Raw genomic sequence first — 61319 nt, 5'->3', positions numbered from 1 at the left:
TCTTTTCTCTGCCCCTGCCGTCAATGGGCTGTCACAAGCGATAAGCTCGGGATGTTAGGCATTCACACTCACTCCTCTCTTTCTCTCTCTCTCTCTCTCTCTCTCTCTCTCTCTCTTGGCTCTGACACAAGAGGATCCCCGCCCCAAGCAGCCTAAATGCCTCCAGCTCTCATCCCACCTTTCCCCTTATTAGCTCAGCATGGGAGCAGTGGAATCAGGACCTCGCTCTCAAGGTATAAGAGAAATTGCCTGACACAGAAGCATATAATTGCAGTTTAAAGAAAGAAACTCTCTCTCCAGCATGCATGCTATTATCTTGTCAAGGGGGTTACTATGTGTTTCCTTGAAAGGTGAAATAAAAACATCTTCAAGCCAATCTGACAGGTTTACATGTGACACAGGATTGCAGGGGCTGTAAACTCCTGTGGACTCATAATTGGTGGTAGGAAGCATGCACACTCAATCTCTCCATGCCACATTCCTGAGATAGATGTACCCAGACTGGTATCATGTCTCCCGTGTGTATACAGGGCGACATCCATTAGCAGCAATCCCCCAACTTACCCACTCCTGATTCTTTATGGAGGAATACATCCACAGCATAATCACCCTGGCAACAGGCCACTGTCCTCTCTGGCCTGAATTACGGCCATAATAAGGGAGCACATACAATCCTAATCTAACACATTTTGCCTTTATTTTTTGCATGGTGTGGCAAAAACAAGCAATTTAGACAGGGACATCAGACACTGAATTGTCAATTCAAGATGTCTTACAGAAATCACTCTCTTACATTCACAGTAAAATGATGGCACATACTTACATGAACTTGGCTAGTTCCTTCATATAGGCTACAGATCAGAAATAATAAATTATTTGACAGAATATAGTAGCCTATAGACTGTAGCCTAACCTTTATCGTAATCAGTTTACCATCACAGATGCATTATTTTATTCATTCTACAATTTGTGTAAAGCAATGACTGACACGCTAAGATGCACTTAATATGTTGTAAAGCCCGAATAATGAGTTATGATCTCACACTATTGAAAGACGGAACAGAAAACACCTGTGCGATCCATTAAAGGCTATCGAGTTAGGCTACTTTATCTCTACTGCTCAGAAACAGTCAAAATAGTTGCAAAGCTGCAGTTCTATAAGACTATATTTTCTTATTGTAGGCTACTGTAATTATCAGTCATACAAAACTGCCCTCTACACAACTGATATGCACATAATCGGGTAAAGAATACCAACGTACGAGGTCCTCCTGTTCGCAGCCATCAAAGAGTCCAGTTGGGTCTTCTCACCTCAGTTCAAAGTTTCCCCACTTCTTCTCACATGCGATGCCACTTTTACCACGGGTGTTTAAACATATATTCCTGAGGCAGTAACACACGCTGACTTGATGAATCGTCTAGCCCAAGGATGAATATTCCCATTGCAGAATTCGAAACGGCAACATAACATCTGTCACGGGAAATGCAGATGAAATGGTTGCTTCGTATAGTGCAGTCAGTGGCTCTGTGACGGGTATATCACTCCGAACGAATCCAGGGAAGTGATACCCAGCCGGGTAACATGCTGTGTTTGCTTTTTTATGACCATTACATCGTCTAAAGGGGGGAGGGAGCTGCAAGCCACTTAAACCCAAAGCTGTGAGTCCTGCTGGCCATTCGCTATACAGCGCCACCTCTCGGTCCAAGCCAAAATTGCAGCGCCTCCTTTCCTTCCGACTCTCCAATGTTCACAGCTCGGCCGGAGACCGTCGTCTTCCCGGCTCCATTTCAACAGGATTTTTTACACTCCTAACCACCCCAGATCAGGACGAGACCGATTCTAAGGTAAAGAAGAAGCTTTAAGGGTCACTGAGAGCCCAGGTTAGGGGGTAAAACATCGTCCTTTCTTAGTGTTTTCAGGGCTGTAGCTGAAGAGGGAGCTCGAAACTGACTTCACGCATCAGTTGGTACACCATGCTGATACTGGAGTGCCTCCTACCATAACAAACCTCTTCGTTCTACAAAGGATTTTAAAGATCGGATCTCAAAATCTTTCTCTGCTCCCGCACGTATCGAACGAGTTAGCCTTTCCGCACACATATTCGTCGGTAAATCCGTGTTCTCTTCTAAAGTGATAGAAACATGAAATGTTTTATTTAGCTTGCGAGCCCCCCTTGCTGCGAATAGGTGCAATTATGCTTTCCTTGCAGCTCTCGAATCTCATTCTCCCCACCAATATTTGTGCGCTGGTGGCGATATAACTAGCCGTGTATTTTGTCATTTACTCTCAATAACACAGCTAGTTGGTGCTTTTTAGGGGATGCAAAACTCACCTTACCATGCATTGAGAAGGTTAGGAAGAAGCTATGGTTGCTAGTTTGCTGTATCATTAACTAGATAACTGCTATTACAGTCAATGCAAGTGAACGTTATTATGTTGCTATAGGCAATTTTATCGCTCGTTACTCTTTCGCCGCTTAGTATCCGTGGCTATTCGCTTACATTAACTTTGTATCCATGTCGAGGCAGTTGTTGTAGCCTATAACACTGAAACGCGTTTAGTGAATGTTTGCAAACGTGGACATCGGCCGTCCTTCAGATTGACAACATTTTGGTTTGGGTAAGTATTTGCAGACATGGTTCAACTTGGTGGTTTCCTGAGGTCTGCATGGAATTTCACACCTTTAGTGTAAAAGATTTACTGTATCAAAACAGGTGCAACATTACTAACAATGCGTTGCTTTTTGAGTAGGCAAGAGACTAAATTGAATCTACTTACGACAGAATAACTCCTCAATTCCAGCTGAATTTCTACAATTTAACCTTAAACTTGAGTAAGTAATCTCATTAAGAATAGCTGCACAAAGCCACCTAAAAGGTTGCTCGAGCACTGGAGGAAGCGTGTAAATATCTGCAGTAGCTCTGTCGTGCTGATTAAGAAGTCCAGTCATTGATAGATATATGATCTAACCCCGGCGTAGTGACGCATCCCCGAGCCCAAGTTTAGAACTTGTTGTCTTTGATCCAAGGGGGAAAACATGTCCAGTGAAAGACAACGATCAGATGACGAAAGTCCGAGCACCAGCAGCGGGAGTTCTGATGCAGATCAGAGAGATCCTCCCGTGCCAGAGCCAGAGGAGCAAGAGGAGAGAAAGCAGCCCTCACCTCCTCAGCAACAGAAGAAGGCAACCAAACTGTCCAGCAAAACAACAGCGAAATTGTCCACCAGTGCTAAAAGGTAAACATCTCGCTATAATTTTATTGATTGGAACCTCAGTGCCTTAATTAAGTCTAAGCCTTGGTCACCTCTGAGCTTATTTGAATGTTTGAATAGTTACTGGTTTTGATCTGATTCGATTTAACATTAACTTTTAAGAAATCTAGGGCTTATAAAGCCATGTGTTTTATTGGGTCATGTATAATTGTGATTTATCACTGAGAATAAGGGCATTTCTGTTTGTAAGTTTAAAAAGGCCTCTTTTCAATAAGATGATTTATTAACATAATAAATGAGTAATGCATGCCATATAGAGTGGTAAAACAACTTTGCCAGCCCTGTGCACTCGTCCAACTTTGCAGAAACGAGCCAAGTCAACTGGTGCACTGACAAGAGCAGGAGACAACTCATGACAACATTGTCTAGGTTTTTCTTCCTGTTTTGTCTCAGGCTTTTTAAACTGGGGGTCCCCTCAATCATGTGGACAATAGTTTAAGTTAGCAGGCTAATAGTTGTCACCACATCTGAGGATAGAAAAAGCTGGAAGAAATGCATGTGGGAGATGTTTGAAAAAAGAGAGGAAAGGGAGCAACTTTAGCTCTGCGGCCTCTGGTGTTGTTTATCTCATGAAAAGGTGTAATTACATTGTCAGTGTTAAAACCCATTCTTTTCAACCCACCTCCTAACGGTGTTGGAAATGCTTTAGAAACAGCAGCAGAGCACGAGTTTAAAGCCCTTGTCAAATATGCCTGAGCTACTCCCCCCCTCCCCTCCTGACTCATTTGCATATAAGCTTTAAAAGAAAATCTTTTGTACTAAAAGTGATCAGAAGCGTCCGTCTTGAGTCAAGGTTGGAGCCTCGGGCTGAGAGCTTTGTGTTGAGCCTGCGAGCGGCATCGTACGATGAGGGGAAGGGGAGAACGGGGGACTGCAAAGTTTTCCTGTTATGGGATTCGGGTTATGCCTCCGAGAACAAAGAGGAAGCAGCCATGTTAGCTGTACTGAAGGGAGAGCCAGCCGTGCATTAAACGCTGTGCTGGTAGAGGGCAGTGTAATTCCCCCTACTGCTTGCAACTCTCACAAGCGTTGTGCCTCTCCTCTCTCTCTCTCTCTCTCTCTCTCTATCTTTATCTCTATCTCTCTCTCTCTGTCTCTCTGTATCTCTGGCTATCACACAGAATTCAGAAGGAGCTAGCTGAAATCACTTTGGATCCCCCACCCAATTGCAGGTAAGACACATCTCCTTTTATTCGTTGGTAGATTTTTTTTTTGTTGCTTCAGTGTCTGTGTGCATTCTCTGGGTTGACTGTATGTGAGACAAGACAGAGATGATGGTGGAGAACTCACACCAACTGTTGCAGTGTGGTTTCAATCTCACTGTTCACCACACTTGGGGGTTGTTTTTTCCCCTCCTTTTTTCATTTTCTTGCCAGTAACATGGACCTTACCCCACGCACTGAGGCAGTGTTTTGATGCAGTGATATTGTGCGAGGGCTGCATGGTGTGGCCCCTTGTTATGTTTTTATTAGCATAACAGATGCTGTCTTTATGAGTGCATCTTTGATTGCCATCCTCACAGTGAACTTTGCTCACTGTAGCTCTTTAATGAGTAGACAGGAACAAGCCAGCAAGCAAGCAAGAGATGGGAATCAGGCTGAGCTGAACTGTTTAATTTGGTGTTAAACAGATTTGCATTGCTTTTTATTTTCATGGTATGAATTCAAGAGAAACCTTGCCAAACAACTTAATATTATAGATTTAATTACATTTTTCTGGTTGATTAGTTCAGTGAGTGGTTTGGAGTTTTCTAAGATCCGAATGTTGGAATGTCTGTGTTTACTGCAGATTTTCAGAGAGTAATTATTTTTTGCACAACTAATGTTCTTTTGGCAATCAGATTCTGTTGCTCAGAATAGCTTTATGTTTCTAAATGCTGCCAGTGTTAGTATTAAAGCATATTTCTTAGTCTTATGTATGTTTCATTTGAAATCTTTTGCACTCCTGTATTCATTTCTTGGAATCATTTGGATTCTCTTAATTTGGAAGCTGTCATTGGGCGCTCTGTCCCCGGAGCTGACTCTCCCATCAGATAACAGAATCTTTTACATATATGACACTGCACTTGGGGGCTTCTCACTTTTGTGCAGCCGATACTGGAACCCCGCGGTGTAACTAAAGTGCACAAAAAAGGGAGCTGGGAGGAGGGGGGGGGGGCTTTAGTGGTGGGTTGGGGGAGGTGGGGGTCGGTTAAAATGAGAACACCCCCACCACCACCACCACCCCACTCCACCCCTCCTCCCCTTGGCTCCCCCACGGCCTGTTAAGGTTCAGCCACAGGGCTCGTCAGCATGGGCTCCAGCTGAGCTGCTCAGTGCTGAGAGCCCTCAGTGGCTGCTGCTGCCAGTGTGTGTTGAGCGCCCATGTTGCGTGGATGACCGGGGACACGGAGCACAGTGCACCATCTGGGTTTGATTGGAGGTAAATTGGGATGATGGTTGGAAATGGGAGTGGATGGGTATTCCCCCCTCCTTAATCTTTTAGTGGTCACAAGCCAATTCACCAAGCGATTGCTGATGTGAGCACACTGGGAATCGGTGACGCTCCATGACACACAAACCCCTGAAGACCCTGATCGCACTAATTGACAATGCCGGATGAGTTCGAGCAAAAATAAATAAATAAATAACGCACACCTTGTTGAGGTGCTGAGCGACTAAATATTTTAAACCAAACAGAAAAAAGGTGCCGTTGCACACTCAGACTTCTGATGCACAAACATGTCGGCTTATGCCTGCATCAGGGTCATATCAACACACATATCATTCCAAGTGCGTTGTCCTGCCATGTTTGTGTTCTGGTGTATGGAGTGGACCGCACCATGGTGCTCAGCAGACTGTGATAATGGCCCCCATAATGCCGCTCAGTCCCTCCTTCTGGAGCATGGATTTCCTTTCAGCTGGGCCGTCTCCCTTGTGTATTGTTTACCTGCAGGCTGTGATATTATTAAATTGATTTGATGCTAATACCCCTTATTGGGTTTTGCCAGCTTAGGGTGTTGGAAGTGAACTTCATACCCCCCCACACACACACACCTCCCTGCTCAGTTTTGTCTGTGCAGTAGGAAAGTCTTTGGCTGGGTGTCAGTCATAGGCTGGTTGGTTTGTGGTTTTTGTGTGCTGGTGATGTATTATTTTTGTGGGGGGGGTTAAACCCCTATCCCTCAGCCTTGGGCTCATTGAAATGACACAATCCCATAAATGTCACGCTGTAAAATAACAGTGACAGAATGGATAAGAGGAGCTTTGAATTACCGCTCAGGGGAGAAATGGCAGGCTTACCTCCCCGCTTCTGCTCTGGCTCCAGCCCCTGCATTTACGCTTCAACTGTCAGACCATGTCGAGCCCAGTCCGGCTGCGTCAATTCACCACTTCTCCTCTTCATAAACTGCTCCTCGGCCTGCACCGAACGGTGCATTAAATATCCATGCTCCCCGAGGATACCCGTATCGCAGCCTTGTTTTTAAAATCAAATGTTGATGTTGTTGAGCTCACTTGTTGTTGTTATTATTTAAATAAACACATCATACCCTATTCATAGAGGAATGTCTTAACTGGAGCTTTATAAGGAGTGTCTTAGTTGGAGTTTTCTTTGTTTATTCTGTGTTAATGCTTTTGTAGATAGCACAGTCTGTTTTTGACAAGCATTTATATGGCTGTTTACATGTCTTTATTGTGTTTATTTTGATGAAAGACAGCCCATTGATGTACAAGCAGTGTCTTCTTGGCTGGGCCTTTCTTTGTTTCGTCTGTCCTCGGCTGCACAGCCGTGCTTCGGCAGACAGTGGGGCTGCTATTGATTAAACACGGCAACGTCCATCAGCGCACAGATAAAAACTTGATTATGTTTGCGATCAAAGGCCATTGTATTGCGTTCAGGTCTGTGCAAGCTGTTGTCCTCGTGCATTTGTCAACTGTGCAGAGCAGCCTGAATAATTTACACGGAGGCTGCTCGCGCGGGTTAAGTAAGTGTGCACTCGGCTGTTTGTTTGCTGTGTGAATGCGTCGCGTAATAAGCAGGAGGGCTTTTTATTCCGGCATGTGCGTGCTCGCTGAGTAGCTCACACCATGAGTGTTGCACTTCTTCAGGGAAGTGCTAACGCTTGTGGAATTCCTTTAGCGAGCGCACATTATGATAATGGCATTCCGCAGTAAAGGAAGCCCGTAGAATCCCTTATGCGACATTATCAGATTTCTCTGTTGACTGTGCTGGATATAGTTGTAGTAGTTTTTTTTATTGGCCTCATTGTGATTTGATAGCATCTCTCACTTTTAATGTGATTTGGATTTGTGCCTGCTGGTGCAGGGGGTGGGGGGCGGTAAGGTTGGGGGCTGAGCATATTGACAGCTGTAAATGGACACATTAGTTCTCTGACACTTCAATCATTTGCTCTGGAAATGGCTCCGATGGACTGACACAGGCCAGCATAAATGAATTCATATGTTGCTCTGGTGGTTGTTGTTCTCGTATTCTTTATTGATTTTTAATTCGGCCTTACAGGGAAGTTTTCACACTCACACTTCTTTTCTTCCCCATTCCCACTCACTGGAGAAAGGGAAAAAAGAAGAGTCCCATTTGTTGTAATGGAAAGTGGCTGGAAATGGCATTTTTAGGTAGATGGGAACATTTTCATTCGCCTTATGCTTTTTTCTGGTATTTTTTCTGGTAATTTCCCCCCCAAGCTGAGCCACTTTCACAGACTTCTCAGAAGCATAGTCGAGATGAGGGATGTTTTTGTACAACGTAGTCAAGGAGACTATTTAACTAGATATGCTGGTGCACCGCTAGCGCTAATCAGCTCAAGACAGCGAAAGCGTCTCCTCTACCTGATTGTGTCATAATGAAGCAATGTGGGGAGAATGAGAGAAGACCATGAGCCGTCATAGCGAGATAGCGAGAGAGAGAGAGAGAGAGAGAGAGAGAGAGAGAGACAGAGAGAGAGAGAGAGAGAGAGAGACAGAGAGAGAGAGCTCTCAGTCTGACTGGACGGGGTAAATATTTAAAGAGGGCTTCCGGCTGTTATATGTCATGTGGAATTTGGACACATTTAGTAATCTGAGAAGCTAATAACATGGCTAATCACATGGCTAATAACATGGCTAATAACATGGCTAATCACATGGCCCTGTGTCTGTGTGGATATGTTCCTGTGTGTGTGTGTGTGTGTGTGTGTGTGTGTGTGTGTGTGTGTGTGTGTGTGTGTGTGTGTGTGTGTGTTGTGCCTGTGTGGATATGTTCCTTTGTGTGTGTGTGTGTGTGCGTGTGCGTGTGCGTGCGTGTGTGTGTGTGTGTGTGGGTGTGCGTGTGTGTGGGTGTGTGTGTGTGTGTGTGTGTGTGTGTGTGCCCATTCATAAAGGGTATTCCCTGCTCTTCATACGTTCAGAGTGGCGCCTGCCTCTGTCCCTCTGTGTTTTCCCTCCCACCACCATGGACCTGTCCGCACTGGCAGCCACACATACACTTATTCTGTGACTGACAGTGACCGCGTGTCTCTCGCCCTGGCCACTGTCCAGCTGTCACATTCACTGTGGAGTTTTGTTGTGTCACAAAATGTCCAGCAGACACATTCACCACTGCCAGTCACCACGACACCTCCCCCCCCCCCACACACACACACGCACATAAGTACATACTCACACCCACATAAATACACACACCACTCAGTAGACAAAGAACAGCCTTATCGGCTATCGATCTGAGACTACAGAGTGGAATAGACTGAGAGAGTTTGGCATCTCCATTTTGCTTCTCACGTTGCATAGCGGGCCACAGAAACACAGTTGTTGGTGCTGATAGCGTGTGTCAAGTGATTAAATCAGCATATTAGGGTGACCGGGCAGGGCTCCTTGTTGCTCTAATTAATGAATAAATGAATTTGCTCTTTTGTGAATTAATTACACCTTGTGGGGCCCTCATGGGAGGGTGGCATTACAGCATTGAACTGATCAACATTCCTCCAAGTTTTCTGCAATCCACTGATTTCACTCAGGCATTGCAGGATAGCAAGCCCTGCTTTGATAAGCATCACCAAATATATCAACCTCAATCATCAACGTGATCTCCTAAATGGATCTATACAAAATAGATGAGTTCTGTTTCTTTCTTTACTAGACTTGATGAAGTATTCCTCTTTTAGAAATGTGAATCTGGGACCCAGATGATTCAACCATGTGATTTTGATACTCTTATGCATGCACAATAATTACATCCATTACTGATAAGGCTGCTCAGTGTTATGGCAACATAAAAGTCTATCTTATATATTTAATTAAGTATGCATTATCATTTAGTTATACCAGTCAAAAATTGTATAATGTAGATTCTATTATTTGATTCTTTATTCATGCCTTAAAGAGGCTAGATTAGACACTGGGGTTAAGAAGAGTTTCCTGTTTTTATTCAGCAAGTATTCATACAGACTTTGACAATAACCTCAACCACAATTTGCTCTAATAGTACTTTCAGTACCTAAATAGTAATTGGCTAAATCCACCAGGCACTTTACATGGTGAGTGTGAGTGTATGTGTGTAGAGGACACTTGTTTGTTCTACACCCCCTCGGCCCACATTCATTCCCTGAGCCATCACTCATTGCTGATAACACTTTCAAAGACAGCAGGAACTCACAAAGCCTATGGCAGGGCATTCAGGCCCCTTGCTCAACAACAACCTGAACCGGGCTTTGCAAGCTTTGAAGCACACAAAACAGCACCTCAGACCCATCCCCCTCTACATTGCTTGCCGACAGGCTGAAGTTGTTTCACAGACATCTTTAACACTTCACATCGTCCATCATGTTTCAAAGCTGCCACCATCATACCTGTGCCGAAGAAAAACTGCTCCATCCTGCTTCAAGTCTGTGGCACTGATAACTTTGACCCGTCAATCTGCTCTGCCTCCACCCAGCCCTCACCCACCTGGAAAAAAGAGACTCCCTCAGTTTCTGCCAACACCATAATACCACAACAACTCATCTGCAAACTTGACAAACTGTACCTACCTCTGCAACTGGCTACTGGACTGTCAGAGAGGCCCCACAGGTTGGCAACAATACCTCAAAGCAGCATCACACTGAGCACAGGGGCTCCCCCAGGCTGCGTGCTCAGTCCGCTGCTCTTCACCCTGCTGAGATGACTGCACTGCAACCTACAGCACAATCACATAGTGATTTGCTGAATTTGCTGGCGACTCAATACACAACATCTGGTGGGTCTCCTGAAGGGACCAACCTCCTGCTGAGCGGGGCAAGACCAAATTGTTGTTGACTTTCGGAGAGGTCACACCCAACACCTGCCACTGACCATCGGCCAGTTGCTGTGGGTGGAGAGAGCGAAAACAGCACCAAATTCCTGGGGGTGCACATCAGTGAAGACCTCTCTGGACCACACTGCATCACTTGGCTTAAGAGAGCTCCAGCGCCGCCTGCTGTACTTCCTAAAACTCAGGGCGAGCAAGTGCTCCACCAGCCATCATGACCACATTCTGCCTGAGGCACCATTGAGAGCATCCTATCCACACAGCTGCACAGGCGCATAGTGAACACACTGGAAGGACATTGGTGCTTCCTCCCTCCCTGAACACACACACACACACAATGCACACACACTCACCACACACACAGGATGCTGAACACACACCACTGGACACATGCACCACTCCACCTGCACACTTGAACACTTGCACAACTTGTACACTTTACAACTTGGTGTTGTTGTCCTGAAAACACAACACTGCTATTCTTACAATAACACACCACTACACACAGATACACATGCACAAACATACACACAGGCACATACTGCCTGGGCTTCCTCTGTTATTGTCACTGCCAAACGACAGTACTACCCATTTCTGTGGACGATATGTGTATTCTTCTAACAGTGTGTTGGTTGGTGTGCGATTCTCTGTGCGGTTTTCTTGCTTTCTGTTTTGAACTCAGGTTAGCCTGACATACACTATTTCGCCAGTGAGGAACTTGAAGCATCTTGGTTTCCTTTTCAAGAACAGCATGAATAGCAGTCTGAATGTGTCTGGCCCACAAGCACACACACACACACACACACACGCTGTTGCTGTGCCTTTGAGGCAGGCCTTCAGAAGAGCTGTTGGAGAGTGTTTGTTCTTGCTCTCTGCTCTTTTCCACTACAGCAGAATTATTATTAAACTGCTATAACTCTGATCAGTGTACACATTGAGTAGTTCTCTCTTTGGTAAACGATCATCTCTCTCTCTCTCTCTCTCTCTCTCTCTCTCTCTCTCCCCCCTCTCTGTTGTTCATGTCCTCCTCTTTGGGCACATGAGAAGAAAGAAGAGATTCTTGGTAGGAGGTGGGGAGAGGCTGATGAATATTGTTTTCCATAACCACCCCCCTTTAGTGCGGCCTCCATGGAGACCTAACCTTATTAACCCATTAGTTCAGGGTTGTAGCCTCAGCAGCATTCTCTGTGGCCGCGCAGTTATCTGTATGGCTGACCTCTCTCAATGTGATTCTGATGCAGCCCCACACCTACAGGGCTATGTCATCTCATTACATACAAAAACAAATGATGTTGCAAAACACTATAAGCCTCCTTATTTCTTTGTGTTCCTTCAGTGAGTGTACAGTGGTACGGAGCGAATTAAGATGTGTCCGTCGCTAAATTCTTTCTGTGAGTCTGGCAGCTCCGTCCTTAGAGATGTTCTTTTCGGTCACCGTTCTTTTCTGTCTATTCTCTCTGTCTCTTCTCGCTCTCTCTATCCCTCTCTGTGTCAGTGCACACTGCAGCATAACTTCAGTCCATCGTGATCCCTCTGGGCTGGGGGGTGGGAGGTGGGGTGGTAGTGGGGGTTGGCTTGGGTGGCTTGGGGGGGTGGTGGTGATGGTGGTGGTGAGCCTCGTCTGTCTCTCTTGACCGTGAGTAGGCTAGCGCAGTGAGCTGCTGCTTTCACGCCGGCGTGTGTAGCGCCTGACAAAAAAGGCGGAGGGGGGGGTGGGGGTGTAAGCGGAGAGGGTCCTAGAGGGGGCACTCGTTGCACTACATCGGCCAGACAAAAGAGCCGGCACCCCTCGGGCCAGCTGCCCGTGCCTCCTCGGCGCTCAGACAAAAGGGGACGAGCGGCTTCAAAACATGCCAGCTCAATTTGGTGGACCATTTTTACTGCCATTCCTCTTTGAACTGAGACAAAAGGTCCCCTTCCTGTCTTCAAAGTGGCCTGTCAAGGAGGTGCCCTCCCAATTGGCACGTCTTGTCAAAAACCGTTTCGTACATTTGCAATTCCTGTGCTCTCTCCGTCTCTCTCTTTCTCTGTCTCCGTGTCTGTGTCTCTCTCTCTTTTTGTCTTTCTTCCCTCCCCTTTTCCCCTCCCTTTTTCATCCTCATTCCCAATTGCTCTGCTCTTGTTATTCCCGAGCCCTTTCGGAATCTAGCGCCTGTCCATTTGCAGTGCCTCCCCTCTGTCTCTGCCTCGGTCGCGCTTTGATGCGGTTCAGCTCTGTGGATTACGGAGGCCATCCGAATACCTCCTAGTCTGCGCTCGAAGGGCATCTTCTTATCCCTTATACCACTTATTTGACAACACTCATCTGTTAATCCTCCTTGCCCCTCCCCAGATCTCTCTCTCTCTCTCTCTCTCTCTCTCTCTCTCTGTCTGTCTCTGCCTTTGTCTTTCGTTCATTGTCTTTGTGGGCCGGGTGATGATCAGTAACAGGGATTGGAGACCGGGGGTGGGGGGGTTCGGTTGTTTATAAACCGTCATAATTTCCTTCTCTGTCTGTTGGAAAAGTAACGATTGTGCGCTGAAGTGCTTACTCATGACTGGAGTCAGAGAGCTAAGCGTCTTGTCTCATTTTTTTTCTTTTTTTTATCCCCTGCACACTATGTTCTCTCTTTTTATGCATCAAACCTAATGGCTGAGGCCAAACTATGTAGCCCCTCAGGAGCGCTGCCGCATGAGCCAGCTATTCACAGACAGTGCAGTGCAGAGAGAGAGAGACAGAGAGACAGAGAGAGGGCTGTGTGGGAAATTTGTGACTCAGTGAGTCCGTTTCTGTGGCCATTTCGCATTGAGTCTTTTCTGATGATGGTGTGAGCCTTCACAAAAATTACACTATTATAAACGTTCATAAAGATTATTTCAAGCGTTATTTACCAAAAGAAGTCACTGGCTGGGAAGGAACTAGCCCTAGTGTTGTTTAAAGGAGGTGTGAATTAGCTAGCACCACAGCAAGATTGAGTTTCAGTAGGTTGCTCCTGGACACAGTATATGGCCTCTTTATATTTCCCTCAGCAAGCCTTTTAAGTGTACAGCGGAGAAAACATCTTAAATGAATTTGAAATGCATTAAACGGATATTTAATTGTCATCTTCTGCCGTTTAAAAGCAGAGTGTTTATTACCCATTCTTGAGAATCACTTTCTTCACGGCTCAGGAATGAAAAAATCGAACAGCAACAGGCTGCCTGGCTCAAAGCACGAGAGCAAAGATGATACATTTCTCAGTCGTCGTGGCTTCTCAAATTCTGCTCACATCTCTCTGGGGATATAAATCACAGAATTTCAACATCGTGACTGAGGGCACATTTCTTTGTAGTCGTATAACGCGAATCCCACATCAGATGGTATCAGGCGTTGCCCGTGTGCTCTTGTTTAGTTGAAGCTGTTTACCAGACCCAACTGACACTGGCGATTTCAGATCTATTTACCAACCCACTACAGTGTTAGGTTTGGCTTGTGAGAGGATTACATTTTCATGTTGCCAACAAATTGGAATGTCAGTATGTTCAGGGATTGTGGCCTGTAGTCAGTCTGTCTAAGACAAAGAAGAAGAAAAAAAGAGTGTATTAAACAGTGAGGTTTAGGCAGCCATGGCCTACTGGTTAGCGCTTCGGACTTGTAACCGGAGGGTTGCCGGTTCGAACCCCGACCAGTAGGCACGGCTGAAGTGCCATTGAGCAAGGCACCTAACCCCTCACTGCTCCCCGAGCGCCGCTGTTGTTGCAGGCAGCTCACTGCGCCGGGATTAGTGTGTGCTTCACCTCACTGTGTGTTCACTGTGTGCTGAGTGTGTTTCACTAATTCACGGATTGGAATAAATGCACAAACCAAATTTCTCTCACGGGATCAAAAGAGTATATATACTTATACTTATCATACTACAATGATTTTGTCCCGGGGGAAGCAGAGTTCAGTTCTATACATCAGTGTTTCTCAAACTTTTTCAGACCAAGGACCACTTAATCAATAAAAAATAGCCTCACGGACCACCTAGCTAAAAAAAAAAAAAAAAGTAGACCTACTTCAACAGTAAACTAGATGTACCGCATAGCGGTATAAAAATATGACCGCCCGCTCCAGTCCTGTACATCCGTTCACAAAAAATAAATCACACTTCAATTTGTCTCCATATTTTACTCCATCCCCCACTCTTGAAACTTTTGTGTATGCTTGTTTGGCATGCCTGAGTGTGTGTGTGCGGCTGCACAGAAAGTACCCTACTGGTGCTGAAAAGGTGAATAGATTGTAGAATAGCCAAAGAAGATGTAGAATTGTTATAAAACCTTTAAAATCTCTAAACAATCACAAGTAGGGCAGTTCATCACAGTTCATCCATTGCAACTGGATTGATGAAAGGTCACTTACACCTGTAGGCTACATTGTATTTGGGAAAAGCAAAAGGTATCAGCATGTTATTTATTTATTTATTTTTTTATGTATTTATAAACAAAAACATCTCTGTCAGTTCCATGCCGTTTTCAACAGCTATCAAAACAAAGGTCATTTTTGGATGGATGGATTTTTTGTGAATGTTTCTTCTTCTACATAAGATTTTAGTCATCTTTAGTTCATGTAATACTTTATTGTCAATGCACAAATTAAGTAACAGTAGTCTGAAACGTTATTGTTAATGCACAAATTAAGTAACAGTAGCCTAGTCTGAAACGAAATGCTGTTTTACATCTAACCAGTGGTGCAAATAACTGACATGTCCAAATGGGCCTTGATGAAATGCGCCGCTAGACTGTTCATACACATTTTAACGGGCCAAAGTTGAAAAGCTTTTTTGTCCGTTATTGTTAGTGCAAATATAGGCTGATTCATGTTCCCTTGCATTGTTTAACTGAGGTCCATGGCTAGTCTGGCTTTCATCAGACCAAGCTCAATCTTTTAAGAAATCAAAAATAAATAGCGGGCAGATCAGGCTGGGTTCACCCAGCCTAGTCCATAGGCACCCGATATTGTTTAATTTTCGATTGAGATATACACGCAGCCCTGGCTATTCTAAATGCAAAATGCATCAGGGAGTTATGACAAAACGGTAACTAACAAACTAGATCCTAATAGAAAGTTGTTAGCTTCCCTAAGCTACAGGTAGGATTATAAGGTAGGCCTATTGACAACATAAATTGTCAATAGGCTATGCTGGCGACACAAATAAAATCTCCTTTGGAAACCAATGGCTTCGCCTTACAGTATCAAAGCGGACTTAAACTGCCATATCGTGGCGAAAAGTTGTAATAAAATTCACGCAGCTCCATGAGTCAAGGAAAGCGAATGAAGTAGCCACTTCTAAATGGGACCCACTACACAGTAGCTTAAGGTGTTTTGCTAAAGCAGCAATAATGAAATGAAGGTGTCATTGTTTGGATACTTCACACACCGTGCTTTTAATTTCACAGACTACAACTACCAAGCTGTAATCAAAGCACATCGATTCCCCTCACACCCTGCACGCACTTAAAACAAAATAAACAGGCGTCTCAGTCTCCGCATGTATAGGCAAAACTGTATCAGACGGTGTAGCGTTGGTAAATCTTCCATTGCACAGAATGATTTTGTAGCACGTGCAATAAATGACAGTCGAAAGATACAAACAGTGCTGCTATCAATTTGCTTGGTATAACCGCATTTATAGTTTTCTACAAATGCAATCAATCAAATGCCTCCATCACTCAACCAGCGCTAACGGTAACATTACCTAGGTCCTTATTGATATTACAAGATTAACATTACCTGCAGTAAAACCAAGCATGTCCGAGAAACATCTTTAGATTTATTTCGCTTCAAGAAGAAATGGGAATTACACTTCATGTGAACATCGTCCTATCCTTATTAGATGTTCGCTGCGATGTAAATTACAGTCCTTGTATGAAGCGTCCATTGTTTTTCCAACCCACTTTTAACTTCCAACAAAATTACGTCTCACTGCAACGATCGCCATCTAGTGGACAAACGACTACTTCTCGCCAATACTGAAAATGCAGCCATGATGATGATGGTGAATATTTATTTTGGCTTTCTTTTTAATCCTACTGATTTTCATTTTTACCGGGGGGGGGGGGGGGCAAATCACAAATGAGTGATTATGAGCCAGGTTGATGTGGGCCCTTGAGACCAACATACCATAAAAGATTCACAGAGAACTGTGTCTGCCCTACCCTCCTTTCGGGGGGTCCAGTCCAGCGGGGGGGCTGCAGATGAAAGCGAAAAATGGCGGTTCCATGCTATCCATGTGGGGGGTACATGCTCACCAAGTTTTGTGTACCCGGTCTTTCAGTGTCCCGGGAATCCTTGTTGGTGTACGTCACTAAATGTACACATAAATTATTTTATTGTAAGGCCCCCCATGAACGAAAGTACACAAAACTTGGCATGCATTCAGAGGGTGTCATAATGATCCTACTCTTTTAATTTCGTGCAGTTTTGACCTTGTCAGCCAGAGATATTGAGATGAAAACACCTCATTTTTTGCTTTTTAATTTTTAACTAGGTGGCGCTATACATGAAATAAGTGGTAATGGGATGGGTTGACATGCCCCCTTAAGACCAAAAAAAAAAAAAAAAAAGGTGGACCTCCTAGGCCCTACGGTTCTCGAGATATTCACAGAAAACTGTCTCCGGCCACCTACAGGCCAGTTGGTGTATAGTAACATAAATTAATTTATTGTGTGCCCCCCATGAACGGAATTCCACAAAACTTGGCGTGCATACATAGGGTGTCATAATGATCCTACACTTCCAATTTTGTGCAGTTTTGACTATGTTAGGTCACAGATACCTTCAATTACACCACCTCATTTTTACTTTTTGTGTTTAACTAGGGTGGCTATACATGAAATGAGTGGTTATGGAATGGGTTGACATGGCCCCTTAAGATCAACATACAAAAAAAAAAAATGGTCCTCCTAAACCCTCACGGTTTTTGAGATATTCACAGAAAACTGTGTCTGCCCTACCCTCCTTTCGGGGTCCAATTCAGCGGAGGGGCTACAGATCAAAACGAAAAACGATGGTTCCATGCTATCCATGTGGGGTTACATGTCCACCAAGTTTCGTGTACCCGGTCTTTCAGTGTCGGGAATCATTGACGGAAATTTGGGCATCTAAAAAGAAAAAAAAAAAAAAAAAAAAAAAAAAAAAAAAAACCTGATTAAACCTATATTGGCCACAGCGGCGGTCATAATTACACAATAGGCCTACTCACTGATTGTCTTTGCACCTTGCTTATTGTGTCAGAGAATTTATATGATTTAAACTGGCATGCCTTACATAGGCAGTGTTGCAGAAATGTTTGGATTTACATACAACTTGGTTCAATATTGCAAACAACTCATCTATATTAAATTTTACCACGTCTGCTCGCGGACTACTTTGGATAGCTTGTGGACCACCAGTGGTCCCCGGACCACACTTTGAGAAACACTGCTATACATCACACGGGTTGCTGAAGACATTTCCGACACATTGAAAAGGCACTTTTCAGAGCTACTGCTTATTATGTTCATTAGGCTCCTGGCTATTTGCCTCCAGAGCAGCTGTTTTGCTGAGAGCGGTTTTCAGGCTCAGGAGAGCTTGAGTAAAGATAACCTTTTGTAAAGAGTTAGACCTGATAATAGTTGCCAGTAGAAAAATACATAGACCATTTTCATATTACTGATTTGAAGGGATTTTGAACCACCACCTGACAGATTACTACCATGGTTTTGTTTCTTCCAAATTATTGTTTTTATGGAATTGCTAAGATCCCTTTACTTGATGAGCTGAATGCAATGATTGTGGGACATGTCTGTCTGTTTCTGAAGGAAGACACTTGGTTGCAACAGAGGAGACTTGAAAGGAAAGACTTGATTTTCAAGTGATTTCATTGATGATGTCCCACACTGAGGGCATTTCTGCTTTTGAAGTGGAGGCCAATGGTAGATCAAACAGCTTGCATCATTCTGACAAGGCACAATCTCTGATTGGATTCTTTTCATTTCCTTGTTTTGCCACTTGTAGTTCCACTCTGATATAAAAACACCACAACATTTCTGTACGATTTATTTTTCACGTCTTCCTTGTTCATGTTTTTCATGTGTGTCCTAAAGATATAAGGACTGTATGTAAATATATAGGAACTCACAGCTGTCAGGCAATATGAGTCAGTGGCTTTCAGTCAGTGCTGGGCCTCGCTGGCCGCCTGTCGACCATGCTCACCTTGCCTCACAGTATTTCCTCAGCGAGCTTGACCGCCAGCCCACACCAAGGGCAGTGCAAGATGACGGCTGTGATTACAGCGCTCTCCATCACAGTCAGAGTTGCAGGTGAACAAGCGAGCAGCCCTCACTCTCTCTTTTTTTCTCTCTCTCTCTCCCCCTCTCTCTCTCCATGAAAATGGTTCTCACTCTTCAACTTTCTGCATGTGACTCACATCAACTCGTGGGAGCTTATTCGGCCTCCCGGGTGTTTTCCATTCTGCCAAGTTGCAGGAAACAGACGTGGTACCGTACGCTCTCTATTGACAATGTGGTGCCTGCCGCAGCTAGGCAGTATGAGGTGCCAGTGCTGCCCAGCCTTTTTATGTTCTCATTCACAGTGAGAACCCAACAATCCAATTGTTTCATGATGCTCACTGTCATGGAGAAGTGCTCTCATCTGATTAAAAGTCGCTAACAAGACTTGGAAAAAGTGAAATGTACTCCGAAGAAGCCAGTTGCCTCGCAGCAAAGTTGATACAGCAAAGTTAAAGCCTTTCTATGCGTATGCCTCTTTTGTACGTAAACAAAAGAGGCATAGGCATACGCATAGAAAGGCTTCCCTTGTATTTTGAGGAAAGGCTTTAGAGGAATTGTAGAGGAATTTTCAGCCATAAATATTTGGAAAATGGGCTCTCATCTGAGATAAAGCCTGCAAGTTTTTTAGCTCTTAAGGTCAGTAATTGTAGACATTATATTCTCGTCCCTGTCATGCCATCGTTCCCTCGTGTGGATGTAGAGATGATCTTGTTTTAGCTGGCTGTATAATTTATAGTGATCGCGTGGAGTGGCTGTAAATTGTAGCCATTTTCCGACTGGGGAGAGAAATGATCTGCAAACGACTGGCAAATGCATTTTTACGAGAGGCAGTATCCGTGATTAATGGCATATTTGTTTGTTTTTCCCTGCGTCCATCCATCCAATCGCTCCTGCCTTCTCATGTAATTGCCCATGATGAAGCAGGCAGATTATGTTAGATATCATTGTGTATTGATTTTATTTAAAGACTCTCTTTCTCTCTCTCTGTCTCTCTCTATCTCTTCATTCATTTGCCTGAGAGATGTACAACAATGCACCAGGACTAAAATAATGGCTGTTGATTTGTGCAAACAAAATGAAAGCCACGGTCTGTTGTGGAAACAGAAATGTTAAGTAAATGAAATGTTTGAGAGCATCAGTCTGTTTGTCAGGCGGGGGTGCTGGCTTTTACAGTTGATTAGGCCGCCGATCGGTGGCACACTGTAAATTCTGCTCACTTTGTGAGGGGGGGAGAACTATCATTAACACTCATTGAATAGGTTTGAAAAGTACATCGGCTGCATTTAGCCAGAGTCTACGTGCCCCGGTAGATCAATGTCTGGGAATGTAAGCTGTGCAAATGGGGAGAGAGACCGAGAGTGAGGGGGGATCTAGGGAGGGAGATGGAGAGAGAGAAGCAGTGAGCAAAAGGGAATGAGTTGTGAGGGAGGATAGAGAGAGACGGAGAAAGGGGACAGAAAGGGAGTGAGGAGAGAGGGAGAGAAAGAGAGAGAGGAAGGGAGGGAGGGAGGGAGGGAGAAAATCCATCTGTGGGAATAGAACAAACAGGGTCTGTGCCAGCTGCTTCTCTTGTGGCCAGATTCTTATGGCCATTTCCTCCACAGTCGAGCATATTGTGTGTGTGTGTGTGTGTCTGTGTGTGGTGTTTGTCTATGTGTGAGAGTGTGTGTATGTGTGCGTGTGTGGTTACGTACGTTCTCACTTTGAAGAGCAATTCAAGAGACATATAAGACTAATGAGCAGTCCAATGGTGGACTGTAAATCCTTTTATGTGAAGTCCAATAAGGAGAGCATAAAATCAGCGAGTCAATACTTTTAAAACCTTCAATTTGAAGTGCATGTTTCAGCTCTCTGATTAAGATGGAGAGAGTTAGATTGAAATTGTCAGACATTGGCTTTGTTCATAATATGTTTGACTAGACATTGATTTTGCTCTCTGAATATTTTAATACAAATTGGATTTGTCTGCCTTGTCTGCTGAAGTCTTTATCTGATTCCCAAATAGGCCTTGTCTTGACGAACATGCAGGATAAAGCCTGGGAAGGATCGAGGCATTGTGACTATAAACTGGGAAAAGTAAACCAGTTCACTTTAACATTATTTTTGTTAATTATTTTCTGTTCAGTCCAGAGTGTCTTGTACTGCATACTGGTGAACAGCAGATTCAAGAGGAATGTAGTGAGCTCAGCTACATGAAGTCACCTGTTTGATTCACATGTGTAGCCTCATGAATAAAGTCCTCTTTCAGGCAGCTGAAGCTTTCAAATGATGTGTTAAATGGCCCTCTACACAGGCCGCTCTGTGTGTTTATGAAGGCAGTGTCCTCAGAAGACAGCAGTTACGTTTTTCATTAAGCCAACTCTTTTATCCGAAGTGATCTGCAGTCCAAGGGAGAACGTGTACATTCTGACAGTATGTGTGCACTTCCGTGAATCCGTGTGGTGAGCCCCAGCAGTAGACCTCCATGACTACAGTATGAACATATTTATGGAACGTGTGTATATATATATATATATATATATATATATGCAGTGTTTCCCATACATTGACTTATTTGTGGCGGCCCACCACAATATCAACACTGACATTGACCACCACACAATGATTTTCCAGGTTGTGCTAAATTGTGCTTAAATATGGTTAGCATCATAACTAATAATAATAATAATAAAATATAATTTGTTAAAAACTGTTGCATTCAAGCTGATTCTGCAAACCTACCACCACAAATGAAAAGAATTTAATTCTGTGGGAAACACTGATATATATATACATATATATGAGAGAGAGAGATATTGCAGCCATGTAACATAAGCTGAAATGATCTGCAATACCATTCCTGTTCAGCTAAATGAAATCAGAAGTGTGGCTTCTTGTGGCTGGTGCGAAGCAGAAGGTCAGTGTGTCAGCTTTCAACAGCAGGAGCTGAAAAAGAAAAGAATGCCACCATGAGTTTCCCCTCCAGTGCTCTCCCTATGCTGCAGCCTCTTGGTCAGATGAGACCCCACATCATGTCGGACAATTACGCTCGCGGTGTTATGTTTACATTTCAGCACTCAGCTGCGCTGGCGGGGTGGAGGTGGGGGGTGGTCAGCGAGGATATGGTGTCACTCTGGCCGAGCCTGGTCAGATGTGACAATGTTTGGCTGAATTAACCCCCTACCCCAACACACACACACACACACACACACACACACACACACACACACACACACACACACACACACACACACAAACACACAAACACATTCTGGTCCTCACATGACTATAAATTGGGGCCAAATTTAACATTTGGAGAGCCCGAGATTACAGTTATTCATACAATGCCATCATAATTACAGAGCCGACTGTGACTTTATTCCAATTGTCAGATGAATAACAGTCTAGGTCATATCCTGTCACTTGATTATAGCTTGCACTGCCATTGGGGGTGAAGAGGGAGAGAGAGAGAGTGAGCGAGAGGGAGAGAGAGAGAAGAAGAGATGGTGAGATCTGAATGAATGACTCCAGCCAAGCCCCAGAGGTTATTTCATTAATTGTGGCCAATTTTAGATCCAGTATCAGGTCACTGGCTGCAGAAGAGGGGATTCAGTGCTGGTATTCGCCAGGCGTCACTGGGCACTCACACAGCCTGAAACAAAGGAGAGGTGCTTGGCCACTTCAGGCTTCATTGTTCCATGATAACCTTGTGCTTAAATTTGCGTCTGTGTGTGTGCGTATGTGTGTTGGTGTGATTTGTGTGTGTGTGTGCGCGTGTGTGTGTGTGTCTGCGGGTGGTATGTCTTTGATTTCCCTCCTCCCATTTTGTTTTTGTACTTGGTCTTTCATGACGTGCTTTGGATTGACTTCCCAAATCCTCAGTTCTCCAGCCAGGACCCATTGCTGAGGCTTGAAAGCATTTCTGCTGGGTTACTGTGAGAGGCGACTGCAGAGGGATGGGAATCCTTTTCAAAAACGGACTCCCTCTCTCTCACTCTTTCTTTCTCTCTTTCTCTTACTCTCCCTCTCGCTCACTCTGTCCCTCTCTCTCGCTCTCTCTCTCTTGTTTCTCTCTCTCTTTCTTTCTCTCTCTTTCCATGTCTCGCTCTCAGGGGTCCTCTGAGTCAGTTCCAGGTAGCTCCCAGATTCAAGTTACCCCCGTTGTTTACTCAGTCCGAATCAAGGTGACCGCTGGAGGAAGTCCTCATTCTCCAGCACAGTTTGTCATTGTGGCACCTCTTGTGTTGCATTTTTTTTTATCTTCTTCCTCCCTCAGGAGGCTCTACTCGGAGGAGCCGGGGCTCCTCAGGTGGACAGGCCTAATTGGGCTTTCATTTGATTAGAGGCGTTTGTGGGTCTGGACGTCCGCCAGGAGAACAAAACTGAGGACTCTGCCAGGATATGTTCACAAAGGCTGCCATTGCTGTACAGTTTTTTTTCTGTCAGGGAGTCGACGGAAATGTGTGTAAGAGAGATCAGTAAATTAAGGATTGGCCTGGTGTGAGGAAGAACTTTCTCTCTCTCTCTCTCTCTCTCTCTCTCTTTCTTTCTTTCTTTCTTTCTTTCTTTTTTCTTTCTTTCTTTCTATCTATCTATCTATCTATCTATCTATCTATCTATCTATCTTTCTCTTGCTTAGCCTTGAACTTGAAAAGCAAAGAGGTGGAGAGAATGATGGTTTGGGAGGTGGGGAGTTGGAGGAGGGGGAGGTGGAGAGAATGATGGTTTGGGAGGTGGGGAGTTGGAGGAGGGGGAGATGGGGAGTTGGAGGAGGGGGAGGTGGGGAGCTGGAAGCTTGGGAGGTGGGGAGCTGGGAGGAGGGGAGATGGGGAGTTGAGGAGGGGAGGTGAGTGGGGAGTTGGAGGAGGGGGAGGTGGGGAGTTGGAGGAGGGGGAGGTGAGTTGCCGTCTTCTCGTCTTCCTTGTTCCTGCGCAGCAAGTGCTTGCCTCTATGAGCCATGTGAGCGTGTGAGAATCCCAGCGTAAGCCTTTTTTAATGGTAGGAGTTCTCCTTTCAGCTGTTAAAGGATAACAAGTCCAAGCGTGGTCATTAAAACCACTCTCAGAGAAAGGGAAAAGAGAGAAAGAGAGAGAGAGAGAGAGAGAGAGAGAGAGAGAGAGAGAGAGAGAGAGAGAGAGAGAGAGAGAGAGAGAGAGAGAGAGGAGAGAGAGAGAGAGGGAAGGAGGAGAGAGAGAGGGAGGAGGGGAAGGAGAGGGAAGGAGAGGGAGGGAGAGAAAGTGTGTGTGTGTGTCTGTGTGTGTATGTGAAGTAGGAAGTGGGATGGCTGCAAACACATTTGAGGTGATTATGGTGTGCGGACCCTGAGGGAGCCCTGGATTACACAATCTCAGAGTAGAGAGAGAGGGCCGGCGGCCCTGCAGCCCTGCAGACCAGAGGGGGTTGCTGGATTACACCGGAGGGGAGGGCTGGCCCAGTTTGGAGAGGGATTATTAACAGAAATGCAACGCGTCCGTCCAGTCTGTCTAGCTGGCCACCACCCCCTTGTTTCTCTCCCCAGCATTATGCAATACTGACTAAGTCAGTATTGCATAATGCTGACTTAGTCCCCCCAACACACACACACACACAGCTCACCCCCCTGAGGCCTAACGGCATCGTCAACTTTTGTTACCACACCTCTTTGAGGTATTTTTCTTCACATACACCTTCGAGGCTCTCTGTGTGTGTGTGTTTACCCACTGTGCCCTCAGCTTTTCACACACACACACACACACCATACCCATACACATACACACACACACATACACCATGCAGTGACAGGTGTGAAGCTCAGGGAAAGTGAGTGTCATTTTTAGTTAATGAGAAGGTTATTGCTCTCTCCGCATTTGGCTCATTTGGTTGCACAAGCCTGCAGCACAGAGGTGGATAATTCTGCAGTCACTGCACAATCATTTGTCATAATGTTTGGCCGATCAATTTGACCTCACCCTACTCCGAGTGTAATTTTATGTGGTGAGGTTTAAAGTTCTCTCTCTGCAGGGTAGACTGCCTTTGTACTGTGATATGTTTTTCAACTACCTCTGATGTTTTGTAGGTTATTTAACTTTTTTCACTGTTATTCACTAGACTTATGCCTAATGTCGTATTTATTGACAAGACAGACATTTTCTTCCGAAGCATCAAAACCTGCAGCCCCAGCATTCAGATGGGGTCGGGCAGGTTTTAACACCGTGGCTCAGACTCTCTGTCCAGCTCTGAGTGTAATTCTGACCGGTGTAACGCTGAAATCTCTTGACAAGGTTAGGTAAAAGCTTTCAGGCGGCACAGAGTCTTCTAAAGGCTCTTATCGGGGCTCTATTGAAACCTTCACAGATTGATGCGCTGGAGCCTCTGAAAGGATTTTTCTTCACTTGTCGACTCCTGGCCCGAGATTTTTTTTGCCACTGAAGTACTTTTGTAGTGTGTGTGGGGGGGTGACTCACTTTGCCACAAGCTTTTATATAATGATTTATTGTTCTGTTTTCATTTTTGGGGTGTTATTTTAGGACAGTTTTGATGATATGGAGTACTTTTTTGTATTAAAATTGAAAAATCTATCTGGGCCAGTTGTGCAATTCAGTTCCAAATTATGTGACGATATCAGAAAATCTAAATGTAGGCCGTATGCTTGGTTTGCTGGTTGTCATTCATCACACTCATCATCTTTTAGGCAAGTTAATTACTCTACGAGGAACAGCATATGTCTGACCTGATTTCAACTTATTATTATCTATCAAGAGCTTTCTTCCCATAATCCTCCTCCATAGTCCATCTATCTAAGGCTGTGGTTCAAACCCCTTCTCCTAATCCAGACAAAAATCTTTTTTCCCCACCACCGTAAACCATGGGGATATCCATTCTCCTTAGGAACAGCCTGATGTTGCGCTAGTTTGAAAGTAGCTTTTCACCACATGGAGCCAAGGATGAGACTGAGAAGTGACTGTGGCTGCATAGGCAGCAGACGGTGGCGGCGGTGGTGGTGGTGTTGTTTTTGATGGATGTATCAGTCTGCTTTAGTCACCTGCTTTTGGGCCATCTCCCTCTCCCATACCTTCCTCACATCCTCACTTTAAACTGCACAACCCCCCACCCCCCAAACACACACACACATACACACTTACAATTCACACGTTTAGCCATGGGCCTGGAGTGTGGGTTTTGATTTTTTTATATTCCATTAAAAGACTAGAGCACTGGGTGGGGAGGAGGAGGAGGAAGAAGGTTATGTTTCAGCGTTCCTGTCGGCTGCTTTGTGACCTGTGTCATTGAGATTTGAGGCCACCTCTCCCTATGATCGTGGTCACCCTGTAAATCTTTTTTTTTTTTTTTTGCTCTGGGATTTAAAAAAAGAAAGAGAGAGAACAAACACACGCACAAACACACACACATACATACACACAAAACAACCTTCTCAGAGCAGACATATAATTCAGCCTCTGCTCACGTTGTGTAAACAGACTGCAGATTCGCTAGCTGGCTGGCTGGCGGGCAGACAGACTTCAAGGTCGATTTGTGACAGTGCGGTGCGTCAGTCGGTCTCGACACAATACTTTCTCCTGCCTGCCTGCCTACCTGCTGTCCTTCAGACATCACTAACGTGTCTATAATGGGAAACTGCTGTGGGGAAACAACACTAACCTTTGTTTTGATTTTTTTGGTGTTTCTAACTGTTTTTTTGGTGTTGTTTTCCCCCCCTGTCTTTTCTCTCACCAGCGCGGGACCCAAAGGCGACAACATCTACGAATGGAGATCCACCATCTTGGGGCCCCCCGGCTCTGTGTATGAAGGTGGAGTGTTCTTCCTGGACATCACCTTCTCGTCGGATTACCCCTTCAAGCCACCAAAGGTACCGCGAATGCACAGCTCTTTACCTCTGATTTCCCGACATACACACTTTCACAAGCTTAAGCTGGGATTTGGGATGAGCCTCTCTTTCCTTTACCTTAAACTCCCCTAATACACAACTTTTTAGGTTTAAGAAAAAGGAACACTTTAATAGGGTTAATGCACTCTTGATGTCCTTCCTTGAATAGATGAACCTAATTATAAGCTACTTATCAAATCCATGTCATTTGTCAGGGAACAATGATACTGAAATAATACCGAAATCAATTTGGGGTTTCTTAGGAATGTATTGTTTGTGGAGGTCAGATGACTTGGCAGGTTATTTTTTGTTCCCTGAAAGTGGCTCAGGAAATGTTGTGTCATGGGTCTTGTTGTGGTCATGAGTTCATTTGAGAACTTTACAAAGGAGAAGGAGCTTTGCTGAATTAGCCAGCGGACGCCTCATCTTGGCGAGAGGAACTGCTAGTCTTTAACGCTCTCGCTCCTCGTTCGTCAGTTGAAAGGCCTGGTGCCATGTGTTACTGACACTCTCTTATAAAGCGCAGGGGCAGGAGGCTGGTCTTTGTTAATTTGAAGGCATTTGGAAGCCTAATCCAGTAATTATGAACAGGGGATTTATTTGTGTGATAGAGAAACACCACAGATCCCCCCCACCACCACCACCACCATTTCTTTTGTTTAGAGATGAAGCACAGCAACTTAGAGAGATCCTGTCTACACTCTCTCTCTCTCTCTCTCTCTCTGTGTTTGTGGGGGCGGAGTGTTTGTGTGTTTGTGTTTGGGCGTGTGCTGTGAAGACGAGCACAGCTCCTTGGTTTGTGGTCCTCTAATCCTTGCCTGAGTGAGTGCGGGAGCCAGTTCACAGCTGGATGTGCTGAGGCCAAGACAGCAGAAAGAAACGAGAGAATTGCACAGACACCAGCAGTTAGACTCCACAGCAATGAGGCACCCACACACGCACACTACACACACACACACACACACACACACAGCCCATCACCACAACCACATCCCCTTCCCCTCCACACACACACACACAAACACATATGCGTCTAAAATAATGTCTGCTTTCCTGCCCTAACTCTGTCAAAATTAATATTTGCACATGGAGCTCAGCGAGCTAATGGTGCCTTTGCACTGTTCATTTCTGCACAGTGACACGGAGAAGTGTGTTTGTTTGTTTTAGTCGGGCAGAGCGGGAGGCAAGAGAGAGAGAGAGAGAGAGAGAGAGAGAGAGAGAGAGAGAGAGGGAGAGAGACGAGCTGCTGTGGGGTGATGCAGGAGGAGGAGGGAAAAAGCTTTCTCCCTGAGGAAAAATCGCTCTCTCTCTGCGCTGTGAAGGCTTTTCCGCACTGGCCCAAACAAACTCCGACATTCCCAGCATGTCTGAAGCGTGCTAGTGGGTTTAGAATGCTGGGCAAGATAGAGGAGTAAAGGATAATGGCCACCAAAATATCCACACATCTGAAAATAACGGATGACAGCGAGGCAGGAGACTTGACACAACTCAAAGCAACAGCTGCTGGATGTTGGAGGTTGTTGGTGTTTGTTGGGGTTGTGTCAATTATTTTGTTACTAATCTCCAGAGAGAGAGAGAGAGAGAGAGAATATTACCATTAGAGAGAGAAAGCACATGGCATGCACACAGGCCTGGCATAGCGACGGTAGCAGCAGTAGCAGCAGCACACTCTGGCAGGCAGCTCTGAGCCCTCCATGGCGTCCAGACCTCCACACCTCCACAATACGGGCATTGTGCTGGTCCGCTCTGCTCCGCTCCACGCCGCTCTGCTCTGGGGGGTTATATTGGTCGCAGGGGTTTTGCACAGTCATGTGAAGGCAGGGCCTGCTGCTCAGCCACCACCACAAGCAGAAGCGCCAAAGCTTTGTGCCGTGCCGCCGCTGTCAACAAACACCGGGGCAGAGGCCTCCTCGGGAGCTAATGATAGCACATGACCCCGACACAGCTCCTTGCTGACCTTTAGTTGGACCCCCCCCCCCCTCTCCTGCACAACAATGGAGCAGTCAGACGCATGCCTGAAAATGCAGTCCGGCATTATCAGTAATCCCAGGCTGTGTGTAATATGGATACAGTCGTGTGAGAGATAAGGAGGGTGGCAGTGACACTTAAACTCATCGACTGGTGGGGGTGTGTGGGGTGGAGGGGGGGGGGGGGGGTGGGTCCTGGCTCGTATTGCTCATTCAGAATCGGATTCCCAGTACAACAGCAGCTGTGCTCTCTGCCAGAAGAATGAATGAAGTCATCGTTTTCAGATTACCCTTATCAGTGCTTATCAGGACACACTGGGGCCTGTACTACGAAGCGGGGTTACTGGCTTATCTGGGTAACTTCGAGAGTAACTTGATCACGTGTGGCGTAACTTCCCGATTAACCCGTACTACGAAAGGTAGATAGGTTTTAACCGAGGTATGCTGCCATGGCAATTTACGCTGCATCTCAAACCTGCTCCGAGCAGGTTATGTTCTTGGTTAACCTGAGGTTTCCGTTAACCACACCCTTTATAAGTACCACCCCTCCACTAACAATTCGAGACAATGTCTGCTCACCTGGATGATCCATAGCCTACGATATTGGAGCGCAAATCGTGAGGGGCTCTCTTCGCAGGGCGAGGGGTTTTAGAGACCGCCATATATTCTCTATGAAGATATAGATTGTCAGCCGAGGGAATTTGTTATCTTTGTCAGATGATCTAGGCAGAAGTCTCTAATGTCACCCTTCATAGCAATGCCCTTACGTGGACATTCATGTATTCCAACTAATCGGTGATGCTGAACATCTGAGCAAGAATACAGTATGTCCGAAAATAAATCGGACATAGGCCTAGGCTACAGCAGGCCTAATAAATTAAAATCACAATTTTAACAAACTTGTTGAATTGAATGTCATATTACTGTACCCTGCACATAAAGGCTACACATTTCCACAGCAGCAGAATCCGACCGAATGCCTCCCTCAACCCTGTCCATAATCAGCCTTCCACTATTATTTGTGATGGCCAACTCCTCTGCTACTGTAAAACACTCTGGTGCCTTACAGTAGTGTTCAAAGACACCTTTTTCTTGTTAGCTGTAAAACAGAGGCCAAGTGAAGGCTATAAGCATAGGCCTACATGTTTTCATAATTAAGAAATATTAATGCAAGCTATAACTATAAACCTACTATTCTGAATAATGTGTTTGTGTTTCACTTTCACCTGCTGCCATGTGCGTTGCAATGGTAGCAATGGTGTTGCATCTGAAATGTTCACAGGATTAGGCATACACTAAATCAGTCAATGGGGGCTACTTAAACATTCAATTATCCTATTACTGTAATCTATATGCCCACTTCTGAATTGTGTTGCATCTGTAGGCATTTCTCTGTACTCAAAATAGGCAATTTAATTATTTCAACTCATTTCAGACATTCCGCAAGCTATTAATCCTCCGTAACACATATTTGAAGAACATGTGGAAATAAAACTTTACTTAGGCATTTAGGATACCCGATCTGCAATACGTTGCCAACAGCCTTGCCTTGCTTTGTTCACTGCCGACGTATTTGATTTTTGTCGTAGAGTGGGTTTTAATTCCTCATAACTTGTCATAATAATTGTGCATTCCTCATCCGTAAAATAAGGTGAGCAGCGTCATCACTGAAAGTGGTGAATTGGCGCTGCAACCACGCCCTTTTATGTGAACGCACACAAACTCCAATTAGGTTAACCCGGCTCAACAAATCAACTTCATAATCAGCGTCGTAGTACCGATTAACACCACTTAAGATAACCAGGTTTTGTCAAACCTGGTTTAACAAAGTAACCCTGGGTTACATCTTGGTAGGTTAAGTTCCCTTCGTAGTACAGGCCCCAGGTCTGCTATACAGTAAGCTTTTTACATTATGACATGTGAAATGTGTTTTGAGAAGTGTATGCTCAACAAATGAGGATGAATAGTGAGGATGCAGACATGGAGATGGTATGTTGCTGAATATTTACCACATGTTTTGCAGTGTGTTAAGTATGAGTATATTGTCTTCTACAATGGGTAATTCCAGTCCTTGATTGTGATTGGCTGAGCTGTGTTCAAAGCTGTTGTAAAACACTCTGCAATAATACACCTGTGATGGCATTACATCAGCATTAACACACAAAGCGGAAACTGTGTTATTGCGTCTGTGTGTGTTGCATGGCAACCATTTTTTTGCTGAAGAACTGCATTGCTTGGCGAAGGAATGAATTGTTAATGATAAACTGTAGTGTTTTATCTCGTTGTGTTTGTTTTATGAAACCTTGGCAGATGTAGTAACTGTTATGAAAGCAGCAAGCCCTGCAAGGCCACGAGTTACAGTGATTTTAGAACAGCTAAGGGGGCATCATCCCTCCTGCTTAGTTCCTCTAAAATCAACTGTAGGTTGCGGATGTCCTTGCTGGGCATATCGCTTCATTAGATTTTATTTTTGTCTCCAATTTTAGTATATGTTCTCACCACACCACTCTTCACTGTGCAAAATGCAACATGTGACAATCTCATTCTAATCCCCCCCCTCCCACCAGGTTACTTTCCGCACAAGGATCTATCACTGCAACATCAACAGTCAGGGCGTGATCTGCCTGGACATCCTGAAGGACAACTGGAGCCCGGCACTCACTATCTCCAAGGTCCTCCTCTCCATCTGCTCCCTACTGACGGACTGCAATCCCGGTGAGCAGTGCTGTCTCCTCCTCCTGGTCCTTAGTCCTCTCTCTCTCTCTCTCTCTCTCTCTCTCTCTCTCTCTCTCTCTCTCTCTCTTTCCCTTTCTTTCTTTCTCACTAACTCACCAGTCTCCCTCTCCCACTAGTGTCTCTCTCTCTCTCTCTCTAACCCATCAGTCTCAATAACCGCAGTGCTATCAGGCCATCAGTCAGTCAATCTGACCTGTCGGCGGGAGTCGGCAGATGTACAGATTGAGTTGTCATTGCCAGGAGGGATTTATTTATTATGGTCCCGAGGGAAAAAAAGCATTTTCATGTCTTAACTAGATTTTAGGGGAGAATGTTCACAGATGTGAAGGATATGTCAGACTGATGAAGGATCATCAGTTGGTTCTGCTTTTGTAGTGAGAAGCTTTTCGTGGGTTTCTTTTTTTTTTTTTTTAAATACAATGCTACAATGTGAAAAAATATTTTCAAGCACCGTGCTTTTCATGAATAGTTAGTGAAATGGAATGGAAATGTAAAATGGAACAGTTTGCATCTAAGGAACGGAACACATCTATCTAAAACAGTCAATTACTAGAGCCTAGAACTCAGGGGGTGTGTGTGTGTGTGTGTGTGTGTGTGTGTGTGTGTGTGTGTGTGTGTGTGTGTGTGTGAGTGAAAGTCCTCTCTCTATCAGAAAATATGTATTGTCAGCTTGAAAATTGTGATGTGACAGTGCAGTGCGGGTGACGGTACATCAAATCCGGCGCTCCAAGGCAGTGTGTGGACTCCCCGCCACCACTGCTCTCCCTCAGGGTGTGCTTACACTTTTATTTCTCCATCATAACCCGGCGCCGTCTCTCCCCTTTCTCCCCCACAGCGGATCCTCTGGTGGGAAGCATAGCCACTCAGTACCTGACCAACAGAGCTGAGCATGACAGGATAGCCCGACAGTGGACCAAGAGATATGCCACATAAGACGTCAGGATCCCGCAACCCGCCCACTTCCCTCCACCCCTCCCCTTCAACTCCCCCTCCCCCCACACCTGCCGCCGCAGTGTAAAGATCCAGGAGGCAACTTTACAACGTGCAACAAATCTTTATAGCCTTTACAATACGGACTTCTGTGTATATGTCATACCGATTCTGCCCCGAGTTTTTACCCACCGTGGACTGGGAAGAGGGAGCCCAACAGGTAAAGACTATCGGAGTAGAATTTTGTAGCTGTAGATTTAGTTATGTTTAAATGCCTACTTGCAAGTCTTGCTTCTTTGGGATATAAAAATGTATTTTGTGATGTAATAAGGAAGATGTTCCTAAAAAGTCAACCAAATATTATGGTGCATTTTAGCCTAATCCATTATCTGTATGAAGTTATGAAAAATATGAAAAAAAAAAAAAAATCTAGCGTAGATTATTAGAAATGATGTCATTTATATGAAACCCAGATCCATTTCCAGTTATGTGGTACATGCTGTTGTGCTGTGTTTTCCCTCTTGTCAGTTTGTAATGAAGACCTCTCATTGAACGTTTTGTAGCTCAGCAGAATGAGCCACCACTGTAACACCCCCCTTCTCTCCCTCCCCCCAACTCAAAAACACAATAAACTTGTCCCCCAGGGTAAGGTGTAGTGTGTTACTCACGGATGACCGAGACGCCATGGTCGGCTAGGCTCGCAAAACAAAACCCTCACACTGGCTAGGTCAGGCTGTACGCTCTCAGCATTCCATTTATTTACATTTATTGGCAGACCATTGCGTACAATCATTTGGCAGGGTCAGATGAGCCATGAGATGGTTGCCACATGTCTATAATGATTATGGAACTGTAAAAGCATGGTAATGATGAAAAACAAGGTTCACTTTGACAGTGGAAGAGGTGGTGGGGTCTTTTTAAACATTTAGCTTTCACATCACACATCTCAGATAATAAGATTCGGTCTTGAGGTTAAACCAGTGAAGTCTTTTTCACACGAGACCCCAGTTTGTTTGTTTTTTTTTTTACAGTTATTATCGCTGTTATTATAAGTCCTTCTGCATGTCTCTCTCCTTGTTAAGTCTGACCTGAGTGTGCAGGTCAGCTTGTAGGTCCCTAGGGTGAGTTAGCATGCGTGGGAATGTGCCACTGTACGGCGACAACCAACAACACCTCTGGCCGTGGCAATGTTAACCAGCCTCCCCGCTGCGAGTCGCGATTGATCCAAATTGATCTGTGACTCTCTGTGGCGCTGCCGTTTATTTAACCATTAGGCTGCCTTAGATGCTTCTGCAGCCTAAAAATGGATGAATGGAGGGGTTGAGGGGTGAAAAGAGCTGTGCAGCCCATTTAATTGGTGCCCGAAGTTGCTTTTTATGAAGTGTATTTTTGAATTTTATGAGGCGGGAGTCATTTTCATATTTCTTGAAGTGTCTGTTAAGATGTTTATATGCGTGAGGTGCTGCCTCTCTGCACTGTTAATGTGCTGGTGTCCCTGGCTGCTTAGAGCGGGACTTTTGAGAGCGATGGATTTTTTATGAGGATGTAGGGAGGGCTCAAGCTTAGTACCTATTGCTGACTTTTGCTTTTTTACATCTTTTTTTTTACTGGTTTGGTCTGATAGGCTATAGGAGGCTATATCATCCTGTATGATCATTTCAGACACTTTCTGAGGCATTGTTTTGTGATGTGTATAATCCATCAGCAAGTATTTAACATTTTATAGATGACACATGTCTGTGTGTGAGTAGGAAAACGGCAAAGTTCATTCAGGCATTTGTGTAGTTTGACCAACATCACAATCAGTGTCTGTTTCAACGGTTCACTTCATTGAACCTGTGGTGACCTAGTGTTGCAAGGAAAACCTGTCATGATGCCTGTAACTTGGTTTTAAAGGCCTTGTCCTTATCCTTTATAATCCATTATTTTCAAATTAAGTGCATAATTTTTACATGATCAAGATGTGCAAACAAAACCTACGGGCTAGCCTGACTGGTCAAATTCTAGTTCTAAAACCGTGTTGGTCTAAAACCCTGTCCAGCTTGACCAGTGATACCATGGTAACAATAGTCTTGACTCCCAGACATGTGTGACCAGTCAGGGCTAGCCTAACTGGTCAAATTCTAGTTCTAAAACCTTGTTGGTCTAAAACCCTGTCCAGCTTGACCAGTGATACCATGGTAACAATGGTCTTGACTTCCAGGCATGTGTGAGTCTGTTTAAACTCGTTAGAGTTGACTGAATTGTCACCTACATTCAAGTCAATTCTCTCGCATCAATTTATTCTAAGTTGTCATTAAAGTGTAATGTCCACAATTTACATCTGACAACAGAGAGAGAACCGGGCTACCCTACCACTTGGACCCAGTGAGATCTGTAGGCTACTGCTCATCGCCACTTGAGGGAGACAAAGCATCAAAGAAACATGTAGTATCTGATTTCGGAAACGCTAATGACTGCAGACATGCTTGCAGAAGATGCTCACTGGGCACTTGCTGTCGTTGCTGGTGGTGTAGGCTAATGTACAATGAGGAAGATTTTCCACAGGTAGGCCTACACCGTTTCCTGATCTTTCTTTTGTGGATTCAATCTGGATGTTACTGCACTCATAATGTTAAATTAACCAATTTAAACATGTAAAGGGAATCACGGTGCATAAAAGGAAGGTTGGGCAAGCTATTTAGGCTATTTTTTGCTATATCCATCTATGCTCAGTCGGCCTGACACTCGATTTTTCACGATAGCCACTATCTAATACATCCATAACAAGCATGGAGAGCTTTAGCCTATAGCCCAGGCCAAAATCCATGATGGAAGGCCGACTTCGAGTCAGCAGTGTCTCAAATCTCTTTGCAGTGTGTGAGTAATGACGGCGGGGTCTGCGGTCCTATCCGAACACAATTTCCCCCGTCTGCGGCGCACTGAACGGCTTTTGATTGATGCTGTCAGAGGAAATACAGAGTCTTGTGCGGTTTAGAATTGAAATTTCACTCTCACAAGTCCACGGATAGTTCAGTGCTAGCAGCATAGAACTTGCCATAATAGAAGCTCGAGGGCATTCTGTCACACTCACTTTTCCATGTTACAAAGAGTTTGCTTAACATGAAAACGCACATTGTTAAAAAAAAAAAATTCTGCATCATGTACATTTACCGCTGCGCAAGCTTTTTCTAGCGACAGACATTGGCTTTCTCTGAATTGGGAATGCTTGCCAAGCCACGCAGGGGCAGAAACAGTTGCGGCTGATATCAGCCTTCACGCGAATCCGGAATGATCCGTATAGCCTACTTAACGCAAAAAATGCACGGTATTGTACTTAACATGGAATCGTTTAAGCTACAATTTTCCCCTCCAGAGAGCTGTTTTGACCATTAACCTTTTCTCGCCGACCATTTTGATCGCTTCTGACCTAAGGGCGGATGGTACTTGATGGAATACAGGGAGTGGACACTGGGCACTAGGGTTCAAGTGTGGTGTGCGGAGGCTTTGTGCACCCGCGTGCCCGAGCAGCAGACCCTCTCCCCTGGCGGGCGGGCCATTACAAACACAAAGCACAATGAGTTAATTGATATGAAGCAAGTGAGCCATGTGTTACCCCCTTTTGAGTAGCCTACGTCGCCCTGGTAGATACAGGGCGGTCTGGCCGGCCGACTGTGATTGCTTGGGCCTCTCCTTTTGTTTTTCAAGGACCGCAGTCTTTTTTCGCCTCTCCGGTAGGCCTACAGCCGCCATTCATCTTTAACATATTTTTAGCGTGTCAGGGTTGGTGTTTGATAGTATTTTGAATGAGTGGGTCAGTCAGTCACATGAGTGTAGCCTACTATTGCCATACATATTATATCCAACTGTCTCCACTCCAAATGAAGTGCTGTAGCCCTATCCATTCACTTACCATGTGTGGTGTGAAACAGGATGCCCTCTGTTTAATTTCCATATGGTCTTATTTCAGGTAATATACAGGCATCCCTTTCCCCCATTATACAGACTGTATGTATAGTTTAGTTTAGGTTAAAAACCAACCCAAGATAACTTGATTGGGTAGATGTTACTTTGCTAGGAAAGGCTTATATTAAATGACTTTTCGGGAAAATGATTTCACTGAATGAAGGAAATCCCTCTTCGGTTCACTTTGTTTCCACTGCATCGGCTGACTTCTACGCAGGACCTCCTTAAGAAACCAATACTTGATTTCCCTGGTTAAATACCATAGTGAACAGAATGATGTGACTGAATTGAGCATGAAGTGCACAGCTTGTTCACAGTGCTATACAGTAAGGGCCATGTGTTCCTTCACACACAGATGATCACATGAAGGCGGGCTGACACGGACAGGCCGGAGGGGGCTGTTATCATTCCACCCTGGAGGGTGACAAGCAAACAGTACACTCTTTTGATCGCTCCTCTCCTGTTTGCGAATGTCAACTGCTTAAACATGTTGTGAGAAACTCCCAGGTCATGGGTTGGAGTCCCAATAGGGAGGTCAGATATTCATGAGACATGTTTCTTCACTGTGGCAAGGGTCACTGTGTATAGGCCATTTCTAGTATCAGTGCATGACTTTGGTGCCAGTGAGGCTTCAGTATCAAAAACATAGCACATAACTCCATTATCTTGCTAGTTAATTTCTAGTGCTCTTAGTCTCCTCTGGCATGCTGTGGCATGCTGTCTGCGCTGGCATGACCAACAGATGGCGCTGCGCCTCCACTCGTTGCCGTCGCCACGGCGGCGACACAAATTGGAGCGGCTTTGTCTTCATCATGATGCTCAGATGGCCTGCTAAGTATCTCCTCGGGGACGCTATTGTGATGGCAGTTTAGCAGTCAAACGCACACCAACACGAGATGCTTGCACAGTACACAGCTGCTGCTGGGATTACAGTGCTGTTAACCTGTCAGTTTTTTCGAGGAGCGCTCCAAGAGGCTCCTGGGCGTCTCTGGTGGAGGAGGACCTGCCGGACTTCTTCACAGCTGACTCTCAGCTCCAGCTCGTACGGGGACACTGAAGCTGTGAATAGCCTGTGGATGACCTCTTTTTTGTGTTCCTCATTCTAAGGCATTCTTACTGAATTGTGGTGATCATGACATCCACAGTGCACAGTCTCAATAAGAGTGGGGGAATGAGGCCGGGGCCTTCTATCTGGGAGGCTTCTGATTTGCAATCATAATAGGATGCCTAGGATTTATATGTGTTAAATATATATATATAATATATATATATATAAATATATATGTGTCTGAAGAGGTGGTGGTTGGAACGTCTCATTTCAGGTGATGTGAACTATAGGAAGTAGTCCTCGCAGCTACACCACTGGTACCTTATATCAGTGGTTCTTAAACTGGGGGTCGCCAAAAATATTGGAGGGGTCGCGAAATGATTTGCAAAGACATTAAAGACATTTTTCTAAAGGTTTTTAGTCAAAGGCTGCCATTGACATAATGCCTTTGGTGTTGACATAGCCTACCTATGAGAGAAGACATTTTCTGCCTCTGCTTCCAATGCCCACCTCGCAACATTTAGAGAGAAGGGGGTCGCCAGACAAAAAGTTTAAGAACCACTGCCTTATATTCTTGTTAAGTTTCCTGGTGAACAGACCTGCCATCAGATTGTCACTGGCCACTCCAGCACATTTAACAGATGTTACAGGGAAGCCACACAGGGGCGCGTAACTGAAGCGTTCTTTTCTTTTCTTTTTAGAATACTGATCTATTTTTTCCGAACGTACGCGCTGCTATCACGTCTGGTGTAGCTACTTCCATTGATTATAGTGGAAGCTAACTGTTGCAGCAGACACAACGCATTGGAACGCTTCAGTTACGCGCCTGGTGTAGCTTCCCTGTTAGTGTGATTCAGACACATTCAGCCACGGGCACCCAAAAAATACATAGGGCAATTCCACAGAAAATGTACTTTTTGTCATTTCCATAACACCAGCGAAATGCCTTGGCATTTGTATGATGTGAATGATAACATTAATTTTTTGTGCATTTTTTCTCATGTACATTCTTCAGACAAAAATAGCAAATGCTCAAATTTCATGTAATCATTCACATCATACCATACCATCACATTTTATTGGCGTTATGGATGTTACAAAAAACATAATTTTCCACGGAATTGCCCCATACCACACTGCCACTACTCCCCTCCACCACACCACCACACCACTCTGTGAAGTTCAAATCCTCGCATCCCTTCACAGAAAGAGTGTGTTTTGAATTAGTTCTGGCAGATTTTTTTTGTTGGAGGAGGTTGGGGAGGCAGAGAGAGAGAAGCGAGCTAACAATGAATCTTTGTGGAGGAACTCAAAATGGCTCATCTGGACTTCAAACAGCAGCGCGGTGTGGACGCTGCCTGGGCATCAGCCGGCAGACGGGCCCCGTCTAATTATTTTAGCTCCTAATTGGTGTTCAAAACAAGGCAGTGTGCGGGATCGCTTTTCTGGTGGGTCCATCAGCGTGGCAGGCAGGCAGCGGTCCCTGAGTCTGTAGTTGTGTTGCAGTACTTCCTCTCCTGTCTCAGTATGAAAACAAGAAGAGAGGGAAAGAGCGAGAGAGTCCCGCTGGAGAGAAGGGTGCCCCAGCCTTGTGTTTACTGTTCATCTATGCTCGAGCGCAGTCTGCTTCCCCTCACTGTAAAACTTGGGATTATTTGAAAGCGCCTTGATTTATCAAACAGCCATGGGAGAAACAGAGAGGGAGAAAAAGAGAGAATCCAGCTCCGTGTCCGGGAGCCAGAGCTCCAAATGAAAGCATGCCCCAATTTTTTTTGGACGTGGATTAACGCAATTTATCTCGCACAAGATATTCAGTATATCCCAAATACTATTCAGACGACAAAAAGACACTGCTCTGTCCCAGAACATGTCACAATGCTTGACAAGAACAGGCGATTAACCTTTCTCCCCTGTGGAGTAAGTGCATCCATAGTTGATTTACGTAGTTTCATATCTGAGGAGAAACAGAAGCTGGGACATAGACTTTGTTAGAGGGGAGGGGGAGTGAGAACACACTCTGAGGTCCTCTTATGGGCACGTCCCTATCCAGCACAAGCTTCTGAGTTTATGCGATTTTCAAACATGACCCATTCTTCCCCGCACAGATCTCACGGCCACATGGCCTGTGACATCAGGCTCCACTCTTGATGAAGAGCATCCCACTCGTCTAACTAGTATCCCGGACGCATAAGGGATTGTGTTACCCCCCCTCGTCCTGTGTGTGTGTGTGTGCGTGTGCATGCGAGGGCAACACCGCAGCCACTGCACTCATTACAATCCAAGCGGAGGGTTCAGGCTGTGCGGAGAGGAAGCGCGAGGATTCCTCCAGGCCGGCCAGACAGCGTGCCTCTCAGGAAGACCCTCCGTCAGAATGTCCAAATAAGGGCAGATTGCTTCAGTCTGTCCCCCACTGAGGGGTTTTTCCCCTCTCTGGCTGCTACCCACGATGCTGGAGGAAACAGCCCGGTGTTACACAGGGACAAAGGCTAGTAGTGTAGAAAACACATACAAACTCACAAACGTAAGGTTTGCTTTGCTTCTGAGGTTCAGTGTTTGGCTTTGTGGTCAGATTTTTGTTGTTGTTGATTTTGGTGATGTATTCGTATGAATCCATGCCTTGGGGAGAAAAGAAAAGGATCTTTTTGTTTGAGCCAAGTGACTTTCTATTTTTCCCTGTTAATCACCACTCAATTGGACAGGGAAAAAATAAACTACCAATACACCTGTGATGTCATCAGTAGCTTACATGAAGATAAGGCCTTGGTCTCCTGAGTCATTCTCACCATACATACTCTGTATTAACATAGAGGGTGAGAGAGGAAGAGAGTCCAGATTTTTCAGTAAGATGACTAGATTCAGTAAGATGACTTCACAATGTATGTTATCCTTTGAGAGGAACAAAAAGGATCATTCTGTTTGCGCAGAGTTGAATTCAACATTACCGTTAGTGGAAGAAATGTGTGTGTAGCCATAATTATCGTGCCAGCACATCAGATGTACAATCTGACACGCCTCAAGTGACTTACTAAGACAGCTTTATTAAACATGGCATAAGCCCGGCTGGAAAATCTCAGGATTAATAAAATAATCATGATAAAATAAATAAAGGCCTGGAGATCAGCTGTGAGACAAGCCAGTTAGTTTGCCAATTACCGGGAACAGGTTTTCAAGGATTATATCACTATACCTCACAAAATTACTAGCAATGTAAGATTTCTTTCTTATGATGTCAGTGCTGAAGTGGAGATCTTCATCCATCAAAGTGACACCAGCCGAATGTTGGCAGAAGTATTCCATTTAACGCAGAGCAAGAACTGCCCATAAATATTCTTAGTTACAAGACTGACAGTTTGTTGCTATGAGATCAACCAACATGACTCATCTCAGGAAATAATTCAGTGTGCAAAACGTCAAAGACGTTGGGGAAAAAAGATGAAGCACAAAGTAGAAGCGGAAATGCTCCAGCCTTAAGAAATATGTTGTTCTCTCACTGGATTGATTTACCCTGCTGTGGTGCCAAATTATTTTGTGAGCAATTAAGAAGGCACGCCACTCTCTCAGAAGAGGCATTTGGGCTGTCAGTGGAGATATGTAGTGGCATCTTTCCTGCCTCAGACACAGCAGCATCCCCTCTGATTCCGACAGGGCTGATGACTTTGAGCAGAGGACGCCTTGCGCAAGCGCCTCCCTTTCGCAAGCGCCTCCAGACACACTCTGTAAAGATCATTAGTGAGGATTTCTGGTTTGAACTGTCAGTGTATCAACTCTTAGGCGACTAACTATTCTGTCGTCAAAGACCTGCCTTCATCGCGAGCTCAGGTGTTTTTAATTTTTGGAACGAGGTAGGATTTATAGAATGGTTGGCAACTCTGCCCACAGGTCAGCTGTGGCAAGGCAACTCTGCCCACAGGTCAGCTGTGGCAAGGCAACTCTGCCCACAGGTCAGCTGTGGCAAGGCAACTCTGCCCACAGGTCAGCTGTGGCAAGGCAACTCCAGGACGAGGGAGGAGGAAGAAGATGCGGAGATGCATACTAGCTGTTACTTTTTTTTTTGGTGAAAGCAACTTATGAATGTGCATCACTGAGGAACTGGATTAATATTATAGGGTTTAACCAAATGGCCACAGTAGGTCTTTAACAATAAACCCCTTGCTAGCCAAGAGGATGCCCCACTGCTTGGCGTATTGCAGCAGGTGAGGGGTAGTAGAGTGTTGAAAGACTGGCCAGTTTATTGCAGGTCTTAGACAGAGTACAGACAATGCAGGGCAATTTTGATGAATTCCTCAAAGTCTTTTATGAACAATATAGCAGAGAGTCAAACAGTATATGAGAGCCATACAGGAAGGGAACAGGGGAATAGTAGCAAGAAAAGTAGTGTTGAATATGGAAGGAATGTAGGAAAAAGATTATAGTTAGAGAGTAAGCTGTCAGTTAAGCACAAGTTTGTTTTGAATCAGAACATTTATGACAAACATCATCTATTAATACTAGGGCTGTCAAAATAACTGATTAATTTCAATTAATTAATTTGAGAAAAAATAAGTGCAGATTAATCGATTCCGTATGACCTTTGACCCTGAGCCGTTCTAGTCAGTAAAAATTAGACTGTAAAATGAAGGAGAGAGAAGAAAACGTGCTGCCTGGATCATTGATTGGAACATTTACTTTTTAAAAACGGCCTGATGGTGTTCATAAAAAATAGTGTTGAAAATAAAGTCCTCTGCAATGTCTGCAGCAAGGAATTTGCATATCACCGGAGTTCATCAACTCTATAGTCGCACATCAATGCAAAGAAATAAGTGTTGACATTGAGGGGAGTGTTCATTGTGTCCCCTAGGTATATAAATGTGGCCTGAAATGCCTTGTATATGTGAAAAAAAAACTTCTTCCCGAAGCACTTTTGAATTTATTTCCTCAGCATATTAGGTCATATCATAGATTATAATGGCAATTATTTGAACAGTGAAAATAATAATAAAAGAGTTTTTGAACTTTAATGTCACTAATGCTGATTATTCAATGATTCATTTGAATTCAAATATTTAAAATACTTTCACAGCAAAAAATATATATGCGATTAATTTAGATTAATTAATCACAGAGTATGTAATTAATTAGATAATTTTTTTTAATCGATTGACAGCCCTAATTAATACATATTACTTGCCTGGACTATGTCATTTTTTTACTTCTGTTTAATCACCAAGGTCACAACATCATCTTATGGATGTACCATGTATGATTGCGCATGGTCTGAGCACATAAGCATTTTGAGTTACTCATGTGTATGAATTGTGCTATATAAATAAACTCCCATCCCTTAGTCTGTAAAAAGCATATAGTCATCACTGATAAACTCTACATTTTTACATTCTTGTTGTGTTTTATGTCATTGCTTACTCCAGCCATTTATATAAGGCCTTCTTCACATGACCTGCCTCCATCACTGAAAATATGCTCTTATCTTATCTACCGACCAAAAGAAGGACTAGAAGTGCAATCACTAAAGATGATTTAGAGATTGCTATGGTTTGATCCGTCGAGAGTCCAAACATTGTGATCCTCAGTAGGTTGCGAAGGTCATATAAGCGAAAGTGATGAGGGGCGGGGATCTACATAAATATGCCGCTGCTTTAATCTTAAAGCGCTTAAGAGGGCAGGACCTGGCCAGACTCCTGTCAGTGAGCTGACTTTACTCAGCAGGCCTCTTACACGTGAGAGCTGGCCAGCTCTGTGCCCCCCAAGTCACTCACCCTGAATATATATATATATAATATATATATATATATATATATATATATATATATATATATATATATACACACACACACACATATATATATTTATCAGTGGCGGCTGGTGGTTTTAAAAGTAGTTGAGGAAAGTGTGGGCTGGGGGGAGGGATGGGGGGTGTTGATCTGATAGATGTAAATGAAGGCATAGGCCTTACAGCAGTGGTCTCAAACTCCTGGACTGCAAGACAGATTAATTCGGCCCGTTGGTTGATTTTCAGGTTTTATGAGATTTGGCCCATATATCAATTTTGCGTTTCAGTTTTTCCATTTGCTTCTTAAAAATTATCTATCTTTTACTGGCTATGTAGCCAACTCAGCTAACGTTACCTTTGGGACTGCAGTTAAATAGACTAACACCAATTGCATCAGTTAGCGCTGCTGTGGGTCAGTCCACCAAACCAATCAAAAGCTTACCACAAGGGAATCAAGAGAGCTATTCCTCGCAAATGTGTGCTATCGGTCAGTTAACTACTACAACCCCAATTCCAAAAAAGTTTGGACGCTGTGTAATGTAGTCTGTTGAGCAGCTAAAATGTGACGTCTCATACTAAAAACGGCAGCAACTGGTCTAGTCAGATACCAAATATTTAGACTGTTGCTAAAAGAAGAAGTGGTGCAAAACAATGGTAAATATACCTCTGTCCCAACTTTTTTGAGAAGTTTTGCTTGAACTCATTCATAATGAGCTTTTATTTTTCAGAAAATAGTACCATTTGTTATGTTGAGACATTTGATTTGTTGTAACCAAATGTTTCTGAAGAAAAAGGAGTTGACCAGAAGGATCAGCATTATCAAGAAAAAGTAGACAATGTGACTCGTTCTTAATCATTTCATAATGAGGTAACAACCTGTCTGTTTTGCACAAAAGGACAAAAACCACCAAACCTTGACACATTGAAGTCTCAATATCGAGGCACAGCTTGTACCCTACATGTTAGGCACGGAGTCAAAAAATGTGCCTGAGAAAAGAAAAGAAATCAGTGCTCACTTTTCACTTCCCATGGTAAGACAACAAATCGTAACTCACAGGCCCAAACAATGAATCAATGGCAATGGACAGTTTGGATTTAAAGTCAACAACATCAGCAAAAAGAAAAACCTCCTACTTGACCTGTGTTCATCAAGACAACTCCCTGTAGCGTCAGGGAAAAAGCTTGGGCCATAATCAGGGGCCTCTAGTGCTGTTAATGCATTCCTTTGTGTAATTAACAAAAGAACACTCACAGCCACTGGAATCCATTTATGGAGTTTGCGGCAAGCTGTTCCTCTCCCTCACAGAAACGCCAGCTATAGACCCCATGTGCTAGAAATGACTAATGGATCATCTGAGCATATTACGGTATAAATAACTGCATTCGTACATTAATTACCACCTTTGACTGCATTTCACCCCAATCACACTCAGAGCTAATGGCAAACTGTGTCAAAGCATCGGCGGGATCCTTGACACCTTCTTGTGAAAAGAAAGTGATGAGAACTGTGAGCTCCTCTTGTCTACTTTCCCGAAAGTGCTTGAAATGTAAAGACAAGATGGCATGAGGTGCAAACCTTGGCACCTTTTTTTCTTCGCCCTGTGTGTGGTTGGCAGGCATGTTGAGATGAATCTGTCATCACCTCTTATCTCCACCATGATATGTATTATTTCCTTGTATTCAAAAAGACCTGCCTTAGCGTAATGCCCTGGTCTTAATTCAAGACAATCTTTTCAAAATTATTGACTTCATCTAAATAGTTTTCATTCAAGTTCTCAGTTCATGGAAATTTCCACAGAAATCATTTAAGTTTGAGTCACACACATAAGTGGACTTTGTAGAAAAGCCACATAAACCACATAAAACCAACAGGGTAGAAAAAAATGCTAATTGTTCTCAGGGCTTCTTAGGAAATGACAGCTCAAGAGCTTCTTAGAAAATTACAGAATTTCATAGCCCCTCATCAGTTCAGACTCTAACGTGAACCAATGCCCTCAACATTTCACATTTATATTCACTGCCGTATTGCTACATGGATCTTTATTAACTCTGAATGATGTATTATTTAGTAAAATGTTGGCCTAGAGCTAAACTGTGAAGATATTTGCCCCACATTTGCCTCACATGGGCTGCAACCCTACAAGCATGCAGTTTCCCAGTTTTACATTGGTGTCAAGGCTCCTACAATTGAACCTATTTTTATCAAACATACATGTGGGATCTTCCTGACAGACGACATCACAAAGTTCTTCCTGTCTGTACAGAAATCACTCTGCTGGCCTGCTGCCCTGGCCTTGACTCATGCTTCATTTTGTTTTTGGCATAATGCCAAACAGGAAATACTGCAATTGCAATCTCATGGCTGACCCACTGACCCCTGCAGTCCATCTCACATCCCTGACAGGCCCCCAAACACCAACCGACTTGTCCACCACGCCAGAGACCATTGTGAAACTCCATGTCAACTGAAGATTCACTCTTTTTTTTTTTTTTTTTTGGGGGTATTTTGTATACCCATCTGCTCTATGTATGTCCTTATATGATTTGTCCCCATGTTCCCTCTGCGCACAGTGACATACTCTCATACCAAAGCTAATGGCTATATTTTAATAAAGCTGTTGCCTTCAGGGTGTCCCAGCCATCAGTGGGGTGTATGCAAATTTGCGGAGATAAGAACAGTCAAACGTTTATTCACTTTAAGCAGCACCCAGTGCTGCCAAGCCTGTTGTTGAATTCCACAGCAAGGCAGGTCTTCACCCCCGAGAGGATTCTGGTTCAATCGTTGACACCTCTCGTGTTTTTTGCGATTCTGACAGACACACACACACACGCTGTGTTTGTGCCTTCCAGGATTGTCGAGAAACAAAACTGTCGACTCTCGTTGAGTGATTTACCGTAGACGGACGTGAAGCAAGGTTCGCCTGCCAGTGCTGAGCAGCCGTTTCCTTAAGCTGTAAAGACATCAGTGTGTGTGTGTGTGTGTGTGTGACGTTACATCCCCATGGTGTCTCTGCCTTGCTGAATATTTTAGCACATCCATAAATAATGCTTTCCAGAGCCTGGGTTCCTTAGGCCCGGGCTACACAATGGCGGGAACAGAAGGACGATGCATGCAAACTGGAGGCACTGAGGGTCACTTGGCAGTCGGTAGACCTTGCCAGGCTAAATGGCTGACATCTGTTCACAGCAATCCGTGTGACTTGAGTGGAAGAACCACACAAGCATCAAGGGATGAAGCGGGGGGAGGTTGCCATTCTGATTCCACGTGTACTCTCACCCGGGGAAAGGAAAACATACAGGGAACATGTAAGCCCGTGGGCTACAGTGTCCTGATTCTTCGGCTGAAGCCGTGCATATCTGCGTTTGTTAGCCTGCTTTTTTACTAGCCCCTGTAGGCGATCCAGTAGGTGGGACTCGGGTGACCCTTTGTTGATTGAGCGAAATGCCCAGAGATTGACTGCCTAGTGAAAACTCACCCCGCCAACTAAGAGGCCTGTGTAAGCCAGTGAGAAAGTTTATCTTTCTGGCGAAAAGGTTGCAGGAAGTAAGCTTAAATCGGACCTCTTCCTTTACACAAACGTCTACTAGATCCCCAAGCATATAGGAAACTCATATTTCACCGCTTTCTCGAGACTTTTGTCACTTGTGACTGTTGAGCAATTTTTTTATTATTATTATTTTTTAAGCCAGTGCTCTCACAGGCCCTGTGAATTCTATCCGATCCCGTGTAAGTCCACCAGAGCACTTGGTGTTCTCCGTTTGAACAGGAGAGAGATCTGAATAAGCCGCGGTGTTGATGTTATTTCAGTGATTTATCGCATGAAAGTGTGTTGAAAATCAGGGGGCAAGAGGTGTCTGCAGAGGCTCAAGCTTTTGACTCTTGGAAATGTCATGGTTTGTTACAGCCCATGGGGGTACATGCGTGTGCACGTGTTCATACGTGTGCCAGTGTAAGACTGTGTATGATTCTGAAGTAAAGTCACTGATATGCCTAAAAGCAAACCAACACATTTCACACACATCTGGAAAGCAAATTGATTCCATATAGGCTGTCCTAATGTCCTTTTCCACTTAAGTGCACAAATATTCCTGGAACCTCACATCTCTCTGACTCATCATGTGAATATGAATCCAACAATCGTTTTCAATCTTGTAACAAACAACCATCTAATAACTTGTGCTTAGTAATATGTTAAGCCCTGTCACTCTGATATCTACAACTGGGCTATGGCGATGACTCAGAAATATTGACCCTGTGACCACTGCTATCGGCCTAGTCCCAGGAGCCCAGTCTGGGTGAGGCGGACGAAAACTCTTTGTCTGTCTTGCTACGTGGCCTTGGCTCCACTGGACTACTGGGGTCATAGCTGAGCCATGCGGTCATTTTCCCCACGTAGTTCCAGAAGATGACTTCATCTGTAGGGACTTCCTGTGTGTTGATTTCTCTGTGGGACAGACAGACAGACAGAGTGAGACATTAGGAACCCTTATGAGTTTCAGCCACTCATTTCCTCATAGATGCTGGCTGAGCGTATTGGGTGTTTCTAGATTTCTTTGTGCGAAAGAAAGGGTGATGATTCTATGCATATATATCTGAGAGGGTGGAGTACACTGTCACTTGGTTCAGCGGGAAGTGAAAGCAGATATGCCTCCACCCCTCACCTTCCCCCACTTAGTTATTATATTATATTAATTTTCCCAAGGTGAAATCGGGTTTGTGTAATATACAGAAGGAGTTAATAAGCTTGTGTGAATCTGAAATGATCCTCACGGCTGAATTCCTTGTCAGAAGGTGCTGCCTAACTGTATCTGACATTTTAATAACCTGCGTTTGATTCATAATACTCTCTCTCTCTCTCGCTCACACACACACACACACAGCTGTCATCTTGAACCTCTGTCTCTGTGAAAATATATTAACAAACACCTTTCTGACACAAATGTTACAGCTCATCACCAATCTGAAAGTTTAAGCATTTCTATCTCCTCCTCCTGACACACCTAAACACAGAAATTGCAAACGAAAAGAAACCAATAAATACATAATGCACGACTGAATATGATTGAAATGGGAGCTCTGTGCTTGTACTCCAAACGCCACAATGCCGCTCAGTGTCTTTGCCACTCGCAAATGTCTAACCCGAAAGCACTTCCGATGTGTTAGAATACATCCTATTCATTTTCTCACTGCAAAGTCATTCCACACTGGTATATTTGGATAGCACAAACAAAAGCAGAATTGACATGAACCCAAGGGCCACTCACACTTCTCTAAATAAGTACTTCCTCTCCTCTAGTCAAGGATGATGACTTCATTTTGGGAGGATTTAAAAAAAAATCTGTCTCATTTGAGGTCCTTTGTGTCACACTCATATTCTTTAGCATAATTAGACAAACATGAACTCATAATTACATGAACTCATGATTACATGTTTCAATAGGTTGCCAAAATTAAACTGTGGTAGAAGATGTATCAGAAGATGGCGTCTTAAAAGGGCAATGCGCTAAAGCATGTTGCCTTGGTGAGTTTGTGGTTTTTATGAGGGACAGATTTAACATCATCCCTGGGAACGCAGAGCCAGTGCACTCTGGTGTACCAGTTTATGGTTTACATGTGCATTGTTTTCGGAAGAGATACCCCAGCTGTGATTCGTACAAGACCAATTAGCAATGAGGCTTCGCTCCCATGCAAGCACACCCACCAGCATGCTCCCCCCTACACACACACACACAAACATACACAAACACACACAAACACACACACACACACACACACACAAACATACACAAACACACACACACACACACACACACCTCCCCTCCCTTCCGCCCACTCATTTCCACTGGTGATGAATTGCATGCAGGTCCCCGAGTCCAATATGCGACTGTTTTGAATTAGACCCTTTCTTCTCCAGGGCTAAGAAAGCCTGACCTGTGTTTATGCTTACTCGTCTAGCTCAGGTGTAGAGGCACATAAATAGAATCTGTGCCATAGGCCCTAGAGCTCTGGGAAGTCTCTCTCTTTCTCGCAGCAAAAAGCAAACACATTATGCCTGTCATTAGAAAGCAGGTAGGAGTGCGGGAACACTGACAGTATGAGGGGATGGAGTGTCTGATCCGAGTGAATAATGAGCTTTATATTCACACCACGCGGGGGGACTATCATTTGGATTTATTCTTAAGATAGCGCCTTTGACAATATGAGCATGGGTGCATGCTTGCATTGTTTTCAGGAGTCCCAACGGTGCATGTGTATAAAGACACAGACAGGATAATGTAGGGTTGTTGTCAGTGTTGCGGCATTTTTGCATTTTTCTAACGCGTGGCACAAAAAAAAAAAAAAGGTTAAGGTTTTTTTTTTGTTGTTTTCTTTCCGTAAGGGAGAGGTCTTTGATGCCAGGTCGAGCTAGGTCACTCGCGACCAAGTGAGAACAGCCTCTCAGCATCTTCCTGACCGCTACTTGCACACCTGCAACAATAAGCATCCCTGCGGCAGCAACTAATCTGGAACTCTCCCCCACCAACCGCCTCCTCCACTGCCATCCGTGTCTCAGGTTAGTCCATTGCCGCCTCTGCTGATGCCACAGCCAGAAGATTGGCTTGTTTGTTGTGCCAGGCTTTTGCCAGGGAAGAAGGAGCCTCATTTGAATGGGTGTGAAATGTCAAGTGAATCGCTCCTGCTGTGGGCCCCCACCGCGGCTGATTATGCTGGAAAAGCCGACCGTGGGCCCTCGTCACAGGCTCCAGATGAGGCTCCCTTCAGAGCTAGCCGCCCGCGCATGTGGAAGCTAACGTGCCTTGAAGGAGCCTGTGCTGAGGAGCTGTATGCGAGAAAGGATTTTCACGCTACAGCCTGTCTCAGTTGGATCCCTCCTCTCTCTCTAAGCGCTTTCAGACATACGTGTAAGACCGGAGGTTCTGCGGATGTTAAACGGTGGGGCCGTATATCTGAATGTCTGAATTTAGCCGGTTGTTCTACTACTCCCCCCCTAGTATTTCCTCCAGACATTATGTAAATGTGCTGTGTCTGAATGAAGCGTAGAACATGCGGTTAAAATTCACACCTAGTGAGAGGGCGCGTCGGTGACGTTTCTTTCGTGCGTCCATGTGGTTAAATCTGACTTAAATGCCAGTGTTATGATGGAGTGGCATAGTGCTGTCCAGAAAATCTCCGACCTGGAAAGATGCAGACATCACGGAGCTACTGTCCATGAGGGCAGACAGCATTGTGATAGAACACATGAAGGCAACAGCAAGAGACACGTTGATGTATTCGTGCCAAACGAATTCAAAAGACCGAATCATCATAAGCAGAAGGCGCTGAAAAGGCAGTAGCCTACAGCGACGTCGTTGACGACAATAACAGGAGTATTTAATAAATTGTTAGCCAACACGGTTTTCTGTTCATTGATAGCCTTCTCATGACCTCACTGCTGAGCTCGCTGATATTTGTTAATATTTGTTGCATAAATATGCCTAGAGAAAATGAAAACGAAGAAAACCCAACTTTGTTCCAAGCTCCTTACGTAAATGCAATAGACACATGGGGAGAGGATGCTTTTGGAAAAAATAAACCATGAAAAAACGAACCACTTCACTGTTATGTTAGAATTTTGCTGCTTAAAAACGTTGTATATGATGGCCTTGAAGTCTTGAGTTAGCCTACTGAATTGGCTGGTAGGCTACCATAAAATTTGTGCATGCTCTCTCTCCAACGAAAAACCAGATTTGGGGTTCCATAGCCAAGTAATTCTGCTACATAACGTTGAAAACAGATAAATGTGTTTATTCGAAGCACACATACAAATACTGTAGGTCAATTTCAAGTGCGCACTTACGTGACTACTTCAAGTATTAGCCTACGCACAATAGATTTTTCTTCTTTAGCCTACATAAACGGCACTTTGTAAACAGCAGCTGTTACAGCGTCATATTCTGCGTCATATCTCGCCTCTTGTGAATTCTACAAGCCCCCACCCCTCACTCCACAACCACACGGAGATTCTGTAATGTGCGTGTATGTCGTTCACACATAGGTCCGTATAAGGTCAGTATAAGGTCCGCAGGTTAGCATCATATCTGAATCATCCGAGGGTAGTACCTCCGTTTGACAAACCTCCACATATACTCCGGAGGTTATATGTGAAAGCCCTATCTCTCACACACACACACACACACCATCCACACACACACACACACACACACACACACACACACATTTAGAGGTGGTTAGTCATATCTCTTTACTCGGTGTCAAGATGTTGACCTCAAGACAAGAGGCTTCTTTGCTGCAGTCTATAATCACTCTTTGAGGGTTGACCCCTCCGTGTCAACGTGGGCTCGGCTGGAAGCGCATGTGCTTATTTGCAGGCTGACAAATGATCGTCCCCGAGGAGTGGACTGTAGGTGTGTGTGTGGAGGGGCGTTCTGCCCCGCGCTGTTACTCACGCGCCGCAGTGCTTGTTGAATTGCTCAGTGAGGTTCCTTTTTCCTGCCCTTGGACGTGTCCAATGTTGCTGTCAGTAATTTGGGAGTTTGGAGATTCCTGGACAGTGGGGTTTTGTCAAAGCCCCCGCCCCCCAAGCCCCTCCTCGTCTTCCTCTTCTCTGATGCCCCCTCCCACCCACCCCCCACAGGAGCGTCCCTCTGTCAGTGCCCGTCTGGCTCACTGACCTCGTGTGGACCTCTGGGGAGCTCAAAGGGCCTGGCCGGACACAACGAGGAAGGCAGGGGAGGATGGTTTGCATTTCATCAGTTTCAAAGAAGAAGGGCAATCCCAGTGCTTCAGAGGAGAGAGGAAAATTGGGTGAAAAAAAGGAAAATGAAGGAAGAAGGAGTGAATTGGCATTTGACCATGAAAGGACCACTCTTTTTGTTATTTATCAACTAGATCAGAAATATTCTAATTCTCCATAAAAGGTCTTCATGTATGAGACGAATACTTTAAGCACAGTAGAGAAACTGTGATGAGATTGCCACCATTGTTTGCATTCTTTCCATTAGAGGAGCATCCTTATTTAGCATCCGTCCTTAAAGCATATGTCCTTAAATCACTTTGCACAATGCACGGAAACCAGAAATGGGCAGGGAACATTATGTTCAAAGACGCTTCTGCATTTTAGTAAGCTTGTGCCTGCATGACTGATGACATTGTAGTGGGAAGTATGACCATGCTTAAAAAAACTGGTGAGATCAGCAGACACTTTTCATAAACAACTGTTGCCAGCACTGTGAGGGCGTTATAATAGCAAAATGTGAAAGATCAGCAGTCATCTAGCCAATTGCACCATCTGAAGGTGTCCGAATGGCGCGATGAAAGTGGGACGAGCACTGAAAAATAAAAATGCCTGTCAAGCTACTCGTGGACACAGCCTACTCCCCCTCACTCAGTTCATCTGGCCTGCAACAGAAGGTTTCCTTTACTAACTTGTATTAAATAATAAATCAGATAGAGCTCTCTGTCTCTCATCCTCCCCTTCTCTCCCCCTTTCATGACATAAAACCATATGGGCTGTCTTTAGGTTTTGATGAGGAAGTTTGAAGAGTAGAGGGGGAGAGGTATACTCCACTGGAAGATGCATCACACCGCCGCCCTCCCACACCCCCGCCCCCCACCTTATCTGGCCTGTTCCTCCTTGCGACAGAGTCTTTCCCCCTCCTCAGTGGGCTCAGATAGCGGGCGACATCGTAAAGAGAGAGAGAGAGAGAAAGAGAGAGTGTTTACCTCTGGGGCCCCCCCAGGCTAACCACCTCCAGCTGTTGGGCCGGGGAGCCTGGCAACCGGAGGGCCCTCTTCTCCCCGGGACACGGGACGCAGCAGCGGTTAGCAGCAGCCACCATATGTTCCTCTTCAGCATCAATCCTCCTCCTCCTCCTCTTCCTTCGTCCTCCGGCCCTCGTCTCATTAGCCAGCTGTGGCTGACCTGTCTGTGCGCTGGATCGGAGGATCTCTTTCCTCAGTGCCCACCCCCCCACGCCCGCCCCCGACACACACACACATACACACATACACACACACACACACACACACATTGCCCTCCACCGATCCCCATTTGTTTTTATTATTGCTGACAGACAGCTAGAGAGAGACGTATTAGTCTAAGAGTGATTATAAATAAAGAAGGAAATTTACTGACACTGGAGTGGAATAAGAGAGGAAAGGTATTCAAACAAACACTTTTGTGTACTGCTGGATGGCTTTCACGATCGACGTTCACAGCCCACGTTTGGAATTTAATGAATTGCTGGAACGACAGACACTAAATTGGCTGGACATACAAAAAGAAAGAAGGCAACATTTTTCTCTGCCAATTTGTTATTTGTGGAGTCGGAGACAGAGAGAGAAAACATTTATGCAATACTCCTCCATGAACAAGGATGAAATTCACAGATTTCTTTTTCAAGCCCTGAATTAAACATGTTTATTATCAGAGCCCACGCTCTGTCATCTGAAATATGAATCTGCTCCTACTCAGCATCATCGGCAGACTGAAACAGAGAACTACATTCGCCACCTATCCACCCACATATCAATGAGACTGTAAGCCAGCATGGACCAACAGACCAACCCTCTGTCTCTCTGAGCTCACCTGGTCGACTGTCACTCAATCGTATCTATTGATCCCTTTGCACCCCGCGTCAGGAAGACTTGGGCTGGACTCCAGTTAAGAGCATTGACGGAGAGCCATGGCTCTGTGGTATCTCAACACGAGCTCCATCTGGGAAAAATTCCAACTACCGTCGAGCTCACAGGTCTTAGATTACAACGATAACAAGGGAGGTGGCAAAAAGGACACATGAACAGGATGACGTGAAAGTAACGAAATGCGAGCCTCATACTCATGGCTTGCATTTTTCTTCTCTTTTTTTATTTTTCCTATCAATCACAGGATTAGCGTCAGGGTGTCAGAGGAATGTAATGTCATTTACATCACTAGTGGTCAGTGTTACCCTTTCAAGTCCCATTTCCAGCCGGCATTAAGTACGTGTGAGTCTTTGATGAGACTCATTTGGAATATGTTGTTGTTTCAAATGAGGTGTTGCTTTACAAACCCCCACCCCTCCCCCCAGCCCCAGTGGAGGCCGAAGTGCCCCTCCCTGCTTCGAGCGCTCTTGTGGGGTCAGTGGGAAACGCAAAAAGAGCACCCTGACCCAAGTCTTCCCCTGTGACTTGCCATATTTGGAGCTCCCAAGACCGTTGTTGAAAGAGCCAGGGCAGGCCTTTTTTTCTTCGAAAAGGCAGAGGAAGGGTGAGTAGAAGGGAGAGGGAGGAAGCAACATCTGTTAACTCTCACGTCCACAGGGGCCTCTAATGGTGAGCCCTCGCATTCCTCCCCAATACACACCCAACCCTTGTTGTATTCTTATGTCTTATGTCTTATATCTGCTAATACCAGTCATTGCGTCTGGATTGAGTTGGGTAGTAAGTTTTCCACTGTGGCAAAGAACCGCAATCATTCATTGTGTCTCGACGTCTTTCACGTACAATAACAGTGGTTGCTTGATTGTGCGACCATTCATGGGCCTTTGTTGCTGTCAGCACGAGCTTCATGAATTCCTCGGGGGACGTTGTTTCAAACCCATTAGGGAACTTCCTTAATTCCAAATAATAGCAAACAGTCTCTGGTTTGGTGCCATAGCTGAGCACTGTACTAACCCCTTGACCCTTCAGTGCCAATAAATGTAAAGGCCTTTAAAAGTGAGGAAAAAGTAAAAAGACAAACATAAAAAACTTGTCAGGAGAACGGTGAGAGCTCCACTGATCCCACCATCTGCACTTGCGCTCTGGCATCAGAAACTCCAGTGCCTGCCTGAGTGTGTGTGTTTGTGTGCGTGGGCGCGTGTCGTGTGCACAGACTGTGAAGTATGTTGATTTGGTTGCCTGTGTGTTGTATCACGTTACTAATGTGTGTGTCTGGGGCCGATGTGGAGCACGTCGTGAAGCATGAGAGAGGCACTTGGTGGTGCCACTGTTCACCCAGCGCTGCTCCAGCTGGTTGACTGAGTCACGGACACGTCTCTGAGACACACACACACACACACACACACACATATTCGAACACAAAGCCCAGGGACCCCGGCAGGGCCCCGTTCCCACCTGGCAGGCCCCACGGGAAGCTTGGCGGCGGCGGCTGGGGTGGGCGCATCTCGCTCGTCGCATCACGTTTTCCGCCCGGCTTCCCACCTCCAGAGGACAAAGCTGCGCTCCTCCGTGAGAAGGGGGGGAAAAAACATCAGTAAACAAACAGCTGTGATGGGCCTTGCCTAACATCCCCCACTGTCTCTCATCACACACACATACACACACACTCTCATACACATACACTCACACTCACACACACACAGATATGCCACTCTGGACTGCTGTGCTGCTTGAATGCTTCTTGCACAAACACATACTCTCACAAAATATCCTCCCCATATGTGTATCAACATGTTTATTACACACATACTCACACTCACTTATATTTACACAGACTAAAAAACTCTCTCTCAACCCCACCAATAGTCCTTGACAGTCTTGCAACTAAACTACATGCCATTGCCAATAGGGTCAAGAGTCCTAGGGAGCCTTCCTGACGCAACAAAATAAACAAAAGGTGTCCGTGTCATTAATAAACACCTGTGAATCTGTGTCTTATATTCCTGTCTGTCTGAGATAAACTGCAAGCAAACAGAAACCACAGCTTCTGCATGTGCTTTTAATGGAAAAAAGGAGATATTATGTAATGAACAGACGGTAACACTTTACTTGACAGTATCGACATAAGAGTGACATGACACATGACACTGTCATGACACATGAAACCTAACCCTTACCCTAATCCTAACCTCTAACCCTAATCCTAACCCTAACCCCAACCATAACTCAACCTAACCCTAAACCTAACCCTAATCCTAACCCTAACTTGTTATGACAAAAACCGAATGTCACTTAATAACAGAAGCGTTATGTCATAAACGTTTATGACTTGTTTATGACACATTCATGACAGTGTCATGTCACTCTTATGTCGACACTGTCAAGTAAAGTGTAACCGAACAGACTTGGGTTCACATAAGGAAATATTACAGCCAGTCAAAATTAAATGTCTTTTTTTGGTGTCACAGGAGAAAAAGAAAGGTTCAGACAAGGTGAATCCCAGGAGGTATAACAATATAAAACATTACTTTAATTCAGTAGGATGTTATCAAATGACTTCCATATTGGTGGGAAAACACACCAGGCCTCTGTAGCAACCAGAAAAAAGCATGGGAAATATTTTAGACAGGAAATGACTGCAATTAAAGCTTCCATTTATATCAGACGCACTGATACAGCACTACCAGTGTTTATAATACCCTTTGTAATGGCACAGAGGCATTATTTTTTGGGCAGCGCAAAATATAAAAAGCCTTGTAATAAGGGTTAAGAGCTGGCAGGAGGCCCAGACGATAGAAGAGCTTCTGACTAATGTGTGAACTGTGGTCTCTGCCTACTTTATGTTCTGCCCTTGGCTAGCCCATCCATCTCTCCCTGACTTGGCATGGCTGGGGAAAGTAAGTAAAGGAAAAACACACAAAGGGCAACCTCAGGAAGCAACCCCAGTGTAAGCGAGTCTGGGAACCCAGTGTCTGTGTTTGGGTTTTGCGTCCATGTCCTCCTGCCTCCTCGTCTGTGTATGGGGGCGTCGTCTCCACATTTAGCCATGCTTGTGTGTGTGTGTTTTTTTTTTTTATTGACTCGAAGAGGAGCAGAAATAGTTGCGACTGCTCTGTGCTGTTCTACCCTTGCGCTGTGCTGTTCTGTGTTGTCGTTGTTGATGTCATCGTCATCCCCTGGGCACTGTGAGTCACCCTAGACGGTGCTGCTGTAAATTTGTCACTGTGATAATACACATGGCCCCAGCCGTTTACTGTGTGGCAGACCTCAGCCCATTTCCCATGGGCACCGCGCTGGCATCCGAACAGAGATCTGGAAATCCAGCGTGCTGATTGGATCGTGTGTCAGGGTTGGCCCAGGCTGCGGCGGTGGTCACAAGGGTCTGGCCCGAGTGTAGCGGTTTGATGCACACAACGTTTGATGTCCTGGAGATGGAGTCCTGCTGCTGTGGGCGTTCTTCTGACGGGGCTTGCCGCTCTCTTGGGTTGCACTCAGCGTGTTGTGTCCCCAAGTCGGGTTTTAATGTTACGATCCTACACCATGTACACAAAACTGACCGTTACCTTCACATTACCCCTAAGTGTTTGGGATCCAACATCAAGGAATAACAACAGCATGTCTGGCATGGGATGCCTTTGATGTACCTCAAGTTTGCAGATGGTTAGAGCACCGGAGAGAGCTGGCTAATTTCATTAGGAACAATCCTCGACTGTAACACAAGCAGCATTCTGTCTGTGTTCCCGAATGACTAATGACCTCATTAACTCTGTGATGGACACGCCTAGTCCAAGTGGCCCTAATGTGTGTCTCAAATGGCACATCTACCAACCTCAGAGAATGAGAGAAAGAGAGAGAGAAAGACTCGAGCTTCTGAACAGCAAGCAGTATTCTACAACAATTGTATTCAGTAGGGACCCATGTCCAGTAGTGTTTTGTATTTTACTGTAAGTGTCAACAGTGCATACAGCACACAGAGGCTGATCACATTGTAAACGACATATTCATTTTCTGTTGCTGCTGTTGTCCTGTTGTCAGTGATATTTACCCAGCTGCATAAACATGCTGAATTCCAGAGATGGAACAACATGTCTTTTGGCCAGGATGCCTATGTGCTCAAAACGACCGACTCAATATAGTACATGGTTCAGTTACGCCATGCACTGGATAGAAGACGTTTTCAACAGAAGACGGCTGATCATTTTGTAGAAAACAATAGAGGATATCTCTCCTACACTCAGCAGGTGCTCAAAAAAAAGCTCAGGCATTTTTCTTTCTTTATTTCGTTCTGATCCACAGCCTGTGTATGTCTCTTGAGATACCATGAGCAACTCTTTCCAGAGAGCAGGCCACCAGTACAGATGTGTAGAAGCATTAGAGGTGCAGACGATCTCTTTCCTCTGCAGTTCCAGTGTGCCTGGCCAGCCCCTCCCTGACTAATCACCAAGTGGTTTCTCTTCCTCTCTCCCTCTCTCCTCTATTTCTTCTCTCTTTCCCTCTTCTATTCCACTCTCTTCTTTCTTACCTCTCTCTCTCACACCCTCCTTTTCTCTCTCTCTCTCTCTCTCTCTCTCTCAGAGCTCCAGGGGTGGCCCAGGCCCCTCCCTCCCCTCTCAGTCCAGACTCCGTCTCTTGCCTCTGGCCAGAACAGCTGTTGTAGGAGCCGAGGATGCTGGGTAAACGTGCAGCCAGGGCGCCGCTGCCAGTCATTCTCAGACCCTGTCGCAGCTGCCACGCTAATCGCAGGAAGATTTCTCCGAGCGTCGCAGGGAAAAAATAAAACGCCTTAAAAAACAGAAAAGTTCTCACGAAGAGACCCACAGCCCACTTCCCTTTTTTCCACTTCCCCTGTGTTTTTGTGCTCTGGGGTTTGGAGCTTCTTTTGGTTTCTGCTGAGTGTTGCTGGGACGAGGGAACCATGCCACTCCTTTGGCCCCGGCCCATCCTTCCAATAACCTCTGAAGGAAACGCACGTGCGCACGCGTGTGTAAAGACAAAGGGCCAGTCTCACTTGCAGGTTCCCGCCAACAATGGAGGCATTCTGCATTGGATCGACCTCAATTCACACGCACCCTCTCTCCGCTGTTCAACACACTTGTGTACTCAAAACAAAAGATCTATGCCTCTCATCCACCTCCACACACACACACATGCACACACACACACACACACACACACACGCGCGCTCACACACACACATGCACACAGACACAAACCCTCTTGACTAAGAAACAAAAGACTTCCTGGCGTGTTTGGATGGTGGGTAAACAGTGTGCTGTTGGAGGGTGGAGAGCCAGTGTTGCAGGCTGCTGCTGCTGCTGGCGCTGCTGCTGCTCCTATTCCCATGCAACTCATTAAGCCGAGCGGCAAACACCTGAATGTCTCAGGCATTCCAAAGAGAGAGCGAGAGAGAGAGTGGAGGGTGGCAAAAATGGAGAGGGGAGAGAGAGAGAGGTGTAAGAGAGGGTGACATATAAAGTGTGATGCATTGAGAAAATGGAAGGTAGAGAAAGATAAAGATAGAACGTGTGAGTCAGAGAGAGCTACTGAGAGAGAGAGAGAGAGAGAGTGGGACAGAGAGAGCTACTAAGAGAGAGAGAGAGTGGGACAGAGAGAGCTACTGAGAGAGTGGGACAGAGAGGAAGAGATTCCCCCTTTCGTCTCCACAACCCAGCAGTTTGGTTCACATCTGTTGGGTTTTTCTCCAGCACTAATGAATGAATAATAAATGTTCCACAGACACACGTTGGTACAAAGGGGAGGGGAAAGCCCCCCCCCCAATAAAAAGTGTGACCGTTTGACACGGCACACAGTTCTTCACACATGCCAACCAGCGCCTCTCCAAAACAAACTGACATCCTAAAATGAGTCACATAACAGGTCATATGTGTTCCACTTCACGTGAATCGTCTGCTGCTCCACCGCAGTGCATCGTGGGTAAAAATCGGACCGTGCAAGGCGGAGCCTGGGCAGGAAAAGGAGCCCCTTCAGGGTGTGGTGAGATAAGAGCGCTTCACGCGGAGGAAGAGAGCTGAGGTCAGAGGAAGGAATACAGAAGACCTTCACCATGCAGGCAACGACAGAAAAATGTAAAGGGCACTGGCGGGGTTCTGACATTCTAATGCTCAAGGCTGGCCACACCGATGCAGGCGTTCATTTGGGTCATGGCATCGTTTTCATGCATTATACTGATGGACACATCAAGAGACAAAGGGAAACGTCATAAACGGATATGCCAGTTAGTTACTTCCTTTTAGTGCTCTGACTGTCTGCTGTAAAGTGTGTGGTTTAAAGCGGATGTGTTTCATAAGGTCCTGGGTCATTTCCACTGCATTCCACTTCCAATCCATTTTGTACATGCTGAGGACAACCCCAAGTGTGGATAATTTTTCATTATGAACACTGATGTCATCATCTTCAAATTCCATCTTCAAAAGTCCATTTTACTCAGCGACAGTTAGGCTTGAACTTTTTCCAGCATCAACATAACCCCAGGTTCACTTTATTAGAATCCACTTCATTTCTCTTCTCTGTAACTTCACTTCAGACTTAATGTCACATGAGGTGAACTGACCCAAGCACCAAAAAAGCATATCAATTACATTAAGCAACAACAAGATCTTAACTTTAATGAAATAAAGACCATTTTTCCAAATACCAGATTATTTATGTACCATACACATCATTTGCTTTCTTTGTTGTGTATCAGATTAACATCCCATGCCAACTCCGTTGACTCAAAGGCTGTACTTGCATTCAAAGGCATCTGATGACATTTCTGATCATGATTAACCTGAACTGACAAAGTTCAGAGTTCAGATGCGGAAATGTGAAATGAAATGAGCCCCATGCTTTTTTTCCCACTTTGAAGTTGCCAGTGCCTTGCAAGATGTCCTCAGCTCCTCTTTAAAGAAATAAACACAACACTGGGTGTGTTTTTTTTTCTCTTCACATAGCCATCCTGCCCCAGGGGAAACGCCGCAGTGAGAAAACAGGAAAAATGTGTTCACAATGGCGCTCCTCTCATAAATGTCTGATTAGTCCCCGTTGGACTGTAGCGTATTAAATACAACAACGTTCACCAGCACACTGGATGTCTTAAGAGTCGCCATCCTCAGATGTCTGAGGAAAAGCAACGTGCATAACATGTGCTTTTAACCATCTCCATATGGAGGATGTGAAATATGTCTGTACATTAAGCAGTGGAAGTGTATCATGCTACATTACAAATTAAGAGTATGCTCTGGCCATTCATCTTTTATATAATGTAATTATCTTAGTATGTTTTGGAATACATATGTATATCTAAGTCTGTCCAAACCCTACAAATTATCGAAAAGTATTGGGTGCATTAAGGGAACACAGCTGAATGAGATCAAGGTTTCTTTTTTTTCTAGAAGAATATTTTAAAAGTTATGCAGTGTCTTCATGAAAACCCTTTTGGAAACATTTGGTTATAAGTTCAATAGCAATGTTGGACCATTTTGCTCTTTGGGGAACAATTTATTGGAACAAAGTGTTCTTAGTGTGGACCAGGTTTTATGTAGAGCCATTCAGAGGAACTGTGTTGGACTATCTCTGGAACACAGTTGTGGCATGTTCTTCAGGTCCGGCCAGATCTATTCTAGGGTCCTGCACAGTA

At 44.8% G+C, this 61319-nt stretch overlaps 1 protein-coding gene across 1 annotated transcript; it reads left to right on the top strand.

Moving 5' to 3' along the window:
* The first annotated feature begins 1699 nt into the window (after positions 1 to 1699).
* Positions 1700 to 32927, top strand: ube2e3 (ubiquitin-conjugating enzyme E2E 3 (UBC4/5 homolog, yeast)). Its single transcript, XM_048238731.1, has 6 exons — positions 1700 to 1845; positions 3030 to 3238; positions 4396 to 4446; positions 26495 to 26627; positions 31180 to 31327; positions 32184 to 32927. Exons 2-6 carry the CDS (start codon positions 3039 to 3041, stop codon positions 32279 to 32281), a joined length of 630 nt encoding a protein of 209 aa, XP_048094688.1. The 5' UTR covers positions 1700 to 1845; positions 3030 to 3038; the 3' UTR covers positions 32282 to 32927.
* The last annotated feature ends 28392 nt before the right edge of the window (positions 32928 to 61319 follow it).

The sequence above is a fragment of the Alosa alosa genome, chromosome 3 (assembly GCF_017589495.1).
Source record: "Alosa alosa isolate M-15738 ecotype Scorff River chromosome 3, AALO_Geno_1.1, whole genome shotgun sequence".
NCBI lineage: Eukaryota > Metazoa > Chordata > Actinopteri > Clupeiformes > Clupeidae > Alosa > Alosa alosa.
This window is presented reverse-complemented; position numbering and strand designations above follow the sequence as displayed.

Bases quoted from the DNA above. Each gene is read 5' to 3' on its own strand.
- ube2e3 (XM_048238731.1), top strand. From the start codon at position 3,039: ATGTCCAGTGAAAGACAACGATCAGATGACGAAAGTCCGAGCACCAGC. The intron at 3,239-4,395 runs GTAAACATCTCG...GCTATCACACAG, and splicing joins TTGTCCACCAGTGCTAAAAG to AATTCAGAAGGAGCTAGCTG. The intron at 4,447-26,494 runs GTAAGACACATC...TTCTCTCACCAG, and splicing joins GATCCCCCACCCAATTGCAG to CGCGGGACCCAAAGGCGACA.